Source organism: Bos indicus, chromosome X, assembly GCF_029378745.1.
Source record: "Bos indicus isolate NIAB-ARS_2022 breed Sahiwal x Tharparkar chromosome X, NIAB-ARS_B.indTharparkar_mat_pri_1.0, whole genome shotgun sequence".
NCBI lineage: Eukaryota > Metazoa > Chordata > Mammalia > Artiodactyla > Bovidae > Bos > Bos indicus.
This window is the reverse complement of record NC_091789.1, coordinates 117,709,264-117,781,352: the sequence shown is the minus strand read 5'-3', so window position 1 is coordinate 117,781,352 and position 72,089 is coordinate 117,709,264.

The window sequence follows — 72,089 nt, the reverse complement described above, 5'->3', positions numbered from 1 at the left end:
TGAAAACTGACCTTTTCCAGTCCTATGGCCACTGCTGTTTTCCAAATTTGCTGGCGTATTGAGTGCAGCACTTTCACAGCATCATCTTATAGCATTTGAAATAGCTCAACTGGAATTCCATCACCTTCACTAGCTTTGTTCGTAGTGATGCTTCCTAAAGCCCACTTGACTTCACATTCAAGGATGTCTGGCTCTAGGTGAGTGATCACACCATCATGATTATATTTTACCACAATAAAAAAGATAAGCATAAAGTCAGTATTTAAATACTAAAGTATTATATTTTTAAAGTATCAATACTTGGCCCCTATATAAAGAAGTAAAATACTGGAATATACTTTAATTTGGTTGACTTTAAACTTGCCTGGTGGTTCAGATGATAAAGAATCTTCCTACAATGCAGGAGACCTGGGTTCATTCCCCGGGTTGGGAAGATCCCCTGGAGAAGGAAAAGGCAACCCACTCCGGTACTCTTGCCTGGAAAATCCCATGGACCAAGGAGCCTGGCAGGCTACAGTCCATGGGGTCACAAAGAGTCAGACACGACTGAGAGACTAAGCACACACACACACACCATAAGTCAACTGACACTGAAAAGTAAGTTACAATTCAGCAACATTCAGACATGTGTCAACATATAATTAGGTGTGTATCAAACATAATCATTCAGGAGTGAGTCAAAATTTTTCTTTTGAGAAGTAATGAGATTTGTGATGGGGGCCAGTCTCATCTTCCTGCTAAGTCACACATGCAGAAAATTAATGAACATAATTTCCAAAATCATAAAAATCGGTGTTCAAGTAGGGAAGCAGCATACAATATAGAGAAAAAAAGGGAATAGATGGAAATAAGGAGGAAAAAGCAAAAAAAGAAAGAGGAAGATAGAGGGAAGGCTGGAGAGGGAGAGAAAGAGAGGAGTTAAGAAGGCACATTGTCAAGTTTTGTTACATATATATTATTTTTGCAATGCGATTAAAATCCTTTGACTTTTTACTGAAGGGCAAAATTATTTCATCTCCCCTTGTAGCTTCATCAGTCTAAAATTGCAGTAATGCACACAAATCAATTCTGATGATACCAATGTTTTGTTACACTTTAATCAAATCAACATAATTAAATTTTTCAAGTCACTAAGTAACATTTTACAAAGTATATTTTATTTCAATTATCAATTCAATTTAATGAACACTTCAAACTGTCTTTCCTGTATCTTTCCCTAAGCTGTTATTTGTGGTTCCTTACACTCCACCACTTCTTTTTTTTTTTTATTTTATTTTTAAACTTTACATAATTGTATTAGTTTTGCCAAATATCAAAATGAATCCGCCACAGGTATACATGTGTTCCCCATTAATTTCCAAAGAGCAACAAATTCAGGATATAAATGTAGTAAACAAATAAGTGGAGTTCAACACATCTTGAAATGTATCCACAAAGAATAATCACATTAATGGAATAGGTCTTAGAAAAATATTATATGTAAGACTAGAATGTGCATGGATATATAATGCTGATGGTAAAGAATATGTTTTCTGGTTTCATGCATTCTGACTGACACTGAAACTAAAATGTAGAATTTAAATTTCCATGTCAAAAGAGGAAGAATAAGATAGAGAAGGATAGGTAGAAAGAGCAGAGATTGTTGCTAGCATGTCCAGAAGATTTACTAGAAAAAATGAGGGGAGATTTTCCAAAGATTATCACAGAATTTTAAAGGTACTTACCAAAGCCATAAAACATAAAAATATTGACATACTCAGATGTACAAATACAATAAACCATTTTGTAGGATAGAATCCACCATAAGCAATGGCAAAATGACTAAGTAGAAAAATTCAATTTTCAGGAATGTAAATTGGTACAACCATTATCAAAACAATATGGAAGTGCCTTAAAAAATTAACAGGAACAACCATATGATCCATCAATTCCATTTCTGGGTATTTGTCCAAAGAAAATGAAAACACTAATTCAAAAAAGTGTTCATGCACACCTTACACTCGTTGCTGTATTATTCACAATAGCCAAGAGAAGGAAACAACTTAATGTTCATCAATAGATGAAAGGATAAAAAAGATGTGCTACATATATACAAAAGAATGCTGCTGCTGCTGCTAAGTCACTTCAGTCGTGTCTGACTCTGTGCTACCCCATAGATGGCAGCCCACCAGGCTCCCCTGTCCCTGGGATTCTCCAGGCAAGAACACTGGAGTGGGTTGCCATTTCCTTCTCCAATGCATGAAAGTGAAAAGTGAAAGTGAAAATAAAGTGGCTCAGTCGTGTCTGACTCTCAGAGACCCCATGGACTGCAGCCCACCAGGCTCCTCTGTCCATGGGATTTTCCGAGCAAGAGTACTGGAGTGGGTTGCCATTGCCTTCTTCTAACAGAATGCTACATAGCCATTAAAAAAAGAAAATAAATATTGCAACAACATGAATGGACCTAGAGGGTATTATGCTAAGTGCAATAAGCCAGACAGGGAAAGACAAATACCATATAATTTCATTTATATATGGAAGCTATCAGGCAGTTCAGTCACTCAGTTGTGTCTGACTCTTTGCGACCCCATGGACTGCAGTACGCCAGGCTTCCCTGTCCATCACCAACTCCTGGAGCTTACTCAAACTCATCTCCATGGAGTCGGTGATGCCATCCAACCATCTCATCCCTCTGTTGTCCCCTTTTCCTCCTGTCTTTAATCTTTCCTAGCATCAGGGTCTTTTGAAATGAGTCAGTTCTTCACATCAGGTGGCCAAAGTATTGGAGTTTCAGCTTCAGCATCAGTCCTTTAAATGAATATTCAAAATTGATTTCCTTTAGAATGGACTGGTTTGATCTCCTTGAAGTCCAAGGGACTCTCAAGAGTCTTCTCCAACACCCCAGTTCAAAAGCAACAATTCTTTGGTGCTCAGCTTTTTTTTATAGTCCAACTCTCATATCCATACATGACTACTGGAAAAACCACAGTTTTGGCTAGATGGCAGCTGCACAGCACTGGAGCAGTGGCCACATGGTGCTGGAGTGACTTTGAGGAGATACCCCATTTCCAAGGGCAAAGGAGAAAACCCAGCAAGATGGTAGAAGGTGTGAAATCACATTTAGAATAAAACCTCATACCCACCAGAGAAGCTCAGAGGGTTCAAACAAACATTGTGTGCACCAGGACCCAGAGACCCCACAGAGACTGAGCCAGAACTGTGTTTGAGTGCCTCCTGTGGAGGTACAGGTCAGCAGTGGACTGCTGCAGGGGCAGGGGCTCTGGGTGCAGTAGACCTGGGTATGGCATAAGCCCTCTTGGAGGAGGTCGCCATTAAACCCACCATCGAGGCACCAGAATTTACACAGGACTAGGGAAACAGACTCTTGGAGGCTACAAACAAAACCTTGTGTGCACTGGATGCAGGAGAAAGGAGCAGTGACTCCACAAGAGACTGACCCAGACCTGCCCACGAGTGTCCAGGAGTCTGTGGCAGAGGCCTGCTGCAGGGTTGGGGGCACTGACTGCATCATTGCCAGCATGGGATCTTTTGAAGGTGGTCACCATCATCTTCATTATCTCCACCATAGTTTGGCCTCAGGTCACAGGAACACAGTCAACAGAAGATTGGATTAAAGATTTACTGAGCATGGCCCTGCCCATCAGAACAAGACCCAGTTTCCCTCTTAGTCTCTCCCATCAGGAAGCTTCCATAAGCCTCTTACCTTTCTCCATCAGAGGGCAGACAGAATGGAAGCTATAAAACAAAGCAAATGAACAAGTATAACCAAATAAAAACAGAGGTGGTGGTTGCCAGAGGAGAGTGGAATAGGGGATCTGGCAAATAGGTACATGAGTTTAAGAGGTAATGGCACCCCACTCCAGTACTCTTGCCTGGAAAATCCCATGGACAGAGGAGCCTGGTAGGCTGCAGTCCATGGGGTCGCTAAGAGTCGGACATGACTGAGCGACTTCACTTTCACTTTTCACTTTCATGCATTAGAGAAGGAAATGGTAACCCATTCCAGTACTCCAGTGTTCTTGCCTGGAGAATCCCAGGGACGGGGGAGCCTGGTGGGCTGCCGTCTATGGGGTTGCACATAGTCGGACATGACTGAAGTGACTTAGCAGCAATTTCATTATAAAACAAATAAGTCATGGTGATATAACATACAGCATAAGGAATATATTCAATAACATTGTGATAACTGTGTATGGTGACAGATGATAACTAGCCTTACTGAGGTGATCATTTCTTGATGTATAAGAACTAAATCACTATATTATACACCTGAAACTAATACTGTATGACAATTATACTTCAATAAAAATTATATTTTTGATGCACTTATGGTAAATGTATAATTTCCCCACATAGCCCTATTCTGTAGTATTATTTTCACTGTGCACAGAACTGCTAACCTCAAGGCTTGATTTCCTAGATTCCTGAGCATCAAGATACAGCCTTAACCAAAGTTCTGGCCAATAGAGATTGACTGACAATAATACATATTACTTTTGATTCTTCCCTTTAAAAAAAAAAAAAAATTGTGGGTAGGTGCCACTGGTTCCCTGCATTCTCCTTTATCTTTGGGGATAGTTCTAGAACTAGAGCTGTCACCTTGGGCCCATAAGTGGAAGCCATATGTTGATCTGTGGACATTACAGTCATTAGAATAAAAAGATAATACTTCTACTTCATTTAAACTGAACTTTATTCTTGAGTATTTTTGATATAGTGCTGTAAATCGTCCCCTGCTGCTGCTGCTAAGTCACTTCAGTCATGTCCGACTCTGTGTGACCCCATAGACGGAAGCCCACCAGGCTCCCCCATCCTTGGGATTCTCCAGGCAAGAACACTGGAGTGGGTTGCCATTTCCTTTTCCAAAATTGTCCCCTAGTAACACATTATTTCACAAAGTGATCATTTCCCTATTATATACCTATCTCCTCCAACAACAATACCTTATAAATTTATGCAATAGAAAACTTAGCAAAGAAAAAAAATTCCCTGGAAAGGAAATAAAAATAGATCTTTAACATATGAAAAGTTGTTAAAACTCTTAAATCTCATAAAAGTAAGGAATGAAATTGAGCTTCTATCAAAAAGGCATTTTTCAACTATCAGACTGGCAAAGATGTGAAAGCTTGGTGACATGCTATGTTCATGAGCATAAAAAGAAAAAGACACTCTCAAGTATTATTAACTGGAGTATAAAAGTCTTTGAACAAATAAATTTACTTCTATAAATTCATTGTATAGATATGCATGCAAATGTAAAATGGAGTAAGTAAAAGTAATTTATTTTGTCATTGTTTGCATTATCAAAAGATCAGAAGTGACCTAAATATCCATTGGTAAGAGACTAGTTAAAAATGATATGTTGTGATAATGAAATATAATATTGTCATAAGAAAGACTGAAGTAATTGCTTATGGACTGATATGGAATGATTTCCAAGATACATTTTAAGTGGGAAAAAAGTGCAGAACAATATATATAATGTAGACTAGCACACATGCAAAATTAGGAAAACTACTAATTTAATTATATAATCAGAATACTTTTATATTGGTAAAAGAGTAGGGAAGAAACTCATAACCTTGTTTACCTTGGGGGATAGGAACTAGGTAATTGGTTGACAGGAATGGAAGAAGTTGTATCAACCACTTGTAACTTTATTTTTTGAAACACATGGCTATGTTATTTATTTAAAATTTATTAAAAAAATCATAGATGTAATATAATTCTATTTTTAGAAAATAGAAATCAAAACTTCATGCCATGGAACTGACACTAATATATTCCAAATTTATCAATAAAAATTTAATTGTTTTCCTCTGTGAAGTAAGCTAATCACTGGTCCGATATATAACAACAGTAGAGCAATAAGTATGAATGATTTTTAACCCATTGCTTTAAGCACATTAAAATGGGGAAGAAAGCCTTCAGAACTTTTGAGAAACAAATGACTTTTCCAAGCAGAAAGAAAGAGATTAAATTTGTGAAAATATACATCACCTACTTGTTATCTAAGCTTTCTTATTCTTGTGTTACAATTCTGGCATGTAGTTGTATTTTCATGATTTCAAATTAAAAGTGTATGCATTTATACTACTCTTCAGAGAAAGTAAATGCTGTGTGCTGAAGATTAGATTTATCCTATTAATATCTCTAAAAAATCAGAAAAGTCACAATTAAAAAATTTTACATATGCTACATATTTTTATGTAACAAGTGACATAACTTATTTGCAAAGACCCTGATGCTAGGTAAAACTGAAGGCAGGAGGAGAAGGGGACGACAGAGGATGAGATGGTTGGTTGGCATCACTGACTCAATGGACATGAGTTTGAGTAAACTCCGGGAGTTGGTGATGGACAGGGAGACCTGGCGTGCTGCAGTCCATGGGGTCGCATAGAGTCAGACACGACTGAGCGACTGAACTAAACTGACATAACTTTGTCTTTGGATAACCTAGAAAGGTCTCCAAATTATACATATGATTTTGTAAAAGTTTAATGTCTACAAAATATGCAGTAAGAGACCTATTCTATATCTCAGTGAGAAAGTGAGGCAGGGATACATATACCCTACAATATAATAAGGCAAATTATAATAGCTTATGATGTTTTCCCATTTAAATGTCTCTAGTGGCAAGGGTCAATAAATTCAACTCTTGCAAGCACTGCAGAATCTCAGGCCCCATTGGTAACCTACTGATTCTGAAATTCTGGGAGTGTGACCCAGAATTCTTTGTTTTAATAAGCACTTCCAGTGATTGTGATTTGAGAACTACTCTCTTAATTTAATACTAGGAATCAGGATGAAATATCACCATGTCAAAATTATTTATGGCTTCAGACCAAAAAAATCAATATCCACTTTGAAAACTTATTTCCAAAGTTTAAACATAAGGTATGGATTTAGATGACATATGTATAATATCTATTACATAGACTTCTTATACATGGCTTTAAAATATTTTTATTTTTTATTTATGCCAAATTCTTTTATCACATCACACTAATACAAAGTACTAATGAAGAGACACTGACCTCTAATGAAAAATATCCAGTAAGCCTACAAGCACTTATACTGAAATTTCTACATCAGTTTTTATTAGTAGTACACACTTCCCCTTAATATCCTATTCTGCATATTGCTTAAAGTCTGTGGAGAAAAATAGCTGTGGAGGTGCAAAGAGGCATTTAAGAAAGAGATTTTCAAAAAGTACTTCAGTGTTTGAAAGCCACACAATTATATATCATACCTATTTTCTTGATGATGATGATAATAACAATAATAACGAATACATCTCTTCTACTAGAAAGAAACAGTTTACTTTTAAAATATTTTTCACAAAAAGACGAGTTTTTTAAATGTCTAAATCATGAGGAATAATGAATATCAGACATTAAAGTGTAATGTTTTAAACAGGAATGAATATTTTAACAATAGATATTTATCAATTTCTCCTTCTGACAACTAAAATATTGTTAAAGTCTTTCATTTTTATGTTTGCATTTTGTATTTGATCCACCCATCCCGGTTTTTTATGCTTTGTTGGTCTTCTTGCATTTTATGTAGACTGTTGCTCTTACTAAGTGAAATTCCTAATCCCTATGTCAACCTACTCCTAAATTCTTAACCATTTTAAACACCTTCCTTTATCACAGGTTTGGTCATATTACTTTGGGATTTTTAATTAGTTCCCAGTTATTTACTAAACAAAGGTAACAACCACACTTTTAGATATGAAAGAAAAAGTTTAAAAACTTTTATATCAGTCTGCCTCATTTTACAGAAAAGAGAGACCTAAAGGTTTACAAAATGTAGACCTAGACAGTTTACAAAATTTCTGAAGGCAATTCAACAAACCTATGTTAAGAACAAGCATCCAGTGCTCAATCTCTTACTCTCACCAAACACCACCTTAATATTTAAATTCAAGTGAAATTTCTGATTTCAACCAAAAGCATACTCTCCCTCACTTCCTTTCAAGGACTTTATGAGAACCTTATGTATGGATTTATGAAATTATTTAGTATTCTCTCTACATGTTTCAAGTCTTCCCTGGAGGCTCAGTAGTAAAAGAATCTGCCTGCAATGCAGGAAACTGCCTACAATGCAGAAGACAGGGGTTCGATCCCTAGGTCAGGAAGATACCCTGGAGAAGGAAATGGCATCTGACTCCAGTATTCTTGCCTGGGAAATCCCATAAACAAAGGAGCCTGTAGCACTACAGTCAATGGGATCAAAAAAGGCAGACATGACAGCGACCACACCACCACCACCACTACATAATTCAGGCTTACCTGCCTAACACCGATATTCTTTTCACTGCTTAGAAATTCCTTGTTTTGCTCCACTCAAAAAAATTCTCTCCCGTATTTAAGATCCAGCTCAGATGTTGCCTTCTCCATTAAAGTGTTCAAGAGTCTCAGACCTCTCATTCTCAACCAAATGATACGGTATTTTCTGTCTCATGGAAGAGTACTTGATGTGTGTGTGTGAATACATACATACATATATATATATATATATATAAAACTCGTGTGTGTGTGTATGTACAGAAACATCTATGAATTAGTTTACTTTTTAAATTACCATTTTATTGTATTAGAGGACAGAGGGCTGATGGGACATCATAGCAAAACACATAGTTATTGGTGGTAAGGTTAGTTCCATATTCTAACAAATAAATTGATTAAAGAATTCACATTTGCTGCATTGCAAACAGTAAATATTCAAATGATACCCTGATGCTTAAATAAGTGAATAAATTTAAGGAATATATTACAACAAAAAGCTCAACTTCAACAAAATTTAGTTATTCATTAACTAAAATGACCAAGCCCAGATTTAACATGAGAGGGCAGAGAGAGAGGGAGTGGAAGAATTTCTGGCAAGTTTTAACCATCTACTATCATATGAGCTCCATCTCCCATCACATGAGCTCCATCTCCCATATAGACTCCTTATTAACATAGCATTTATAGAGTTTTGTTTTTCAGACCAACCAAATCCAGACTTATATAATAATAACCACCAGCTGAATCAAGACAGGATTGTTCAAAAACGTTATTTTCTATATTACAGCTCTCTTAATTTTTTTAAATTAAAAAATATTGTTTCCTATATCATAATTTCATATTTCACATCTAATGTATTCATTTTACATTTCCACTGGTAATATTGAAAATGAAAGTTGCTCAGATGTGTCCAACTCTTTGTGACCCCATAGACGATACAGTCCATTGAATTCTCCAGGCCAGAATACTGGAGTGGCTAGCCTTTCCCTTTTCCAGGGGGTCTTTCCAACTCAGGGATTGAACCCATGTCTCCCACATTACAGGCAGAATCTTTACCAGCTGAGCCACAAGGGAAGCCAAGAATACTGGAGTGGGTAGCCTATCCCTTCTCCAGAGGATCTTCCTGGCCCAGGAATCGAACCAGGGTCTCCTGCATTGCAGATGGATTCTTTACCAACTGAGCTACCAGGGACCAGTGATATTATTCATCTATTACTCATTTATTTTCCCATATCCAGTAAAACCAAATTAACAGAAAATAATATAATCAGTACATAGCATACAGAATTAAAGATAAAAATCCTATGATCATCTCAATAAATGCACAAGAAGCACTCAATGAAATTCAACATTTTTTCATGATAAAAAACACTGATCAAACTAGGAAGACAAGGAAATTACCTCAACATGATAAAGGTCATATATCAAAAGTCACAACTAATATTCTCAATGGAGAAAAACTGAAATCTCTTCCTCTAAGATCAGCAACAAAGCAAAGATGCCTACATTCACCTCTTTTACTCAGTGTACCAGTAGACGGTCCTATTTAGAGCAATCACACAGAAAAATGCAACAAAATATATCCACACTAGAATGAAAGAAGAAAAATTATTTGTGTTTGCAGATGGCATTATCTTATATATAGAAAATCCTAAAAATTACATTAAAATGCCATGCTTCCTTGTGGCTCAGCTGGTAAAGAATCCACCTGCAATGCAGGAGACCTGGGTTTGATCCCCGGGTTGGGAAGATCCCCTGGAGAAGGGAAAGGCTAACCACTCCAGTATTCTGGCCTGGAGAATTCCATGGACTGTATAGTCCATGGGGTCACAAAGAGTCAGACTTGACTGAGAAATTTTCACTTCACTTCACATTAAAATGCTAAAACTAATGCAGTAAGATTGTAGGATATAAAATTAACATACAAAAATTGCATTTTTATACACTAAAAAAATTAATAATCTTAAAAGAAAATTAAAACAATCCCATTTATAATAGCCTCAAAAAGAATAAAATACTTAGGAATAAATTTAAATAAGGAGGTAAAAGACTTATACAATGGAAAGTGCAATACTTTGAAGAAATTAAAAAAGACACAGAATGCAAAGATATCCCATGTCCAGGATTTGAAAGATGTAATACTGTTAAAATGTCTGTACTAACCCAGGTGTTTCACGGATTCAATATAATTTCTAACAAAATCCCAATGGTATTTTTTTTCCCCAATGATATTTTTAACAGACAAAGGAAAAAATCCTAAAATTTATAGAGAACCACAAAAGACACTGAATAGGCAAAACTGCCTTAAGAAAGAGCAAAGCTAGAAGCCTCATATTTTCTGATTTCAAAACATATTATAAAGCTGCAGCAATCAAAACACAATTATATAGACATAGACTGAAGAAAGAAAATGGCTCAGAAACAAACCCAAAGTTATACATTAAAATGAGCATCAACAAGGGTGTCAAGAATACACAATGTGGAAAAATATTCTTTTCAGCAAGTGGTACTGGAAAACTGGATATTCACATGTAAAATAATGAAACTGGACCCTTATCATATAGCATATATAAAAATCAACTCAAACTGGAATAAAGGCCAACATGTAAGACCCGAACCTTTAACTTCCTTGAAGAAACACAGGGGAAATTTTTTATGACATTAGTCTTGGCAATGACTCCTTGGTTGTGACACCAAAAACACATATAGAAAAGCAAAAATACAAGTGGACTACATCAAGTTAAAAAATTCTGCAAATTAAAGTAAATCAAAAGAACAAAAGACCAACCTATGCAATGGGAGAAAACAGTTTCAAACCATATATCTGAAAAAGGATTTATTTATATAATATATAAGAAACTCCTACAGGTCAATAGCAAAATAATAATGATCTGACTAGAAAATGGGCAAACGTGAAAATGTTACTTGCTCAATCATGTCTGACTCTTTGTGACCCCATGGACTACAGCCCACCAGGCTCCTCTGTGGATGGAATTCTCCAGGCTAGAATACTGGAGTGGGTTGCCATTCGCTTCTCCAGGGGATCTTCCCAATCCAGGGATCGAACCCAGGTCTCCTGAACTTCAGACAGATTCTTTACCATCTGAGCCACAGGGGAAATCCAGAAAATAGGCAAAGGACTTGAAAAAATATTTCCCTAAAGACCTATAAGTGGAAGTTACTGTATAGCACAGGAAGCGCAGCTCAGTGCTCTGTGATGACCTAGAGGGGTGGGATTGGGGGTTAGGGAGGCTCAAGAGGAAGGGAGTATATGTATACATAAAGCTGATCCACACTGTTGTACAGCAGAAACTAACATGGCATTGTAAAGCAAATATACTCCAATAAAAGACAGTTCATGCATCAGAATAAAGACATTCAAGTGGCCTACAAGTATATGAAAAGATTTGAAACATTGCTAGTTATCAGGGAAACGTAAAAGAAAATCACAATGAGGTATCAACTTATCCCTGTTATGATACCCACTGTCAACAGAAAATAAAAAGGATTGATGAAAGTATGGAGAAAAGGGAATACTTGTACACTATTGTGTGAATGGAAAATGGTGCAGTCACTGTGGGAGATATTATGGCGGTTCCTCAAAAAATTGAAAACAGAACTGCCAGATGATCCAGCAGTCCCACTTCTGGGTACTTATCCTAAGTAAGTGGAATCCACTCTTGAAGAGAAATTTGAAGTTATGTCATTGTAGTATTAATCACAATAGTCAAGAGGTAGTATAAATATTCTATGTCCACTGACAGATGAATGGGTAAGGAGACAGTGGTACTCACATATCACAGAATATTATTCAGCCATAAAAAAGGGGAACCCTGTCACATGCTACAACATGAACCTTGAGGATATTAGCTGAGTGAAATGATCCAATCAAGGACAAATACTGCATAATGCCACATTTATGAGGTATCTAGTCAAACTCATTGATGTAGAAAAAATGGTGGTTGCCAGGAGCTGGGGAGATGGGAAAATAAGGATTGCTATCCAATGGATATAAAGTTTCTGTCAAGGAAGACAAAAAATTGTTGATATCTGCTGTACAACACTGTTTATAGTTAACAATACTGTACTCTATACTCAAAAATTTATTAGGAGTGTAGATATCATATTTTTCCCCACAATAAATACATTAAAAAGTATAGGAACTAGAACCCAGTAATAGCCTTAAAGTAAAGATAATGTGTGTATGCCATAACTTCTACTACAACATTTTGGTTAGAGCAAACAATTTCAGCTTCTACAGTAATAGCTCTTTTACAGAAAAAAGATTTCAGCCATTTCCTCACAAATCCCAAACAAGTATTCTCTCTACTTTGCTGGTACTTCAGTGAAGATGGAAAATAGATAAAATTTAGCCCTTAAAAGATCAGATTGGGGGGCACAATTGAAAGTGATACTTACTGGCTACAATAAACAACATCAAGGACCACAGCTTCACCTAAAACCCAGTGTGTGTTTTTGGAGATTCTAAGAGGTTTAATATTAAGTGTTGATCCTTCTACTTTCTCTTGAGGGACTCTTCAAGCTATGACAGTATCACCAGCTACCTTCTTTCCTTCCTGTCTAAAAGACTGACAGGATCGGATGCTAACTTCAGAAGAGTATTTATCTTCAAATAAAAATGAAAACTGAAATATTACAATTCACTTAAAGGGAATGCTATGCGATATGAATGATTTTGCTAGTAAAATGAGCACAGTATCAGTAAATATAGTGGAGCATAAATTACTAATTTTAACCTTAACCTTTCTATTATTTCCTCTTTTAGTAGCATATTTTAGGTAATAAAGCTGTCAAAACATACTGAAATCCATTTAGAGTATAGTCATCGTTCAGTAATTTTGAGGGAGATTGGTTCCATGACTCACCTCGAACACCAAAATCTGCCTATGTTCAAGTCCCTTATACAAAATAATGTAGAAAATGCAAATAATCTATATATATCATCTCCTGTACTTTAAATCATCTCTAGATTACTTACAACATCTAGTGTAATGTAAATGCAATGTAAATACTTGTAAGTGAAACTGAAAGTCACTCAGTAGTGTCTGACTCTGAATACTGGAGTGGGTAGCCATTCCCTTCTTTAGGGGATCTCCCCAACCCAGGGATCAAACATAGGTCTCCCGCATTGCAGGGGGATCCTTTACCAGCTGAGCCACCGGGGAAGCCCAAGAATACTGGAGTGGGTAGCCTATCCCTTCTCCAGCTGATCTTCCCAACCCAGGAATTGAACTGGGGTCTCTTGCATTGCAGGCAGATTCTTTACCAGCTGAGCTACAGGGAAGCCCCAAATACTTGCAAATATAATGTAAATGTTATGCATAGTTGCCAGCACATGGAGAATCCATGTTTTTCCTTTTGGAATGCTTTCCCAATATTTTTGACCTACAGTTGATTAAATCCACAGATGCAGAGCTTGCAGATATGGAAGGCAAACATTATAGAAAAATAAAATACACACACTGCCCAAGACATGGAATCAATCTAAAGATGTCCATCAACTGATGAATGGATAAAGAAGATTTAATATATTTAAATATATATTTATATAGGAATATTATGTATATATATATAATGGAATACTACTCAGCCATAAAAAGAATGAAATAACTCCATTTGCAGCAACATGGATGGACCTAGAGATGATCGTACTAAATGAAATAAGTCAGAGAGAGAAAGACAAATATCATACGGTACCACTTATGTGTGGGATCTAAAATACTGATACAAATGTACTTATCACAAAACAGAAAAAGACTCATAGACATAGAAAATAAACTTATGGTTACCAAAGGGGAAAGGGGGAGGGAACAAATTAGGAGTTTGGAATTAGCAGATACACACTGCTATATACAAAATAAACAATTTCCTACTGTCTGACACAGGGAACTATATTCAATATCCTGCAATAAGTCATAATGGAAAAGAAGACATATATATGTGCAAATATATATATGACAAGTTATACCTATGGATATGTGTAACTGAATCACTCTGCTGTACACTAGAAACTAACATATTATAAAGCAATTATATATACCCCAATTAAAAAAAAAAAGAGAAAAACGCAATAAAAATAATACCATAAAGTTAAAGGAACTGGATAGTAATCTTTGAAGGTATATGTATTTTTAATATATTTCTCAGAATGTATTTAACCTCACTTGGGGAGACAGTATGGTATAAAGGACAGACATTGCAGAATCTTACCATCTGCTAGCTGTGAGACCTTACACAATTCAACTAATCTTGATATCTTCAGTTTTCTGTAGCCACAAAATAGGGATATTATCAGCTAGTTTATCTGCTAAGGATTAGAGATTTTGTATATTAACAGACCTGGTGATATGTATTTGTCTGAGACACACAGACTTGAAAGTGTATGATTTGTTCACTCAGTAACAGTTAACATTATAGTCATTAATTATTGTGTTTTATTGTTTCTATGAAGAAACCCCTGCCCGTTAATGGTTTCACACGTCTTCTCTCTCCATAGTGCTCCCTAATCCCTACAAAAGACACTTGCTTCTTGAGAAGTTGAAAGCTGCCAACATTTTTAAAAAGGTGAGTTCTCTTCTCAGTCTTGTTTTGTAGCTATACATACTATATTCAAGTAATCTTACCTGACATACTCTCCAATTTATCTTTTTTTCCTTTTGACACCAGGAGTAGATAAAAGTTTCATGGGACCTAAAGTTTACAAAAGGGCTTCTCCCCAGTGACTCAGTGGTAAAGAGCCCACCTTTCAATGCAGGAGATGGGGGTCCAATCCCTGGGTTGGGAAGATCCCATGTAGAAGGAAACGGCTACCAGTTCAGTATTCTTGTCTGGGAAATCCCATGGACAGAGGAACCTGGTGGGCTACAGTTCATAGGATCACAAAGAGTCGGACTCAGTGACTAAAACAGAAAAGTTTATATACTTTGCTGGGTGTGTTTCAAAGATTCTGTGGGCTTCCCAGGTGGGTCAGAGGTAAAAGAATCCCCCTAATGCAGGAGATGCAGGAGACAGGCTGCACACATTTTTGAATATTAAATTATATAAAAATTTGTATTTATAATGTAAAAGGAAATTACAAGTCTGAAAAAGCTGACAATATCATAAAAATTAAAATCAAGAAATATTCTTAGTTCACTCCCTGAAACACCTCTATACCATTTTCTTAGAATTTTATCTGCATATTCTGATTCTTTTCATATGACAAGAAGCTTCTATCCTTTTCCAGAGATAACAACATGAGCATTCAGTCTTTTCTCTAGCTCAGTGATTAATTTTTTATGGATGCTATAAAATGTGTTTTTCTAGCTTTAAAATTCATGCTAGTAACGTTATTTAAAGTTCAAGGTTTTGTCAGATTTGAGATATCTCTTTTAAATGAACTGTAAGATTTAAGTGTATATCAAGTTTTCTTTTTCTATAAATCATCCTAAATACTCTTTCAATTGATGAGGCTTGTTAACCATTTTGCTGGAAATACTTCACTGCAGTGGCAAAAGTCGTGTATTTGTTAGTGTCAGCATTTTCAGTCAAATTGGCAAGAAATTTAATTTTAATTCAATATAATTCATACAATTCATCATTTTCATTAATTGGCTCATGAGACAAATCTGAGAGCCTGTTCATTATCTCTGCTTGTTTATAAATTTCTATTTTGATTTATAATGTGAGTTTGTTACATCTTGTTATATTGTTGATTTTGCTATACTGTGTTGCTGCTATTTTATTCTTTCTGCTTCATCTTCCACTTGACATTTCCTTAAATTTTCGCATTCTTTTAATAAAAATTTTAAGATGACAAAAAAAACATATAACTCATGTATTCCAAATCCAGAACCTATTGCTTCTCTTTTGTTTTATAAAGACTTTCCAAAATAAATCTTTTCAAATTATAAAATGACATCTTCCCAACTCTACCACTCTTTAGCCACATCCTCAACATATGCATAGTTCTCCAGTATGATTGGTAGTATGCTTGTGCTCAGGAAGATAATTCATAAACAGTTACATTAATAATATACAACAATATCTTATTTTTACATCTTTAACAAATACATATTAGCAAAAGACACTTTGCTAATGCCCTCTTCCAGTACTTAATATTTGAGAATTTACACTGGTACTCATTTCTTCTTTCTATTCATGTGGATTATCTTTTGCTTCTATATGTTTGTTTGGTGACATAAAGTTTCAACCAAAATCAGAGTAATATGTTTAGGCAAAAGGATAGTTGATAAAACAAAAAGCTAAATAAATTCCCTGTGAGCTACCTCCAGCTCTGAGCTGTTAGTCATAGACTTCTCCCACATGCTTCCTGATTCATCTCTGCTGCCATCAACTCAAACCATGTATAAAAGCTTTGAGGGGTGCCAGGAACTGAATCAAAGTTCTACGCCCTATTGATAGCCCACAGTAGTCAGATCTCTAGCTTGATTTTTGATTACTCTATTTCATACTGGCTGTTGCAGATGCTAGAGTAGGGGTTCACATATGGAGATTGACAGCCTTAAAACCTACTGTGGGGATAATATGTCTCTGTGAAACTATGACTGGCTGAAGTTTAAGGAGTGTGGAAAGCTGTGATTGGCTATAGAAGTAGCTATCCTAGTATTTGACATAAGGAGATGATGGCAATGGAAGATCTAATTGACAAATATATCGCTCAGGAAATATTAATAATATATTATTGCTCCTTTATGCCTGCTAAGTTAACTTCCTAATTTATCTCATGTTTGGATCAGGGCCATGTGATACATACTAAAGCAAAGAGCAAGATGGCTATGCCATCTTGGAATTCAGGATGAAAAATGTCAAAACTATATATATATGTAAATGTATGCATACATGTATGTGTTAGGGGGATATGAGAGAGGAATAGAGGAGTGAGGGAGAGGGGAAGGAGAGGAAGAGATAGAAAGAGGCAGTAAAAAAAAATAGCACTGCATGAAGGATAAAGGACAGAGGGAGACAGATTTCAAACTGGCTTTCTGGTATCAGCACATCATTCAACACTGCCACCATCTCCAACTCCACAAATCTCTCTTGAAACATCTGTCTTTTCCACACCATCTGCCACTTTCTTAACTGAGGCTTCCATTATTTTTCCCTGACTGTTACAAAAATGTAATGCCAAATAACCTTGCTGTGAGTTTTTTCTATCATCTGAATCAGTCTGTAACATTGCTATGAACTTGATATTTCTAAAACATAATGTGTTTATATTACTCTCTTCTAAATTATCCAACCTCTCCCTACCAACTTAAAAACAAAAATTTTAGAGCTCTCATATTCTGCCCCTTACATGGGCTCAATTAATGGAAAGCATATGAGGTGGGTAGGTACTTGTTTTACTTAGGGACATATATAGAAATGGTGCAAAACTGTTAGGAAAACATACATATATGTTTGGATATGCTTGGGAGGCCTGGCTTGCTACAGTCCATGGGGTCACAAAGAGTTGGACATGACTTAGTGACTGAACAACAGCAGCAAGTCTCAATATTTTAGACATAAAAATCAGAACCTTAAAAATAAGTCATTTAACTTTCTGCTAGCAGTAGGTATTTTATCTATACAATGTAATGCGGGAAAGGAGTAAAAATGAAAGAATACAGTATGTGAAAAACACAAATAAAGAGAATTAAATCAAGTTTAAGCAAAAGAGCTGACAATTCAATTTTATGGCTAGTATACAACCTTAGTCTGAGAACATTTTAAGGATATTAAATTAAAGGGAAATTACAGGCTAACATCAGCCCCTAAACATAGAAATAACATCCTAGTTAAGGATATCCAATGACAATATGTAAGAAACACATTTTCAAGTAGAGTTTTCCTCAGGAATGCATTAATAAAATCTATAGTTTCCAGGGTGAAAAGTGTAAGTGTTAGTCACACAGTCATGCCTGACTCTTTTCTACCCCATGGACTGTAGCCCACTAGGCTCCTCTGGCCATGGAATTCTCTAGGCAAGAATACAGGAATGTGTAGCCATCCCCTTCTCCAGAGGATCTTTCTGACCCAGGGATCAAACCTGGGTCTCCTGCATTGCAGGCATATTCTTTGCTATCTGAGTTTCAATGTTAGAAAATATATAAATGTAGTTATCTATATTAAATTTTAAAGAAAAAAATATATCAATATAATTTTCAAAATAATTTGAATCAAGGAGAATGTACTAAACTTGATACTCACATACCAAAATCTACAGTAAGAATGTTTCATGGACAAACTTGAGATACATTCACTTTTATATCAGGAAAAATTCAAAGATGATACCATTATTCTTTAATACAGTACTATGTTGCTGACCTGGAGAAGGCAATGGCACCCCACTCCAGTACTCTTGCCTGGAAAATCCCATGGATGGAGGAGCCTGGTAGGCTGCAATCCATGGGGTCGCTAGGAGTCAGACACGACTGAGCGACTTCATTTTGACTTTTCACTTTCATGCATTGGAGGAGGAAATGGCAACCTACTCTATTGTTCTTGCCTGGAGAATCCCATGGACAGAGGAGCCTGGTGGGCTGCCATCTCTGGGGTCACACAGAGTCGGACATGTCTGAAGCAACTTAGCAGCAGCAGCAGCAGCAGCAGCAGCATGTTGCTGACCACAGGTGGCTCAGAGGGTAAGGAATCTACCTGTAATGCAGAAGACCCAGGTTCGACCCCTGCGTCAGGAAGATGCCCTGGAGAAAGGAATGACAACTCATTCCAGTATTCTTGTCTGGGAAATCCCATGGACAGAGGAGCCTGGTGGGCTACAGTCCATGGGGTCACAAAGAATCAGACACGACTGAGAGAATAACACACTGACACACTGATGTTACTGACCACTGATATCACACACACACACACACACACACACATAACAAAACATAACTCAGGACTAGAAGAATCTGAGTTTTGTACATGTCAGACTCCAAAAACATTAACACTAGGAGGTATGCTATGCTCAGATAAAAACATAAGATTAATATATTCGATGTTTTGGAAGAGTAGCTGAGATCAGGAGAAACACTGGGCAATAGCTGGCATGAAGAAAAAGAAACTGTCTTATTTGTCCTAGAGTTTTTGTACTGTGATGGCAATTATTTGGGTTGGGATTGGGAAAGAAGAGAGAGGGATTGAGAATGAATCACACCAAAGGTGAAGGCACATGGACACCTCACTGAGAGGAGGTAGGCATGCAGATGGTTTGGTGTTTGTATCATCATATGTGAGAAGCCCAGGCTAAATATACAGACTGCAACTAGGTGCTCTGATTGACAGTCAAATATGTGTTTTCAGATGACAGACAGCATCAGGTATCAGCCACGTGAGGGCACCATCATGGACATCGAGCCCAGTGTAGCCTTTGTATGTCTCCAGTCCCAGTCACTCATTACCCCCTCTCTCCTTTTACTATTTTTAAACCACTAAGTGGATTGCCAAACTACCACAGATCTTCACGTTGGGAAACAGATTAGAAATTGGAGGAGGGTGATGGAATAGACAAGTTTCAGATTCAAATCCAGTTTTAGAATTAACTCATAAAACTCTAAAAGCTGATCTAATAGTGGAAAGGCTGATTCTGTCAAATGCCGAGTGGCCCAATTAGAGGACAATTAGCCATCCTTTCAGATATCCATCTATTTTAGCTATCCTAAAACACAGGTCATTCTTGACAGCAGTGCAGGTATATCATTACCTTCTGGGGTCATCACAAGTATCTATTTAGCCAGGTGTCCAGAATCATCGAGTCACCAAGAAAAAGTACATGAGCCAAAGGGAGTCAGCTGTCACATCTCAGACACCAGCAGCCAGGGAATGAGAGCCATGAAGAATCCAGAATTAGAGACAGAAGATACAAGTCATATCATCTTACACAGGGTTTCTTCTTCTGGTATCATATTTTTTTAAGAGACAGGATTAATGAAATATAACTCACAAGTCATAAAACATTCATTTAAAATGTGTAATTCAACTGTTTTTAATATAATAACAGTTGTATAACAATCACCACTGTTCAGTTTTATAACACTTTCATGAATCCACAAAAACCTCATACTCATTAGTTGTTACTACCCATTCCTCCTCCACTCTCAGCTTTCAGTTCAGTTCAGCTGTTCAGTCGTGTTTAACTCTTTGCGACGCCATGGACTACAGCACACCAGGCCTCCCTGTCCATCACCAACTCCCGCAGCTTACTCAAACTCATGTCCATTGAGTCGGTGATGACATCCAACCATCTCATCTGTCATCCCCTTCGGCCTTCAATCTTTCCCAACATTAGGGTCTTTTCCAATGAGTTAGTTCTTCGCGTAAGGTGGCCAAAGTATTTGAGTTTCAGCTTCTGCATCAGTCCTTCCAATGAATATTCAGCACTGATTTCCTTTAGGATGGACTGGTTAGACCTCCTTGCAGTCCAAGGGACTCTCAAGAGTCTTCTCCAACACCATAGTTCAAAAGCACCAATTCTTCGGCACTCAGCTTTCTTTACAGTCCAACTCTCACATCCATGCATCACTACTGGAAAAACCATAGCTTTGACTAGCTATGTTGACCAGGTAATGCCTCTGCTTTTTAATATGCTGTCTAGTTGGTCATACCTTTTCTTCCAAGGAGCAAGCATCTTTTAATTTCATGGCTCCAGTCACCATCGGCAGTGATTTTGGAGACCCCCAAAAAATAAAGTCTCTCACTGTCTCCATTGTTTCCCCATCTATTTGCCATGAAGTAATGGGATAGGATGCCATGATCTTCGTTTTCTGAATGTTGAGTGTTAAGCCAACTTTTTCACTCTCCTCTTTCACTTTCATCAAGAGGCTCTTTAGTTCTTCTTTGCTTTCTGCCATAAGTGTCGTGTCCTCTGCACATCTGAGGTTATTGATATTTCTCCTGGCAATCTTGATTCAAGCTTGTGCTTCATCCAGTCTAGCATTTCTTATGATGTACTTTGCATATAAGTTAAATAAGCAGGTGACAATATACAGCCTTGATGTACTCCTTTTCCTATTTGGAACCAGTCTGTTTTTCCATGTTCAGTTCTAACTGTTGCTTCTTGACCTGCATACAGATTTCTCAGGATGCAAGTCAGGTACTCCCATCTCTTGAAGAATTTTCCACAGTTTGTTTTGATCCACACAGTTAAAGGTTTTGGCATAGTCAATAAAGCAGTTTTTTTTTTTTTTTTCCTAAACTCTTGCTTTTTCTATGATCCAGTGAATGTTGGCAATTTGATCTCTGCTTCCTCTGCCTTTTCTAAAATCAGCTTGAACATGTGGAAGTTCACGGTTCATGTATTGTTGAAGCCTGGCTTGGAGAATTTTGAGCATTACTTTGCTAGTGTGCGAGATGAGTGCAATTGTGTGGTAGTTTGTGCATTCTTTGGCATTGCCTTTCTTTGAGATTGGAATGAAAACTGACCTTTTCCAGTCCTGTGGCCACTGCTGAGTTTTCCAAATTTGCTGTCATATTGAGTGCAGCACTTTCACAGCATCATCTTCTAGGATTTGAAATAGCTCAACTGGAATTCCATCACCTCCACTAGCTTTGTTTGTAGTGATGCTTCCTAAGGCCCACTTGACTTCACATTCCAGGATGTCTGGCTCTAAGTGAGTGATCACATCATCATGGTTATCTGGGTCATGAAGATCTTTTTTGTATAGTCCTTCTGTGTATTCTTGCTACCTCTTCTTAATATCTTCTGCTTTTGTTAGGTCCATACCATTTCTGTCCTTTATTGAGCCCATCTTTGCATGAAATCTTCCCTTGGTATCTCTAATTTTCTTGAAGAGATCGCTAGTCTCTCCCATTCAATTGTTTTCCTCTATTCCCTTGCATTGATCACTGAGGAATGCTTTTATATCTCTCCATTCTATTCTTTGGAACTGTGCATTCAGACACTTATAGCTTTCCTTTTCTCCTCCCGCCTTCAGCTTTAGAAAACCACAAAGCTACTTTCTGTCCCCATAGCTTTATCTATTTTGGACATTTCATATAAAAAAATCATATAACGTGTGAGTTTTTTGTGATTAACTTCTTTTACTTAGCAGAATGTTTTCAATATTCTTCCATGTCAATATCCCATTCTTTATTATGTTTGAATAATATTCCATTTTACTGATTGATCATATTTTGTTCATTCATCAGTTGATGGACACTGGGTTATTTCCATAATTTGCTATACTAAATATGCTGTTATAAACATTTTTGTGTAAGTTTTGGGTTTAACACCTATTTTCAAGTAGTTTTGTTATATTCCCTAGGAGGAGAATGGTAATTTTATGTTTAATGGTAATTCAATGTCCCTGAGACTTTGGAGGAACTACCAAACTGTTTGCCATGATGTGTAACTGGTACAGCATCTCATTTCCACTAACACTTGTTATTGTCTGTCTTTTTCATTATAGACAAAGCTAGGACGTGTGACATTATAGACAAATCTAGGATGTGCTGCAGTCCATGCAGTCTCAAAGAGTCAGACATGACTGAGCAACTAAACTGAACTGAGGATGTGTGAAGTGGTGTTTCATGGGTTCCAAAGTATGTCTCTGATTAATTACCATGTTAAGCATCATTTAATATACCTATAGGCGCTTTGTATATCTTCTTTGGAATAATATGTCATATCATATCATTTGTCATTTTTAATTAGATTTATATTTTTACTGCAGAGTTGTATTACATATTTTATATAGTATACATACAAACCCCCTATTATATATATGAATGACAAAACTTTTTTCAGTTCTTTTAGTTTACTTGATGATGACTTTTTTAAGCACAAACCTTTTTACCTCTTCTCTCTTTTGTAGTTTTTTACATTCTGTGTCGTACATAAGCAAGCGTTTCCTAACACAAGCCCATGAAGATTCACTGTTAAGTTTCCTTGTATGTATTTTTCAGTTTTAGCTCTTATATCTCATTCTGTGGTCTTTTTAGAATTAATTATTTGCAAACATTGTGAAGTAGAGTTTAAAATTCATTATTTTGTATGTGGCTATCCAGTTCATTATGTGGGAGTCCCAGCAGTATTAATTGGAAAAAAAAATCATCTCCCTATTGGATTGTCTTGGCACCTTTGTCACAAGTAATTGACCAAAACATAAGGTCTCACTTTGGACTCTTTGATTCAGTTCCAAGGGCATATTATGGCTTTATGGTAAGTTTTGAAACTGGGACAAGTGAGTCCTCAAAATTTGTTCTTTTTTGAAGATTTTTTTTTCATTACTGTCTATCCTACACAATCTTGCATTAGTTTTAGGATAAGCTTATCATTTTCTATAAAAAAAAAAAAAAGTGAAGTTGAGATTTTGATAATGATTGCACCAAATGTGTAGATTGCTTGGGGGATATTGCCATCATCACAATAGTAAGTCTTCCAATACAAGAATGTGAAATGCCTTTCCATTTAATTAGATCTTTAACTTTCTCTGCCATGTTTTATAGTATTTAGTGTACAAATCTTCCACTCATGGTTTAACTTATTCTTAAATATTCTATTCTTTTTGAAAATAATATAAATAGAATTGTTGTCCATAATTTCATTTTCCATTTGTTCAGTTAGTATATAGAAGTACAAATTTTTGTACATTTATTTTTTGACCTGCAACTATGAAGTCATTATTTCTAACAGATTTTCAGTGTATTCTTTGGATTTTTTTATATACAATATGTCACCTGCAAATAGTTTTTTTTTCCAATCTTGATACCTGTTTTTGTTTGTTTCATTTGTTTGTTTGGCTAGAATGTCTAGCAAAGTTAAGGAGAAGTGGCATAAATGACATCTGCTTATGCTACTTCTATTTGTTGATGATAATGTTGGAGGATTCAGTCTTTCATCATTAAGTATGCTGTTAGGTATGCTTGTTTCTTAAATGTCCTTTATCTTTTGGAGGAATTTCTCCTCTATTCCAAGTTTTTTAATTGTGAAATGGCATTGAGTTTTATCAAAGCCTTTTCTGTGTCTATTGAGAAAATCATGTGCTCTTTATCCTCTATTCTACTGATGTAATATATTGTACTGATTGACTTCTGGGTTTTAAAACACTTGGATTCCTGGGATAAATCATACTTAATCATTGTTTTGGGTTCTTTTTCAAGCATCATTGCATCATTGGAGTTAGTTAGTATTTTGTTGTTTATGAGTTTTATGTCTACATGGCCTATAGGTTGCTTGCTTAGTGATTCCCCTGTTGGATTTTGGTATCAGGATAACTCCAACCTCACAGAGTGTTTGAACTAGCCCAACAAAGTCTATTTCTCTTGTAGTGTGTACTATTGATATTTTTCTCAGAGGGTCACACTGCAACACGTACACTGTCGTCCTGACAATCAAGGACCAGTCAGATTTTACCTCTGCTCTCTTTGAGTCCCTTTTCCCTTTATCAGCAAATTAACCTCCTGACTGGTTATCTACTGAGATACTAGCCCCCACTAATTGCCAGCTGATTGCTCTACTGTTTGCAAAAATGTCCTCAGGCATGCATTGTTCCACACTGAATCCCAGCTCCTTTATGGGGGCAGGGTGTTGCCCATCTTTGAAGCTTGCTCAACACTCTCCTGGAGAAGGCACTGGCACCCCACTCCAGTACTCTTGCCTGGAAAGTCCTATGCACAGAGGAGCCTGGTAGGCTGCAGTCCATGGGGTCGCTAAGAGTCGGACACGACTGAGTGACTTCACTTTCACTTTTCACTTTCATGCATTGGAGAAGGAAATGGCAACCCACTCCTGTGTTCTTGCCTGGAGAATCCAATCCCAGGGACGGGGGAGCTGGGTGGGCTGCAGTCCATGGGGTCACACAGAGTCAGACATGACTGAAGCAACTTAGCAGCAGCAGCAGCAATACTCTCCAGGCAAATTTTTATGCTATGTACCAGGAGCTTTGTGAATGTGTGCACATACCTGTGTGTGAGGCATATAGGTACATGTGCATGCAAACAGGGAGTTGGAGGATTGGTGCTGCTTTCCAGTTGTTGCCACGACACAGTGTGAAACTTCGGCACCCCAGAATCACAGGTGATGGAATCTGCCAATGTTGATCAGCTGCTAAATTTACTTGAAATCATTGTTTAATTACAGGAAGCTGGAGGGGATGGAAGCTGCCACACACCTATCAAGCCCTCCACAGCAGCTTTTTTTTCAAACACAGAGAACTGTGTTTGTGTGGGAAATGGATCTTCTCACTTTATCTGCTTCCTCCCTAGGTCCATTCTACCTAGCAACAGTGGCAGGTAGGGAACTGGAAGCCATACAGCTACTGCCAGCCACATGATATAGTTTCCATAGCACAGAGAAGTGCAAATGATATCTGCCAATGTTTGCTGGCTACCAAAATCATTTCAAGGGCTTCCCAGGTGGCCCAGTGGTATACAATTTGCCTGCCAATGCAGGAGTCGCCCCCATGGAGAAGGAAATGGCAACCCACTCCAGTATCCTTGTCTGGGAAATCCAGTGGACAGAGGAGCCTGGTAGGCTACAGTCCATGGGGTCACAAAACAGTTAGACACGACAGCATTCAAACAACAAAGTCATTCCAAAAAGCTCTTCCCCAGGATTCTGAGGGAGATCAGAATTGCCACTAGGTAATCAAACTTACTGGAACAGCAATTCTGTGAGGCAGAACTATGGGGATATAACTGCAGTCACTAACTGCATTTAACTAATAACTAAAACCAGGACTTCCTATTGTTCTTATCCTGCCTCCAAGGACTTTGTTTAATAAATTTTTCTCAATTTGTTGTTAGCCCTTTAATGAATCTTCAGAGACTTTGAATGATTGACTTTGTTGATTGTTACAAGTTTAATAGCTTTCTGTCCAGGGGAGAGCGTTCTCTGAGCTCCTTTTATTGCCATGCCAGCAACTGTAATCAGCCAGTACTGAGTGCAACTGCACAAGTTACTCTAGTGAGAATTGCCTAGGTGAGCCTAGTTGAAACACAGAACTATTAGAGATAGTATCATTGAGATGATACTGTTTTAAGCAACTGATTTTTGGGTGGTTTCTCATCTAGCGATAGATAATCAAAACATATTATCATCAGATTTACTTTTAATTTTTCTACTGTCTACTGTCACTGTCATATGAGTCAAGGCTATGAATCTTTATGAACAGAGGAAAATCAAACAATGATTTTGCATGCATAAATACAGTTTTAAAAATAGCTATATTCACAACTTTTGGAAATTTCATATCATCACTAGTTTTCTTTAAGCATCTTTTCTAGGATCAAAAAAGTCAAACCAAAGATATGTGCAATCTTATTTTAAACAACATTCTCTGGATTACCTATGGGATCAATCATATGAAGTGCCAGAATCTTCAGAATAGTTATTCTTTATTCTCTATCTATTTATCTCATCCGTTACAACAAACAGCATAGTGACAGTCTTCTCTCAGGGAAGAAAAAAAAAAAAAAAAAGTCTTTCTTGATATGAATCCCATGCATTTCCTTCTTCCTTATTCTATTTTGTAGCTTTCAAAGAAACCTGCAAACAGAATTTCCTATATGCATCTGCCGACCACTTTAAAGGGGAAAACATAAATTTTAACTGCCTATTAAATGTGAATGAACTCCTCCATCTTCTCAAAAATAACTAATGTATTCAACTTTACTTTTTCAACATTCTCAAAGTCCTGCCGCTGTCAACTTAAATTAGACAGTAGAGAATCAAAATGCTCTTTATTAATTTGAAACAATAATCATTGAAATTATTTAAAAGTCTATGCCTATATTTTCTACAAGGGAATTTCTCATATGTACAGTATATTTTGGGTTTTTTTCTGACATCACATTTCTCCTTTGAAGTAAATCAAGAGCTGGCTGCTATGCTATTAGTGAGTTTGCTAGCAAACCAGGGAGTGACATATCTACCTTTTTTAAGTGTAGATTTTAGATTATTATTTGCAGCAGAGTTCCAGTTTATGTTTCCTTGTTTCTTTCACTATGTAGCTTTACTAACGAAAAAAAAAAAAAAAAAAAACACGCTTTGAGATATCTGTGCCAAGTTAGCTATATATATATATATGCATATGGGTAAATAGTGGAAATTAAAGTGTGGGTTAAATATAATCAAATTGTGTGACTCAAGAGATGCCAAAATATAATTATTATGAAATACCCAGGAATATGACAGTTTTCAAAATTCTCTTTAGCTACCAATGTGAAGAATCTACTCAAATTGAGAAAGAAAAGCATAATTCAGTGGCTGTCAACATAAGAATGTTTAATTTTTTATTGTATTTTATTTTTAAACTTTACAATATTGTGTTAGTTTTGCCAAATATCGAAATGAATCCGCCACAGGTATACATGTGTTCCCCATCCTGAACCCTCCTCCCTTCTCCCTCCCCATACCATCCCTCTGGGTCGTCCCAGTGCACCAACCCCAAGCATCCAGTATCGTGCATCAAACCTGGACTGGCGACTCGTTTCATACATGCTTCAGTGCCATTCTCCCAAATCTTCCCACCCTCTCCCTCTCCCACAGAGTCCATAAGACTGTTCTATACATCAGTGTCTCTTTTGCTGTCTCGTATACAGGGTTGTTACCATCTTTCTAAATCCCATATATATGCGTTAGTATACTGTATTGGTGTTTTTCTTTCTGGCTTACTTCATTCTGTATAATAGGCTCCAGTTTCATCCACCTCATTAGAACTGATTCAAATGTGTTCTTTTTAATGGCTGAGTAATACTCCATTGTGTATATGTACCACAGCTTTCTTATCCATTCATCTGCTGATGGACATCCAGGTTGCTTCCATGTCCTGGCTATTATAAACAGTGCTGCGATGAACATTAGGGTACACGTGTCTCTTTCCCTTCTGGTTTCCTCAGTGTGTATGCACAGCAGTGGGATTGCTGGGTCATAAGGCAGTTCTATTTCCAGTTTTTTAAGGACTCTCCACACTGTTCTCCATAGTGGCTGTACTAGGCAGTGTAAGAGGGTTCCCTTTTCTCCACACCCTCTCCAGCATTTCTTGCTTGTAGACTTTTGGATTGCAGCCATTCTGACTGGTGTGAAATGGTACCTCATAGTGGTTTTGATTTGCATTTCTCTGATAATGAGTGATGTTGAGCATCTTTTCATGTGTTTGTTAGCCATCTGTATGTCTTCTTTGGAGAAATGTCTATTTAGTTCTTTGGCCCATTTTTTGATTGGGTCATTTATTTTTCTGGAGTTGAGCTGTACGAGTTGCTTGTATATTTTTGAGATTAGTTGTTTGTCGGTTGCTTCATTTGCTATTATTTTCTCCCATTCTGAAGGCTGCCTTTTCACCTTGCTAATAGTTTCCTTTGTTGTGCAGAAGCTTTTAAGTTTAAAGACAAGCTGGATTAACTATATGAAGGTCACATTTTTTTTTTCATTTCATTTGTAAAATGGTAATAATGAAAATTACTATCATTGATGTTATTATCATTGAATATGCAATTCTTACATGTGTACGGTAAATTCTCAGCCATCTAGGGTTTTCTGAGAAACCTTATTTCACCCATGTCAGTCCAGCTGTATCTAATGCTATATTCCCATCTGTTTCTAAATGTTACCATTATAATCAATTGTGGATACGACTCTTCCCTCATTCCAATATGTTAACAAATGTGTCAAGTGTAATGCACATTCATGCTCATATTATGAAAGTAATGGTAATTGCACAGAAAACAAATAACAGATACTAAAAGTATCAGTAATTTCCACCCAGATAATTCCATACTCTTCATGTCTCTAGGTAAATATATAAATAATGTGAGATTAGTGAAGATATTATCACAGCTACTTCCACTTTCTTTCTAGTTTTTTTTTTTAAATCTCACTCTATGTTATTTTGAATACTAAAAAACTTTCTAACTTTTTTCAAAGCATTTAGTGATCTCTTTCCCTCACTTTTATAAATATATGCTCTATCCTTAAAATACATTTAGATACGGGATATGGGGTCAGTCAATCCTTACCTATGAAAAAGCCTATTCTAGCTCAACACTTATCATCTTCATTAAAACAACATCATTCTTAACATTTATTGTACCAGTCCCTCTAACATATTAGCTTAGAATCACTATTCTCTACTTTTTCTTAGTCATTTATATTATGTGAATAACTATTCACATTGTCTTCTTTGTGTTTAGACAATTTAATAACTGGTAGCAATGCATGATGGAGAAAGCAATGACACCCCACTCCAGTACTCTTGCCTACAAAATCCCATGGATGGAGGAGCCTAGTGGGCTACAGTCCATGGGGTCTCTAAGAGTCGGACATGACTGAGTGACTTCACTTTCAATTTTACTTTCGTGCATTGGAGAAGGAAATGGCAACCCACTCCAGTGTTCTTGCCTGGAGAATCCCAGGGATGGTGGAGCCTGACAGGCTGCCATCTATGGGGTCACACAGAGTCGGACATGACTGAAGCGACTTAGCAGCAGTAGCAGCAATACAAGAAAATAAGAGAATATCAAATTGGATAAAAGAACAAGACCTAACTATATTCAGCCAAAACAATGCATTTTGAATATAAAAACAAAACTAGGTTAAAAGGATGGAAATGATACAACAGGCCAACACTTATTATAGAAAAACTGGAATACCTATATTAATACCAGACAAAATAAATTTTATAGCAAAGAATATTACTAGGGATGCAAAAGGGTCATTTCTCAATGCTATATGAGCCAATTCAGCAAAAACTCTTAATAACCATAGACATTTACAAAATTTTAACAGACTTTCAAAAATAAGTGATGGGCCAAAGAACTAAATAGACATTTCTCCAAAGAAGACATACAGATGACTAACAAACACATGAAAAGATGCTCAACATCACTCATTATCAGAGAAACGCAAATCAAAACCACAATGAGGTACCATTTCACGCCAGTCAGAATGGCTGCGATCCAAAAGTCTACAAGCAAGAAATGCTGGAGAGGATGTGGAGAAAAGGGAACCCTCTTACACTGTTGGTGGGAATGCAAACTAGTACAGCCACTATGGAGAACAGTGTGGAGATTCCTTAAAAAACTGGAAATAGAACTGCCCTATGATCCAGCAATCCCACTGCTGTGCATACTCACTGAGGAAACCAGAATTAAAAGAGACACGTGTACCCCAATGTTCATCGCAGCACTGTTTATAATAGCCAGGACAGGGAAGCAACCTAGATGTCCATCAGCAGATGAATGGATAAGAAAGCTGTGGTACATATACACAATGGAGTATTACTCAGCCATTAAAAAGAATACATTTGAATCAGTTCTAATGAGGTGGATGAAACTGGAGCCTATTATACAGAGTGAAGTAAGCCAGAAAGGAAAACACCAATACGTATACTAACGCATATATATATGGAATTTAGAAAGATGGTAACAATAACCCTGTATGGAAGACAGCAAAAGAGACACAGATGTGGAGAACTGTATTTTGGACTCTGTGGGAGAGGGAGGGGGGGATGATTTGGGAAAATGGCATTGAAACATGTATAATATCATATAAGAAATTAATCGCCAGTCCAGGTTCGATGCATGAGACAGGGTGCTCACGGCTGGTGCACTGGAATGACCCAGAGGGATGGTATGGTGAGGGAGATGGGAGGGGGGTTCAGGACGGGGAACATGTGTACACTCGTGGCGGATGCATGTTGATGTATGGCAAAACCAATACAACATTGTAAAGTAAAAAATAATAATAATAAAATAAAATTTAAAAGAAAAGAAAAAAAAACAAAATAAGTGATAAAAAAAGCATTTCAATTGCAAGAAGAAACAGACAAATCTATAACTACAGATAGAGATTTCAACACTCATCTTACTTTGCTTCACAGAACATGTATACAGGAAATCAGAAATAATATAAAAGTTTTGATGAACACAATAACCAAATTGACCTAAGTGACATTTGTGGAACATTCCATGTCGTGACAGAGTAATGTGCATTCTTTTCAATTGAACAAAGATGATACACTGAAATAAAACTCATTGTAGGCCAAAAAATGTGCTGTGCTTAGTCACTCAGTCGTATCTGATTCATTACAACCCCATGCACTACAGCCCGCTAGCGCCTCTGTCCATGGGGATTCCCCAGGCAAGAACACTGGAGTGGGTTGCCATGCCCTTCTCCAGGGGATCTTCCTAACCCAGGGTTCAAACCCAGGTCTCCAGCATTGCAGGCAGATTCTTTACTGACTGAGCCACCAGGGAAGCCCCAAAAATAGTATTACCAAATTTGGAAGAATTCAAGTCATATTAAGTATGTTTTGTGACCACAATGGAATCCAATTAGAAGTCAACTCTAGAAAGGTATCCACATATTATTTTAAAATAATCTATGTAACAGAGAAGAGATCAGAAAGAAAATTAAGATCATTTTAACTGTATGAAAATCAAAATATCCAGTTCTATGGGATGCAGCTAAAAAAATTATTAGAGGGATATTTTTTTGCATAAAATGCCTATATCATCAATGAAGCAATGTGTCAAACAACATCTTCAGTTTTTATCTTAGAAACAAAAGAGCAAGCTACACAGAAAAATGGAAATAATAATAACACCACCATAGAAATCAAGGAAATATATAACAGAAAAAGAGGAAATTCATATAATAAAAATGTTCGGCCTTGCTAACACATGTGAATGGCAAATAAGCAAACAAAAAAAGACAATCTACAATGCATTAAAATCACATTGATATAGTATGATATACCAAAGGATGGGAAAACTAAAAATTAAAAAACAAATAAAACAACAACCTCTATCAAGTGTTGGCAAAAATGTGGAATCACTAGAACTCAAAATCCAAAATGGTACAATCATTTTTAAAAGAAGGTCCAAGCAAGTACACTTACTAGCAGTTCTTTGCTATTTATTTATCCAAGTGTAGTAAACTCATATGTCTACAAAAACACATGAACATAAATGTTCATAGCAGCTTCATTTAGAAGAGAGAAAAAAGCCAATCTCAATCCAAAATCCAAATGTGTCTGTCAACAAGTAAATGGATAAAGTAATTTTGATATATCTATATAAGGATACAGTAGCAACACTAACAATAAAAAGCAATGAATTATTTATATAGGCAACACCATTGAGGGATTTCAAAATAATTATGCTGAGTGAAAGAAGCCAGTTAATAAGAGTACATATTGTCTGGTTCTATTAAAATAAAATTCTAGAAGATGTAAATGTATATTGACAGAAAACAGATCAGTAGCAACCTGAAATGCGAGTGAAATGAAGCAGGAGTTAGAAGGGAGAAAATAAAGGGGCAGAAGAAAAGTTTTTAAAGTGATGTGTGTTTTTATGATTGTCATTGTAATGAGAGCTTCACAGAAATACGTATTTGTTAAAGCTTCTCAAAATATGCTATTTAAATATGAACAGCTGATTGTACACCAACTATATGCTAATACATGTGTTAAAATTTGAAAAGCATCAATCACACAAGTTAACAGTCTTTATACATTTATATCTATAAAAGCCACAAAATGTAATGGAGTGGGGATTACAGCACAGGGTGCGTGTTGTGGTAGCATCAGGGAGAAATGTATCCTTTTGAAATTGTATGATTCCCCATCATGTTTAGGTAGTATAATATAATCAAATGTATAATATCATAGAATTCAAGACACCAGAATGTAGTCACTTGCTCTCAAATAACATTAAGTAAATCTGGGCATTTCACCTCTCCTCTCTGTAGATCTGTAACATACAGAGCCTTTAAAGTTTCTACCTATTCTCCAATTCCATATCTAAATTTGAGCCATAACCCTCAGCTTATGTGTAACCATGTAAATAAATGCCCACAAACTAGAAATAATAATACACTTCAAAAGTGCTATGTTTTCCAAGGCCTCAAAATATTCAAAGTGAGATTAATAAACAAAAAGATTTAAGATGATGGCCTATTTACAATAAACCAACACTTTCTGATAATCTTCATATTTCTCTGCCTTCTCTCAAATGACTTTACTTGTTTATGTAAGGGCATTTACTTCTGTTGATATACCTAGATACTTTTTATTTTAAATGTTAGTTATGAGATTAGGTTCCAAGATAAAAAAAAAATTTGCAATAATTGGAACTAGAGTCACAAACTCTTTCTATGAACTTTTACTATCTGAGCATCTCATGATCAAAACACAGAAGAAGAAATATTATATGACATCCCTTGTATGTGGAATTGAAAAGGAAATGATACAAATGAATTTAGTTACAAAACAGGAACAGACTCATAGTCTTAGCAAATGAACTCATGGTTGCCGGGGGAGAAGGGGTAGTTAGGGAGTTTGGAATGGACATGCACACACTGCTATATTTAAAATGGATAACCAACAAGGACCTCCTGTATACAACAGAGAACTCGGTTCAATATTATGTTGCAGTCCAGATGGGAAGGAGGGAAGTTTGAGGAAGAATGGATACATGTATATGTATGGCTGAGGCCCTTCACTGTTCACCTGAAACTATCATGATGTTGTTAATTGGCTATATCCTACTACAAAATAAAAAGTTAGAAAATAAATAAATGATTTTGAAATAACAATAAAAATTCCATAGTCACAAATATTTAAAAGTTGAGTGACAATTACAACTTTTCAAAATTTTGAAAATTGCACAAACCCTACAGTTAATCAAAGGTATAATGAGGAAACTGAAAGAATGACCACCAAGTTACAGGATATGTAGCTTTATGACACCTTATACAACACTCAAATTTTCTGAGATAGAAATCAATTCTATCTTTTCACACAAGTTTCTCTTAAAAATACTCATACTTTATAAATTATAGCTAGAAAAAAGTTTATAGATTTTGATTCTTAGCCTTCACCTTCCTATCACCATTATGTACAAAAGAAAAATTGATTCTGACCTTGAAGTCAGAGTGTTAAAAATAAATCTCTGCTGCACTGATGTCTCTTTTCTCTGTTTCTGAAATAACTTTTTAAACTCACTCAGAGGATTACTCTAATGATCCACTAGCTTTTTATAAGTACTGAAAAGAAGTAAAAGTGATGTTTGTGCAGAGAAGTGTTTATCAGTTCCTAACACATGTCAAGGAAAAATATGCATGTCTAAATGATGCTGAGCCTCCCCACAAAGATATTGTATGTGATCTCTATCAGTCAAGATGATACCTACTATTGAGAGAACTTACCCCAAGACATAAGTAATTCATAATGCTAGAAATATTAATTTAAAATACTTACCTAAAAGCAAACATTATTTTCATTTGACTGGGTATAAAAACGATGTGACAAATCAAGCCTAGTGATATAAATTCCATTTTCATTGCTCTAATTATAACAATTAAGTCTTGATGTTAATTTAAATTCATAGTCTCACAAATATCTACATGATTTATATTTCCTAAATTTCAGTTCCATAAAAATATTTTACTGTTGAAAATAGAAAAATTACAAAAAAAATTGCGAGAGAAGAAAATATAAAACTTATCATTGTAATACATCAGTGACAGGCAAATCCTGCCTAAGAAGTCAAATGAACTTACAAAGAGAATAGAAACTGTCACAAAAACATAATTATAGAAATGTCAGCTCTGAAATAACTGTAACTTCAAAACAACAAATTTATTGAAACTTGCTGTTTGTTGCTTAGTCACTAAGTGGTGTCTGACTCTTTTGCAACCCCATGTACTGTTGTCTGCCAGGCTCGTCTCCCCATGGGATTTTGCAGGCAAGAATATCAGAGTTGCTATTTCCTTCTCCAGAGGATCTTCCCATCCCAGGGATCAAATCTATGTTTCCTGCTTGGCAGGTAGATTCTTTACCACTGAGCCACCTGGGAAGCCCTTTTTGAAACTTGAGGCTCTTATTAGTAATGACAGAGTAAGACAAGCAGAATGGCTTTCTTGCAGAAAACAAATAAAAAACTGGACATTTTACCAAATATAAGCAATGGCAAGTTAACAGAAGTTTTCAGAATATAATAGTAAGTACAGGTTCAAAGTGGGGGGTGGGTATATGAAGTGAACTTCATTTTTATAAATGTTCGCCTGGAGTTAGGCACAGTCATTCAGTTAAAGAGGTGTCAAAGTACTGGAAAAACTATAGGATTTCCGCCCTGGAGAGCCAAAACAACTGAAGATGGTGAAAATGTTGAAGAATAGTGTGAGGGAATCCAGAATGGGACTTTCTACCCACATTTCTGCCTAACCCATAACATAGGCATGCACAGAAAAGAATAAAACAACGTACTTCAAGAAAAAGATCTGAACCGAGGCCAGAGCTGCCACTCAAAAACAAAAGCTTTTGATTTAAGTCCAATTAACATGTATGGCAAAACCAATACGATATTGTAAAGTAATTAGCCTCGAATTAAAATAAATAAATTTTAAAAAATAAATAAATAAAATAAAATGTTATCTTAAAAAAAAAAAAAACACTTTAAAAAAGTGAAAAGCACCACTCATGATAAAGAACTGAAAGTCACTCAGCCGTGTCTGACTCTTTGTCACCCCATGGATACAGTCCATGGAAATCTCTAGGCCAGAATACTGGAGTAGGCAGCCTTTCCCTTACCTTGGGGATCTTCCCAACCCAAGGATCAAACCGAGGTCTCCCTCATTGTAGGTGGATTCTTTACCAGATGAGTCACAAGGGAAGCTCAAGAATACTGGAGTGGGTAGCCTATCTTTCTCCAGAGGATCTTCCCGACCCAGGAATCGAACTGGGGTCTCCTGCATTGCAGGTGAATTCTTTACCAACTGAGCTATCAGGGAAGACCACTCATGATAAAAATAGAATCCAAAATCTCTAAAAATTAATATTCATATATCCAAGATACAAAATTAGGGAGCAATAATAGGCAGCTAGGGAAATGCACAAAGAGTAACAATTCAATTACAGATCAACTCTGAAGTGACTCAGATTTTGAAAGTAGCAAACAATGAGGTAAAGCACAGTATGCTCACAATGAATGGAAAGAAGAATGCCATCAGAAAATTAATAAAGTGGAAATTCAGAACTAAAACTTCTGAAGTAAAAATGTAAACAACTTGACTGATTTACTGAACAAATGGAAATGACAGAGGAAAGACTATGTGAACATGAAGAAATATCAACAAAAATCATCTAATTGTATTTAAAAAACAGGCATAAAAAGACTGAAAATAAAGAGCCTCAACGATCTCTTAGGTAATATTAAATCTGTCCTATATGTCATTTGGATCCAAGAAGTAGAATGAAAAAGAACATAGAAAGTAAAGTCCAAAATTTTCTCAAGTTTGATTAAATAGAGAAAACTATAAACAGAACATGAAAAGGATGCCAGCAAACTGTTGAAAGGTAGATAAAATGACAAATCTTGAATGTAGGAAAAGAAAGCATATTACTTACAGGCAACAATAATTCAACTAAGAATTGACTTTTTCACTAGTCACTACACAAGGCAGAAGAGAGGGAAAATGACACTATTGAAGTGCTAAAACAAGTAAAACCGTCCACCCAGAACTCTATACACAGAATATTCCATAAAATATCCTTCAAGAGTCACAGCAAAATAAAGACACTTTCAGATTAATCAAATAAATAAGGAAGTGAACTAGTAAATCAATCAAATAATTTGTTGTCTGCTTACCTATAAGATAAGCAATGCTAAAGAAAGTTTTACAGGTGGAACTGGACAATAACAGATGGAGACTCAGATTATCAAACAGGAATGAAAAGCATCAGAAATCATAAGTATCTGAAGACATGCAAATGATCATTTTCTTTTTTCTCTCAATTTAAATATTACAAGCAAAACTGATTAAAGCAAACAATATGGCATTATTTTATAGGGCTTGTAATATATAAAAATATAATATACAATAACCATAAAGGATCAAATTTAGGTTTTGTAAATACTAAGGGCTCTGTTGCAACTATTCAACTCAGTCACTGTAGCACAAAAGCAGCCATAGATAATACATAAGTGGACAGTTATGGCTGTGTTTCAATAAAATTTTATTTACAAAACAGTCAATTGAACTATGGGTCACTGTCAATTCTAGCAAAAAGGTTGAGGAATATACAGACCTATAGAGTTTCAAAGATTATACAATTTATGTAGGGTGGTCAATTATTTAATGTAATTGGACAGTAAAAAGTAAAAGATATTTATTTTACTTCTCAGAACAACCACTAAAAACTGCAAAGACATGCTAGAAAAGCCAGCAGGAATATTAAAATACTAAAAATATTTAAAAGAAGCCCCCTAAATTGGGGAATGAAAGTAGGAATGGAAAAACAGAACAAATAATGGAATTGTAGACACCAAACCACATAAATAATTACACTTAATATTACTAGGTTATAACAGAAAGGCAGAGATTTTAAGAATACGTTAAAATACCACAAAAATAGTACATAAGAAAAGGCTTCAGTATCTATATTAATAGCAGATTAAAATAAATGTTAAGATATAAAATACTACCAAAGATAATGAGGAATATTCATAATGACCAAGCATCAATTATATGGGAAAACATAAATGTGCATGCATCTAATAACTGAATTTCAAAATATAAGAACCATAGATTGACATAATTAAGGGAAGAAATTCTTAATTCCAAATCAGAAATGGATTTTTAACATCCTTCTCTCAGCAGTTGATAGAACTATGCAAAGTGAAATAAACCAGACATATATCACATAATCTTCCTTATATGTGGAAAATAAATGAATAAAGTTATACTCATAACAACAGAGAGTAGAATGGTAGATACCAAAGGCTGGAGTATAGAATAAAGGGAAAGGTTTTGATCACAGGGTAAAACTTTTCAGTTATAAGATTAATAAAACTAACGTACAACATGTTGATTATAAATATTAAGAATGTATCATATGCTTGAAATTTCCTTAGAGAGGTGATCTCAAGAGTCCTCACCAGACACATGAAAAAGGTAACCTTGTAGGATGATGGGTATATTAGTTAGTTTGATTGTGGCAATCATTTCACAATGTATATACATTTATCAAAGCATCATAGTGCACATCTTAAGTATATACAATTTTTGTTGCAAATATGTCTAAAACTCTTTAAAATAATTTTACAAGAACCATGCAAATACAAATCATAGAGAACAAACAACTTTTTACCAATTTGACTTGATTGGTATTTATTGGTCTCAAACACAATAGCATCAGAATACAAATTATTTTCATGAATACATGATATGTTACTGTGACAGACAGTATGCTAAGCTAAAAATCAAGTCCCAAAATATTTTTACTTTTTGAAGAATGAGATAATCCAGAGTGTATTCTCTTGGCACACAATAAAGATCAGGATAAATAAGAACTAGAAATATTTAGAAATAATACATTTCTAAATGCGAGGTCAGAGAAGTAATCAAAAAGGAAATGAGAAAATATATTGAAGTAAATGATAATAAAACACATAAAATGTAGGAGATTCAGCTTAAGCAGTACTTAAAGGGAAATTTATACGTTTAAATATTAATGGTAGAAAAGAAGAGAATTTAAAATCAATTATTTGAGTTTAAGAAATCAGGAAAAGAAAAAAAAAATCAAAGTCGATAGAAGGCCTTAGTAAAACTAAGAGCAGAAATCAATACAATTGAAAAAGAAAGTAAAACCAAAAACTGATGCTCTGAAAATGTATAAACTTATACCTAGAAATAACAAATCAAAGAAAGACATAACAGAAAATAATGATATCAGGGATTAAAAATAGTACATCATTGCAGATCCTACAGAAATTAAACAGGCAATAAGAGAATGTAATAAATGACATTATACCCATATATATGACAACCTGGATGAAATGAACAATTCCCTGAAGTTTGTTGTTGTTTTGTCACTAAGTCATGTCTGACTCTTTTGAGACCCCCATGAACCTGCCAGGCTCCTCTGCCCATGGGATTTCCCAGGCAAGAATACTGGAGTGGGTTGCCATACCATTCTCCAGGGGATCTTCCCCACCGAGGGATTATACCCACATCTCCAGCTTGGCAGAGATTCTTTACCACTGAGCTATCTGAAAAGCACCACCCACCTCCCCCTGAAATATATAAATGACCAAATGATTAAAAAATAAACAAAAAAGTTAATTAACCTTATGCAGAATACTGGCATTGCAATTTCCCTAAAAAGAAACCAATTAACAACCAAGAAACCTCTGGACTCACATGAATTGTCAGCTTATTTCCATAGCACATTTAAGGAAGAAAAATACCTATGTTAAACAAACTCTGTCTAGTACTAAAAGAGGAATAAAGATTTCCCAACTGATTTCATCAAGCCAAAATTTTCTGATACTGAGAATAGACAAAGATATAGCCCATGAAAAATACAAATGTATAGCCCTAATGAACATAGATGAAAAAATATCTCACTAAATTTTAGCAGATTAAATCCAACAATCTGTAAAGATAATACATCATGTCTAAACCTGGTTTATCCAAGTAATGCTTTGTGGCAACAACTCAATAAGATGACAAATAGTTCAATTTTAAAGTGGTCAAAGGTTTATAAATAGACACTTAAGAACATGTATACAAACAGACCACAAGTACATAGAAAAACAAAAATCCCTAGTCATCTTGGAAATAAACTGTGCACGTTATAATACCACTACACATTTTCAATAGTATGACTGAACTTAAAACTACTGATGACGCCAAGTGCTACTGAAGAGGTAAAGAAAGTGAAGATCTCTTATAGACTTGTGAAATTGTAAAGTGGTCAGCCACTTTAAAAATCAGTAAGGCAGTACCTTAGAAAGTAATTGAAATACTTACTATAGACCTAGAAATTCTACTCCTAGATATTTAACTAAAGGAAATGAAAATATATACACACGTATTATTCATTCATTATTCAAACAGCCCAAAACTGGAAACAACCCAAATCTACATCATCTGGTAAACAGAACTGTGATACATTCACACTACAGAATATTATACAGTGATAGAAATATATGACATATTAACACATGTAAGAACATGGATGATTTAGTGAGAGAAGTAAAAATAATGCTACATGTATGATGCCATTTATTTGAATTTCTAGAAAATCTATAGTGACATAAAAAAGATAAATGGTTGCCTGGGCCAGTGTGTAGTGGAAGGAATCAAAGAGAGGAAGGAAAAAAAAAAATCTGCATTGGAATTGTGCTGGTGGTTGAATGCATGCATATATGCCAATTCGCTTCAGTCATGTCTGTCTGACTCTTTGTGACCTCATGGACTGTAACCCGCCAGGTGCTTCTGGCTATGGGATTTTCCAGGCAAGAATATTGGAGTGGGTTGCCATTTCCTTCTCCAGGTAGTTGTATACTTACGCACAATTATTAACATTCAAACTGAACACTCAAAAAGGGTGAATTCTATTGTATATAAACTATACCTTAGTAAAACTATAAAATGTTTTGAAGTCTCAAAGTACTTCTGTATGTTTTGTGGTCCTAGATTTTTCATGTCCTAGTCTTAGTATTGTGGATACTTTGGATTTTTTTTCAATTCCAAGCTTTGCCCTTTCCCCATCTTGGTAACCTCATCAATTCTTGGGTTTCAGCTATTCAGGCTGTCATATCTAGGCAATAGAATTCACATAATGACTTTAGCTTGTATATATATATATATCTTGGACATTTCAAACTCAGCACTTAGAAAAATGAAAGCAGTCTCAACCCCTCCTCTAGTTTATCACCCCTTGTGATATCAGTACAGTCTTTTGAAAGAGCTCTTTTCATCACTTAATTCGCCTTGTTATAAGCATCAGTGGCTCCCTGCAGCTTTTAGCATACAATCTCTATTCCTCCAAACATAAAGAGTAAACCTTTTACAAATGTGACCTTGGCTTCGCTCTTTATTGTCTCTTTCAGCTAGTCCCTGTAGGATCCCTTTTATCATGGGTCAACAATTAAAACGCTTTAGGGTGTGTGCAAAGGAGGGAGCATAAAAGAAAAACATAGGCAAAAGTACATTTTATTAGAGTCTCCAGTGTCAGGAGTTCACAGGTGTGCTGGTTAAAAAGAAAGTGAGGGCTTCATCCAAGTATCTTACACAGCTGTCCTATAGCTCTAAGCAAATGCTGCCATCTGGACATGGGCTTATTACTTCTGACTTTTCAATATCTGATTTTTATGTGAAATTTTATGATAATCAATATTTGAAGATAATGTTTACAAACTTAAAGCACTGAGCAAATCAAATGAAACTTTTCAGCAGTCTGGATTCTAGACCACTAGCCCAGTAGAATATTCAGGCTTTTTTTTCCACATATTTCAAAGTCCTTCAGTGTTCTTTAATATTTAACTCAGTTACCCACTCTAAGGGAGCCTTTTCTAATTTCCTCTCTATTAAAGAAAAAAGATGATTTGGATACCCTTTGTTTATGTTTCCAGGATAATCAGTTCAGTTCAGTTCAGTCACTCAGTCATGTCCGACTCCGCAACCCCATGAATCGCAGCATGCCAGGCCTCCCTGTCCATCACCAACTCTCGGAGTTCACTCAGACTCACACCCATCGAGTCGGTGAGGCCATCCAGCCATCTCATCCTCTGTCCTCCCCTTCTCCTGCCCCCAATCCCTCCCAGCATCAGGGTCTTTTCCAATGAGTCAACTCTTCACATGAGGTGGCCAAAGTACTGGAGTTTCAGCTTTAGCATCATTCCCTCCAAAGAACACCCAGGGCTGATCTCCTTCAGAATAGACTGGTTGGATCTCCCTGCAGTCCAAGGGACTCTCAAGAGTCTTCTCCAACACCACAGTTCAAAAGCATCAATTCTTTGGCACTCAGCTTTCTTCACAGTCCAACTCTCACATCCATACATGACCATTGGAACTAGACGGACCTTTGTTGGCAAAGTAATGTCTCTGCTTTTGAATATGCTATCTAGGTTGGTCATAACTTTCCTTCCAAGGAGTAAGTGTCTTTTAATTTCATGGCTGCAGTCACCATCTGCAGTGATTTTGGAGCCCCCAAAAATAAAGTCTGACACACTGTTTCCCCATCTATTTCCCATGAAGTGATGGGACCGGATGCCATGATCTTTGCTTTCTGAATGTTGAGCTTTAAGCCAACTTTTTCACTCTCCTCTTTCACTTTCATCAAGAGGCTTTTTAGTTCATCTTCACTTCCTGCCATAAGGGTGGTGTCATCTGCATATCTGAGGTTATTGATATTTCTCCCGGCAATCTTGATTCTAGCTTGTGCTTCTTCCAGCCCAGCGTTTCTCATGATGTACTCTACATAGAAGTTAAATAAGCAGGGTGACAATATACAGCCTTGACGTACTCCTTTTCCTATTTGGAACCAGTCTGTTGTTCCATGTCCAGGATAATTACCTAGTAATTATTAACTATTTACTCTCTGTCAAACATATCCTAAGCCCTCTGCAGATATTAAGTCATTTAACCTCCCCTAAAACACACTTAAGATACGTACTTTAATTCTTCTTACTTTATAGATGGTGCAAATGGGGTACATAGAGTTTTAGCCACATTCCCAATATACAGCTAGTAAATAATAAAGTCAGGATTCATATCCATGTATCAAAAGAGTCCACATTACTGTAGTGCAATGATTCTTAGATTTCATAACACCATACTAGAATCATGGATGTTTCATATGTTTGCTTTTTGGATTTTATATATTTAAAGAACAGGGATTACGTTTTACCTTTCCTTTTATTCTCCAGAAATGGAGCTTATATAGTACCCTATAGGTACTGGTTGAATGAACGAATGAATAAGGTGATTAGGTCTTGCAAATTTTCAATATTGTTCCTATGATTTTTTATTTTGGAAGATTATTATATTACCCTCATTGTAAAATTTCAAACAATACATTGCAAAGTATACATTATATAAAATTGTCCCATTCTCTCTAGCTCCCTCAGTCCTAACCATAAATCTCAAGGATGCACACTGTACCCGTTTCATTATTGTCTATCATTTAATTTTTAAGAATCCCTATTATTTGAAAAAAGGGACCATTGAACTAACATAACTAAGAATTGGGCTTTAAGAAAAATACTCTAATGTAGAACTCAGAATGGATTAGAATAAAATTTTCATTGTTAAGATCAATTTTCTCCAAATCTAATAAGTAGTCAAATTGCAGCATATCTGGAATATTCTATGTGAGGAAATTAAACTGTGAGATTTATTTTAATGTTGTCCATGATACCAAATTTTAATTGAATTTTACCTGATTAAAAGGAAATGAATTAGTCTAAACACTGGCCTAAACCACTCAAAAAATCATGGGTGTGCTGCAAAATGCGAAAATTAGAAGTATCTGGCCTTTAAACTGTTCCTATTTAGCAAATTCCAACTTCAAGTTAGACAGTAAGGAGACCGATAAACTTTAGTGCATAAACACTCACAGGTAGAGGAACAGTAGATTACATATATAATCAAGGTCCTGCATGGTTTAATGAGATGAGAAAATTTATATAGAGGTACAAGGCTAGTACATGACCTTATAGACTGAATGTTTGTGCTGCCCCCAAATTTATATATTGAAGCCTAATTCTCTGTATGATGTTGTTTAGGGTTAGACCTTTGGAAGGTGATTAGATTATGAGCGTGGAATCATCAGGAAAGATATTAGCACCCTTTCAAAAGAAAACTCAAACAGCTCCTTTGCCCCTTCCTTCATATGAACACACAATATGAAGACAGCCATCTATTAACCATGAGGAAGGTTCTCACCAGATACTGAATCTGCTGGCACCTTGATCTTGGACTTTCCAGATTCCTGAAGCATAAGAAATAAATGTGTGGTGTTTAATGCCGCTCAGTCTATGGTATTTTGTTATAGTAGCCTGAACCTATGGCACCGCCTTACATGAGAACTGTGAGGAAAAAGTCTTTACTATGTAATACAGAAGTACTAACATTGAGCAGAAAGCAATACTGTTGCTTATTCAAATCTCCCCAAAACAGCAAACATGTCTTACTCCTTTAGAGTGCCTAGGTCTGAAAGTACTAGACCATATCCAACAATGCCTAGGGCCTAACTGACTGACTGTGTCTGGTTATCCATCAATCAAGCAATTATTTTCCACAGGAGCCCCTCCAATCCACCTCCATAGGGAAGTAGAGCAGCTCTACATCTGAGCAAAAATGTGTGTCAGATACCTTACATTTTTAAACAGAATGCCACTTCTGCCTCATGCATTGCTCTTTTTAGTCAATGCCACAGATAATCAGCGCTTTGGGCTTCTGTCAAGGATTTCAACCTTAAACTGACAGAATTCAGGCCTTGCCAAAATCTTGTTGGCAACATCTGTTAGTTGTGGGAGACATTTAAATATTTATTAAGTGTCAATTAGGTATCCAGCCACATGTTGTGAGAAAGGATTAGGTATTATCAGAAATATAAAGAGTCTGCAAAGAATGAGTCCAAATTCACATTGTTAGGAATAAGGGCAGAGAGAATGAGGAAATTTGGGGTTATGGGGAAAATGCCTACTATTAATAATTTTAATAATGAATAAGTTATTCAAGATACCCTATATATTTTACTAGAAAAACTGAAACAGGGATTTCAGTATCCCTGTGACAATACTATATCACTTTCTACAGAGATTTAGTGAAATTCACGTGCAAGTTTCTTTTGGATATGATCTGTTCATCATCCTAGTCCTCTCTCTGCCCAACACACTGCATGAAGCACTTGTGAGAAAAAAAGAACAAATTATTTCCATAAAAAACAGTAGAGCTCAATTATAACATCCTGAAAATACTAATTCAACAAATGTTTACTGATTAAACTTTATGTTCTGAGCATTCTCTATATACTAACGGTAGAGTGGTGAAATAAAGCATAATCCTGTTTCCATGCAATATACAGGTTAGTGATGAAGACAGATAATGTATAATGGTGATAAATGATATGTGCTATGAAGAAATAATTTTATAATAAGTAGTAGGTACAACTGAAATAATATGGTCATCGGCAGGCGACTTAAGATTTTTTGCCATTTTTTAAAAGAAATCAATCATGGGTGCACAACCCCAGTGGACAAGGAGGATAACTTAAAGAGATTTGATGAGATAATTTTATAACTGCAAGGTATTTTCTCAGAAAAATTTGTGACAATTCTGAATATGGTGCATATCCTATATGTTTCATATCTGGGAGTAGAGGGAAAGGGCAGCGTAAGGTTAGGAAGCATGAGAAATGAGACAGAAAAATCCTGCATCGTTGACCATTCTTTCTTACCACTCAGCTTTTGACAGTTATAGGAATTTATGTTGATAAGAAATGCTGGAATTTGCTACCACCGGATACTCCTCCCTAGTGATACAGGTAGCATGACAGAGTGTTAAATATGGCATGTGCTGTCATTTTTAACAGAAGGATATGATGGAATTCATTAGTGGCTCCTCCTTACTACTGAAACATAGTTCCCTTTAACACCTGACTTGATGCTGCACTTATACCCAATCTCTTGACACTTTCCATATCCTTCCCTATGTAGTAGTCATGTGTGTATAAATATTCTCTTTTCAAATAGATTGGGATGTGTCATGAGAGTAGGAATTGGATGCAAATCCCATGAAAAAAAGGGCAATGGTTCATAGATAACTGTACTCCTTGGATCCTAGTGCCTCTGAAGAAATCTAAGTGCAGAATAATATCTACAGCAAACAAAACTTTTATTTAAAAATATGAGTTATAAAAAACAAAACAGTAGCCTGGAAATACAGAAAATCCAGCTCTATGTTTCATTGTGAGCAGTAAAAACTGAGTAGATCTGTTTCAAGGAGGGAAATTGGACTTTTTCCTTTTTATTTGCTTTCCTGTTAAGATTTCAGCAAATATAAAATTTACAGCTGGTCTCTCTTATCCTGTCAGAGCAATTTAGCTTTTCTCTGTGGGTTTGACAAGAGGGAATATACCTGTCTTGATTACCATTAATAGCAATGTTACACATGTACATCAACTATGAATGAATCCCAAATGTTTTAAATAGGTCTATGTAAAGAAATGTTTGAAACAAAGGATGAAAACAGAGTGCTACCAAGGGAAGGAAAGCTGCATTTTTATGCTCTAAAGTTCTTATACATCAATTGATATTCAAGTTCTTCATGACTTAAAAAAAACCTGTAACACTCATCATCTGTGTATGAACTATTAAGTGACAGTCACCTTAAGACTAGCTTTCTTTTCTTTTTCTAAAAAAAAGGAGGTAAAAGACACTAAGAAAGAAACTTGCATGACTACTTTTGATTAAGAAACACTGTCTTATATCAAGTTAAATATTCATAATAAACAGCAATATTCATCTTCCTAACATGTCATCCACTACAATAACATGACGTCAATTAACCAATGTTAACTTTTAAACTATTAATATTTTCAACACACCTCAAATACCCTATCTATTACAACACAAAAATGATATTTTCTGCTTTTATTGAACACAGCAGAACATTTAGAAAAGATATGCTTGTATTTGATTGACCTAATACTTGAAATGTTTTCCTCATCAACTCATCAAGGATGTAAAACTCTGCTGGAGTTTAGACAGTATGTAGTCACTCTTTCAAACTAAAAAAGTTTCTCTTATTCCAATCATCATGTGGACCAAATATCTTCATTCCTACTCTTACTAAGTTTAGGTAAGTTCAGAATATGTTAGATTTCAGCCATTGCCTTTCAGAATACTGAGTTCTTTATAAAAGAATGTATACTCCCATGATAGTTCCTATATAATCCTCCTCACCTCACCTCGTCACTTCAATTAGCCTTTCCAGTTCTCTTCTGTTTTTGAAGACTGTGGAGTGAGTGAGTGAGTGTGTGTGTGGAGCGGGGGTGTGTGTGGGGGATTGTGTGTATATTTTAAAGAGGTGGAAGTATCTAGAAGTAGTATGTCTAAGTAGTCAATAGCACATTCTCAAAATCATGTAGGCTAAGATTATTTCTAACTCTAGCTAGCTGTGTTAGCTTGATCAATTACTTAATCTCTATACCATTCAGTTTCCTCATATATGAATGTGAGAAACAGCAGTAACTTCCATGATGAGGTAGTTGTGATGGTCAAATAAGGCAACATGGATGAAATCCTTAATATAAGGTGTGATAATTGTATGTGTTATATGAAATTATCAAGACTTTGTTATTACTAACATAAGTGAAAAATTGAGTATCATAGAAATGAAAAGCATACACACAGAATGAATGTTATAAGAATGTATAATTACCCTATATGTGCAAAATTTATAGTCAACATACTGGGGAATTAGCCTGGAAAAATATTTTAAACAATTTTATTTTGTAGATTTTTAAAAACTTACTATTTATAGAACTCTTTTATTTCAAAAGCTGATTTTCTGGCAGGAGAGATACATTGTTTTGCAATAACCCTCATTTTCTACATATTGCCAGTGTTTAAGAAATATCTAGTTTTTCAAAAAGTAGAAAATATTACCAATTCTCTTATTTCTACCAAAGCAATCAGGTTTCCCTTCATCTATCTGCATAACATTCAAGTTTTACTTCCAAATCACAAATGTTTGGAGGTAAATTATGCTAACAAATGTTAAATAGAAATATGAGAAGAAAAATTATAGTTTTCTCTTGAACACACATTTGAGTTTATTTTCCAAAAGGGACTATGGAAGTTAACACAATCTACATCATGTAATACTCTTCTAATTTTAGAAAATCAAGTAGTTCTTTTTATTTGACAGGAACAATAAATATTTGTAAAGATGTGATATCTTTCATGTGTTTATAAATTTGTGAACTTAACAATAAAGTCATTAATTATATTGTCAGAAAGAGTTTATCTTACAAAAATATGCAATAAAAATGCTAAACACACAACTCCGCATGACTATTTTACTATTTCTTTTTAAACATTTTTCAACTTTGTTGCTGTTAATAATCTGCTGCAATAGACAGTGATTTTCTACTTCTCATTGACAAAATGATGTGAACATGAAAATAAGACACAAATAATGCGACTTTGTGTTTCTAGAAAGTACTAATTATTTAATTTTAATGTTCAATCCAGTAGACCAGAAAGGATCAATACTGCCAAAAGATGATGATGATGATGATGACGATGACAGTTATTAAAAGAAAGCTAACATGTATTGAAATTTTGCTATGTGTAAGACACTGTACGAAATTCATACACATGTCCTTGCCCCATATCATAACTTTATAAGGTATGTGCTTTCATTAATCCTATCTTACAGATGAGGAAATTAAAGCTAAAAGTGCTTAGTTAATTTGACTTTAGTCACTGAGTATATTAATAGAAAAGATCCTGATGCTGGAAAAGATTGAGGGCAGGAGAAGAAGGGGATGACACAGGATGAGATGGCTGGATGGCATCACTGACTCAATGGACACGGGTTTGGGTGGACTTCGGGAGTTGGTGATGGACAGGGAGGCCTGGCGTGCTGTGGTTCATGGAGTTGCAAAGAGTCGGACATGACTGAGCGACTGAACTGATATTAATAGTGGAGGTGATATTTGAACAAAGATTGTAAATCTATGAGTTCAAAAGTTTAACTAATATCTTAGATGATCCTTTGTCAGCAATGGGTAAAGGGATGTTCAGGAACTCCTGCTGAAGAAGACACCCAGGTGATAAGCACATCCTTGGCTATGTCACCTCCTCAAAGTTAAAACACCAGGAGTTGTATGTTGCTTAATTTTTTTCCACAACTGAGGGGCCCTGGCACACTTCCTCTGACCCTGCTTTACTCATGCACCCTTCAGACACCATGTGCAAGGTTACTCACAGCTGAAGATGACTCCAGCCATTCATCTGTCTTCAAGATTGAGGAGACAAAAATTTTGTGCCATGCCAATCACCCATTCATGGTTCTCTGTGCTGTGACACACTGGTTGGGGATCTGCCCTTACAGTAATTTAGTAAGCATGTACCATTTACCTACCAGATAGTGACGTTGATTATGTTAGTATCATCAGTTCAGTTCAATTCCAGCCACTCAGTCATGTCTGACTCTGCAACCCCATGGACTGCAGCACGCCAGGCTTCCCTGTCCATCACCAACTCCCGGAGCTTACTCAAACTCATGTCCATTGAGTCAGTGATACCATCCTACCATCTCATCCTCCGTCATCCCCTTCTCCTCCTGCCTTCAATCTTTCCCAGCATCAGGGTCTTTTCAAATGAGTCAGTTCTTCCCATCAGGTGGCCAAAGTATTGAAGCTTCAGCATCAGTCCTTCCAGTGAATATTCAGGGTTGATTTCCTTTAGGATTGACTGGTTTGATCTCCTTGCAGTCGAAGGGACTCTCAGGACGAAATCCCTCAGAAAGTAAGTCCCCCTAAAAATGATGACAGTTCAGTTCAGTCGCTCAGTCATGTCCAACTCTTTGTGACCCCATGGACTGCAGCATGCCGGGCTTCCCTATCCATCATCAACTCCTGGAGTTTACTCAAACTTGTGTCCATTAAGTTGGTGATGCCATCCTACCATCTCTTCCTCTGTCATCCTCTTCTCCTCCCACCTTCAATCTTTACCAGCATGAGGGTCTTTTCCAATGAGTTGGCTCTTTGCATCAGGTGGCCAGAGAATTGGAGTTTCAGCTTCAGCCCTTCCATTGAATATTCAGGGTTGATTTCCTTTAGGATGGACAGGTTGGACCTCCTTGCAGTTCAAGGGACTCTCGAGAGTCTTCTCCAACACCACAGTTAAAAAGCATCAATTCTTCGGTGCTCAGCCTTCTTTACAGTCCAACTCTCACATCCATACATGACTACTAGAAAAACCATAGCTCTCGCTAGACGGATCTTTGTTGGCAAAGTAATGTCTCTGCTTTGTAATATGCAGTCTAGGTTTGTCATAGCTTTTCTTCGAGGGAGCTGCTGCTGCTAAGTCACTTCAGTCGTGTCCGACTCTTAGCGACCCCATGGACTGCAGCCCACCAGGCCCCTCTGTCCATGGAATATTCCAGGCAGGAGTACTGGAGTGGGGTGCCATTGCCTTCTCTGACAAACCTAATATGCTGTCTAGGTTTGTCATAGATTTTCTTCGAGGGAGCAAGCGTCTTTTAATTTCATGTGCAGTGATTTTGGAGCCCAAGAAAATAAAGTCTCTCACTGTTTCCACTGCTTCCCATCTATTTTCCATGAAGTGATGGGACCAGATATCATGATCTTAGTTTTCTGAATGTTGAGTTTTAAGCCAGCTGGTTCACTTTCCTCTTTCACTTTAATCAAGAGGCTTTTAAGTTCCTCTTTGCTTTCTGCTGTAAGGGTGGTATCATCTGCATATCTGAGGTCATTGGTTATTATCATAGATCCATACAAAGAAATGTATTCTATCAATTTCATGATGTGTCTTTTGAATTTCTACAGTGTTCTCTATGACATCATCTATCATGATCATACATTGCCATACAATTTCGTTTATGCTTGTTTCTTTTAAAAACTACATTATAATTCCTTTAGTACCAAGTTTAGGCCTTCTCAATTTCTTTCATATCCCCCATATCTCTGTGTGGTCCTGGTCCCAGCAGGTCTTAATGATCGTGTTTGATAACTGTTCCTCAAGCCTCTATTTAATGCTCTGTCATTCATACCCAATATGAGGTTCTTTAGTATGCTTCTCTTTAACAGTGGAAATGTATTTATTTGTGCACTTTTTAAAAAAATTCAATTTGTCTTGAAACAATAGTTTTTATTTTTATATTGCTGACTAGGATTTGGAATGCACCTCTTAGAATATGGGGCTTCCCTTATAGCTCAGTCGGTAAAGAATCTGCCTGCAATGCAGGAGACCTGGCTTCGATTCCTGGGTCAGGAAGATCCTCCAGTGAAGGAAATGGCAACCCACTCCAGTGTTCTTACCTCGAGAATCCCATGGATAAAAGAGCGTAGCAGGCTACAGCCCGTGGGTTTGCAAGAGTCGGACTTGTGGTGGTTAGCAACTCAACCATCGCCTCTTAGAAAACAGTAAAGCCCACCCACCTACAGAAATTAACTTATTCAACTTAGATGTAAAAGCAGCCACTACTGGTTTGGCACAATATTTTTGATACTAAAGTAGCATGAGAGAAGATGTTATCTGCAATTTCACTGGAGAGCTCCAGAATACTTTAAGACAAATAACGATAAAGCATATGCAAATACTATGGGATGCATTATTAACATGTCAGCTTGGAGTGACAGAAGACAAAAGGCATCTATTTAACTATTTCTGAGAGGCACTGTTGTTAAAGCTTGCAGTTTTACCTCACAGAACACGTATTTCTTTGTCCCTTGCCTTTTATTTGGCTGTTTAATCGTGTCAGGTTGGAGCTGATACTGGAAGCTGCTAGAAGTCAATAGCTATGCCCCATCTTTCGGCTGAACCAAGGAATATGATGTCCCAGAATTGAAGATCCATATACTTTTCTATTGCTTTTTTTAATGTGGGAATTTTCATTTTGATTGACATTCTCTTGAAATTTTATTTTCTAAGCTTTATTGAGGTATACTTGAGATACAAAAAATTGCACACACTTATTGTATACATTTTGATGAATTTGGACATATGTATACACTAGTGATACCATCACCTCAATCGAGGTGTGGAATATGCCCATGACTTCCAAAGATTTTCTTGTGTTCTGACGTGTACATGTTTGCGTGTTCTCTGGTAAGAACACTTAACATGAGCTCTATATTCTTAATGTGTTTTCATTGTACAATGCCATTTTGCTGACTAGAAGTACTATAATATTCAGCAAAGATCTAAAATATATGCGTCTTGTATGAGTAAATTTTTAAACCCAGTGAACTACAGTCCCTATTCCCCCTCCTCCAGGCCCTAGTGACACTTGCAGCACCATTCTATTCTCCTTTTTCATGACTGAGTATTTGAGATGCTTCCTGTAAGTAAGGGGCTTCCCAGGCGGTACAGAGGTAAAGAACCATCTTGCCAATGCAGGAGATGCAGTTCCTATGCCTAGGTCGGGAAGATACCCTGGAGAAGGGAATGACAATCCACTCCAGTATTCTTGCCTGGGAAATCTCATGAATAGAGCAGCCTGGAGAGCTGCAGTCCAAAGTGTGGCAAAGAGCCGGACACAACTGAGCGGCTGAGCACACACATGTAAGTGAACTCATGCACTATTTGTCTTTCTATGACTAGCTTATTGCACCTAGCATAATGTCTTCTAGGTTCATCTATGTTGTTGCAGATGGCATGGTTTCCCCATTTTTAAGGCTAAATAATATTCCATTATACGTAAATATAATGCTTTATTTATGTATTTATTTAATGGACATAGGTGTTGTTTCCGTATCTTGGCTACTGTGAATAAGGCTGTAATGAAATGAAGGTTCAGCTATCTCTTTTAAACCTTATTTTCAGTTATTTTTGATACATATCCAAAAGCTGGATTATAGAATCATGCTACAGTTTTAGATCTAATTTGTGAGAGAACCTTGGTACTCTTTTCCAATGTATCTTTGGTACACTGTTGAAGGGAATATAAATTGGTACTGGTATCATTGAAAACAATATGGAGGTTCCTCAAAAAATTGAAAACAGTACTACAGCATGACCCAGCAAACCCATATGTAAGCATTGTTTTCAAAGTAATTGAAATCCAAATCTCAAGACAGTATCTTGAATTTTGAGAATGCCAAAGAGAAAGAAAGCATCCTGAAAACTATTAAAGACACAAAACCTACAGAGGTATAAAAAATAAAAAAAAAAAGAAATAAGAACTGACCTATAATCAGACTTCTGCTGCTGCTGCTGCTGCTGCTAAGTCGCTTCAGTCGTGTCCGACTGTGTGCGACCCCATAAACGGCAGCCCATCAGGCTCCACTGTCCCTGGGATTCTCCAGGCAAGAACACTGGAGCAGGTTGCCATTTTCTTCTCCAATGCATGAAAGTGAAAAGTCAAAGTGAAGTCTCTTAGTCGTTCCCGACTCTTAGCAACCCCATGGACTGGAGCCTACCAGGCTGCTCCGTCCATGGCATTTTCCAGGCAAGAGTACTGGAGTGGGGTGCCATACATCATCATTACACCATTGCTTTCAAAACTCTTATGACAACAACTTTGAAACTGGATACATATCAACTACCTAACAACTTTGAGGACAAAGTTAGGGCATTTTCAGAAATTTAAGAACAAAGTTACATCTCAAGCATTCCCTTTGACAAAGTTGTCTATGGCTACACTGAATAGTAAGATGATGAAAATCAAGAAACAGAAAGAACTTGGTAGTGAATACATGGGGGAATTCACTCAGTAGTGAAGTGGCAAAAAAAATAAATAAATAAATTCCAAGGTACTATTATCTCTAAAACAAGTTTAGAATGTTAATCACTGCCTCTGCCCCAAAAAAGATTGCAATGCAGTTAACAGATACACAAAGCCAAGAAAGCCGTGGGCTTTTGATATATTGATAAAAGCCAAGTTATCCCACTTAGTCTGGCAGAGTTTGCAATGTAAGATTTTCTTTATTAAAAAAAAAAAAGTCAAGCAATCCTCTGATACAGAAACGTTGAGAAAACTTTTATAAGGACTTGTTTTCCCTGATGTACACCACCACGCCTGAGTTGACTTCTGGATTAATCCATACAACTCAGCTAAACAGTAATCAGCAATCTGCACCTGGTTGTTCTTCCGTGTTACCAGTTTATGCCATTTTAGCGCTGTGTCAGAAAGAACTATAGATGTCTCCAGTCCTTTAATTAGCTGTTCAATCCATCTCAATCCAAAATTAATTTAGTAATACACTGTTTTTCTTTATATTTTTGTGGGGGTGCTACTGTACTTCAAAACGATAGCTCCCTTCAGAGAATGATATCCACAGTAAACTTCATGACCTTCTTAAATAAAAACATAATCCCTACAGATTAAATAGCCAAACGTCTCTAAGAAAAATTTATTCAAGATGATGACTAGATTGGATTCTACAATACAGTGTAATTAATAAGATGTACATTATGAATGATGCTATGAAACATGCTTTCCCCCCTAGTCTTAATGAAGAAAAAGAAATCCAGCAAATTCAGGGCTGGTGAGTAGCACAATGAGCAAGAAAATCATGGTTTAATTGTGAAACAAGCTCAAATGTGTCATTACTGACTTAACTGAAAAAGAATCCACTGGACTGGAAGAAGTGTTTGCTGTGAAGTGACATACAGGTGATAAAACTGGATATATGCATTCAAAAAACAATCTTAGTGCATTACTGAGTTGCATAGTAAGCCACAGTTACAAAATATAATTCATTTAACTAGTTACTTGTTTCAATATTTTAAAATCAGTACAGAATAGTACACGGGCCACTTATAGTATATGATTATTGGAAAAGACCCTGATGCTGGGAGGGATTGGAGGCAGGAGGAAAAGGGGACGACAGAGGATGAGATGGCTGGTTGGCATCACCAACTCGATGGACATGAGTTTGGGTGAACTCCAGGAGTTGGTGATGGACAGGGAGGCCTGGCATGCTGTGATTCATGGGGTCGCAGAGTTGGACACGACTGAGTGACTGAACTGATAGAAATAAAAGTAAATGATATTGACCCTGGCAAATAGAAGTAATGATATGTGTGAGAGAAATTAGAAGATAAAGAGGATACAAGAGGTGGATGAAAGGTATGTTTACTAATCTATCACCCACAGAGTACAATTGGAAATACTGACAAAAGTCAGGGAAACATTTTTTTTTTTAATTATGCTTTCCAAAAGAGAGGGCATATATGTATATGTATGACTGTACAACAAAGTGAATCAGTAGGAACACAACATAGTAAAGCAACTATACTCCAGTAAAAAATAAAATTTTAAAAATTGTTTGCTTTCCAATTACAAAGGTAAACAAAAATCAATGAATAATATAAAGTATACAAGGTAGACGTAGAAGGCAATGACAATCCACTCCAGTACTCTTGCTTGGCAAATCCCATGGACAGAGGAGACTAGTAGGCTGCAGTCCATGGAGTCGCTAGAAGTCGGACACGACTGAGCGACCTCACTTTCACTTTCATGGATTGGAGAAGGAAATGGCAACCCACTCCAGTATTCTTGTCTGGAGAATCCCAGGGACAGGGGACCTGGTGGGCTGCCATCTATGGGGTCGCACAGAGTTGGACACGACTGAAGTGACTTAGCAGCAGCAGCAGCATACAAGGTAGAATGCGAAGTGAAAGAAATATGAATTTTATCTTTGTGACACGGACATAATATTGCCTAAATTAATGGAAAAAATTGTATTAGAAGTCTCCTTTTTAGAGTTAGAGAGGTACTAATCAGAAAACTGAAATCAAACAGTCTCACATGTGGAGACAGACGTGCAGGAGTTGGGAAGAGGCAGAATAATATATTTCTTGCCTTGTGCATTATTACTTATTTTTATTTAAAAATAGTAAAATTTATAATATATTGTTCTATTTAACATGCTAGGTAAAGCATAATTAAATGTACTATTTGTGATCCTCTGTATTTTGAAGACATCTTAAGCAATTCTTGTTTTTGTGAAAATAAAATTACCTTCATAGGAGCAATCATTATGTCAAAATTCTAATACTGTGTACCTCAAAAGAAATAAGGTATTAATCTGCAGAAATACACTTTAATAAGTAGCTGCTAAGCTGCTACGTCACTTCAGTCGTGTCTGACTGTGTGTGATCCCATAGACGGCAGCCCACCAGGCTCCCCTATCCCTGGGATTCTCCAGGCAAGAACACTGGAGTGGGCTGCCATTTCCTTCTCCAATGCATGAAAGTGAAAAGTGAAAGTGAAAGTGAAGTTGTATCTGACTCCCAGCAACCCCATGGACTGCAGTCCACCAGGATCCTCCGTCCATGGGATTTTCCAGGCAAGAGTACTGGAGTGGGGTGCCAAGTAGAGATTATTTAAAAAAAAAAAAAAAGTACTTTAAAGTATGGGGAATTATTGAGTACTGAAATAAATGTGAGATATTTTATTGGTGAAAAAAACAAACATGTGTTCTTTTAAATGTCTTGGACATAAATAATGATTGGGAACAATTTAAGAAATGCTTATAAAAATATAGGTATATTAACACAACATTGTAAAACAACTATATTTCAACAAAAAATAAATTTCAAAAAAATGTGAAAGTGAAGTTGCTCAGTCGTGTCCGACTCTTTGTGACCCCATGGACTGCAGCCTGCCAGGCTCCTCCATCCATGGAATTTTCTAGGCAATAAAACTGGAGTGGGTTGCCATTTCCTTCTCCAGGGCATCTTCCTGATCCAGGGATTGAACCCAGGTCTCCCACATTGTAGGCAGACTCTTTACCATCTGAGCCACCAGGGAATCCTCCCCTGCAAAAAAAAGTATAGGTACTAACTATATGTGAAAGGAAATATCACTCAAAACCACGGGTTCCATAAATACACATACACATATATATGTGCATGTATATACACATTCAACTGTGTGTGTGTGTGCGTGTATATATATGTGCACATGTATACATATATCCAGTTGCCCTTGAACAGTGTGAGTTTTAACTTCACAGGTCCACTTTCAATATTATCAATATTTGGATATTTTTCAATAATAAATACTACAGCACTAAATGTCTGTGGTTGGTTGAATCTGGGAACATGGAGAAAATGTGGATATGAAAGGCCATCTATAACTTACATGCAGACTAACCACCATGCTCAAGGGTTGACTGTATATATGTATATATTACATATTATACATTATTATACATTATAGATTATATATAAATAAACAAAGAGCACAGAGAGCCATTATGCCTCAAATTTACCTGACCTATGCTTTCTCAAAAAGTTAAAATGGCAGCAAATATACGATGACTGTTTGAAGAAGGGACCAACACTTGAAAAATGATGATTTCTTCAAACTTAATGTAACAAACAGCATAACAGATGTTTCTCCATAGTCAAGTGTGCATAGGAAATGAAACCCCCAAAGCTGTTTCATATGCTTAATCACAATAAATAAGTAGTACTATGGAAAAAATCCATTTGTGTTAATCAGCTAAAAAATATATCATGATCAGGCATGTAGGCAACTGTCTTGATGGTATTTATGAAATATTCTACCCTTTAACACTATGGCATATTTATCATATAACACATATGCACACTTATGCCTCTCTACTTTTCTAGATTCCTAATACTATCACACTTATTTGTCTATCCCAACACAAATATCATATTGTTATAAATATACTAACTTCATGTCCTCTTTCTATAATCTGGTAGGTAGCCCAATTATCACTACACTCTCTGTTTCTTCTTTAGTCCCAACATTCATTCACTCACTTTTGTTACTCTCACAAACTTATTTTGATAAACTTTAGACATAGCTTGTCAATTTTAACAAAAGCCTATTAAATGTGAGGGTTTTTTAATATTCATTCAATTTTTTCTCCTTCCTTATTGAGATATGATTAATCAAAAATATATATATATATTTAAGGTGTATAAGGTGTATGTTTGTGTTTTTATACACATATACATTGTGAAAGAATCTCCACAGTCTAGTTAATTAACATCACCCCACATAAGGATTATCCTTTGTAGCAAATTTCAAATATACAATATTATATATTGTCACAATGCTGTATTTTAGATTCCAAGAACTTAATCTATTTTGAGTAAGTCAAATTTTATACCCCTTGACCAACATTTCCTGCTTTGTTTCTCCAGCCCCTGGGAACCACCATCCTATTTGTCTACTTCTACGACTCTATTTTAGATTCTACATATAAATGACATCATGCAGTATTTATCATTCTATGTCTGACTTATTTCACTTTGCATAATGTCTTCAAAGACCATCCATGTTGTCAAAATGGCATAGCTTCCTTTCTTTTTTAAGACTGAATAATATTCCATTGTGCATACATACCCCTTTATCCATTAAATCATTTACGGACATTTAGCTTTTGGGTACATATTAACATTATCTTTCTGCTTAATTTACCCTTTTATCATTATTTGATGACCTTCTTTATCCCCAGTGATAATTTTTAACTGAAAGTGTATTTTGCCTGATACAAGTATAGCCACTCTTGCTTTCTTTTGGTTACCATTTACATAGAATATCTTTTTCCATTTTTTCATTCTCTGCCCATGAATGTCTTTAAAGTGAGTCTCCTGCAGAGAGTTTATCACTGGATTTTTCAAAATCTGTATAGCCACCACATCCCTTTTTATTGAAGAGTCCAATCCATTTACATTTCAAGTAATTATTGATAGATGGTTTACTATTACCATTTAAAAATTTTTTTTCTGTATGTTTTTCAGTTATTTTGTTCCTCTCTTCTCTTGCTGTATTCCTTTCATTTTCATTTTTTAGTGATTTGCTTTCTTTTCCCTTTTATCTTTTATGAATCTACTATAGATTTTTTCTTTATGTTAGCTAAAGGCTTGCCTAAAATATGTTAGTTACAACCATCTATTTTACATTGCTAACTTCAATCTTATAGAAAAGCTCTACACTTTTACTCCTCTTCCCCATTGTGTTTTCATAGTTTGCTTTTTATATTGTATATGTATTAACAAATTTTTATCTTTATTTGAATTATAGATAATTTATGAACCCACATTACAATGTCAAATTATTCTGTGCTTATCTACATATTTACATTTACCAGGGAAATTTATACTTTCTTAAACTTCTATACTGCTCTGCTATGTAACATGTTTTTGTTTCAGTTTGAGGAACTCCCTAAGCATTTCTCCTAAGGCATGTCTATAATGGCTGTGAATTCCCTCCATTTTTATTTTTCTGGGAAAGAATTTCTCTCTCTGTTTTAAACGGATAATTTTGCCACATTTATTATTCTAGGTTGGCAATTTTCTTCTTTCTGTACTTTGAATACAACATCACTCTCTTCCAGCCCACAAGGTTTCTGAAAACTCTGCTCATTGTCTTATGAGGATTTCCTATAATATAATGAATCATTTTCTCCTGCAGCTTTCAAAATTCTTCAATTTTTGACTTCTGATAATTATAGTGTATCTCAGTGTAGCATTTTTTGGATTGATTCTACATGGGATCTTTTGAGCACTGAACATGTGGATGTCCATTCCTCCCCAAAATTTGGGGAGGTTTTAGGCATTATTTTTAAAATACGTTTTTTGCTCCCCTTTCTCTCCTCCTCTGTGACTCCCATAACATGTATATCAATTCTTTTATGGTATCCCATAAACCCTATACTTTTCCCCCATATTCGTTCTTTTTCTTCTCTGACTTCATAATTTCAAATGATCTGTGTGTGTTTGCAGATTGTTTCCTCTGAGTCTACTGCTGAAGCTATTTCATTTTTCATTTCATTCACTGTGTCTTTCAGCTCTATAATTTGTTCTGTTCTTTTTCATTATTTCTCTCTCTCTTTGCTGTGCTGTGCTTACTCGGTCATGTCTGACTCTTTGCAACTCCCTGGACTGTAGCCTGGCAGGCTGCTCTTTCCACAGGGATTCTCCAAGCAAGAATACTGGAGTAGGTTGTCATTTCCTCCTCCAGGAGATCTTCCCATCCCAGGGATTGAACCAAGGTCTGATCTTGTTTTGTTAATAAATTCACTGTTTTGCTGATTTAACTTAGTTATTTGTTCTCCTATAGCTTACTGAATTCTCTACAACAATTATATTGTCAAGCAATTAGTATATCTAAATATGGTTAGTTACTGGAAACTTAGCAATGTTCCTTTGTGGTGTTATATTTCCTTAATCTTCTTGCATTCCCTATCAGTTCAGTTGCTCAGTCGTGTCCGACTCTTTGCAACCCCATGAATCGTAGCATGCCAGGCCTCCCTGTCCATCACCAACTCCCGGAATTCACTCAGACTCACGTCCATCGAGACAGTGATGCCATTCAGCCATCTCATCCTCTGCCGTCCCCTTCTCCTCCTGCCCCCAATCCCTCCCAGCATCAGAGTCTTTTCCAATGAGTCAACTCTTCGCATGAGGTGGCCCAAGTACTGGAGTTTCAGCTTCAGCATCATTCCTTCCAAAGAAATCCCAGGGCTGATCTCCTTCAGAATGGACTGGTTGGATCTCCTTGCAGTCCAAGGGACTCTCAAGAGTCTTCTCCAACACCACAGTTCAAAAGCATCAATTCTTCGGCACTCAGCCTTCTTCAGAGTCCAACTCTCACATCCATACGTGACCACAGGAAAAACCATAGCCTTGATTAGACGGACCTTTGTTGGCAAAGTAATGTCTTTGCTTTTTAATATGCTGTCTAGGTTGGTCGTAATTTTCCTTCCAAGGAGTAAGCGTCTTTTAATTTCATGGCTGCAGTCACCATCTGCAGTGATTTTGGAGCCCAAAAAAATAAAGTCTGACACTGTTTCCACTGTTTCCCCATCTATTTCCCATGAAGTGATGGGACCAGATGTCTTGATCTTCATTTTCTGAATGTTGAGCTTTAAGCCAACTTTTTCACACTCCTCTTTCACCTTCATCAAGAGGCTTTTTAGTTCTTCTTCACTTTCTGCTGTAAGAGTGGTGTCATCTGCATATATGAGGTTATTGATATTGCGCCCGGCAATCTTGATTCCAGCTTGTGCTTCTTCCAGCCCAGCATTTCTCATGATGTACTCTGCATAGAAGTTAAATAAGCAGGGTGACAATATACAGCCTTGACGTACTCCTTTTCCTGTTTGGAACCAGTCTGTTGTTCCATGTCCAGTTCTAACTGTTGCTTCCTGACCTGCATACAGATTTGTCAAAAGGCAGGTCAGGTGGTCTGGTATTCCCATCTCTTTCAGAATTTTCCACAGTTGATTGTGATCCACACAGTCAAAGGCTTTGGCATAGTCAATAAAGCAGAAATAGATGTTTTTTCTGGAACTCTCTTGCTTTTTCCATGATTCAGTGGATGTTGGCAATTTGATCTCTAGTTCCTCTGCCTTTTCTAAAACCAGCTTGAACATCAGGAAGTTCATGGTTCACATACTGTTAAACCCTGGCTTGGAGAATTTTGAGCATTACTTTGCTAGTGCGTGAGATGAATGCAATTGTGTTGCAGTTTGAGCATTCTTTGGCATTGCCTTTCTTTGGGATTGGAATGAAAACTGACCTTTTCCAGTCCTGTGGCCACTGCTGAGTTTTCCAAATTTCCTGGCATATTGAATGCAACACTTTCACAGCATCATCTTTTAGGATTTGGAATAGCTCAACTGGAATTCCATCACCTACACTAAATTTGTTTGTAATGATGCTTCCTAAGGCCCACTTGACTTTACATTCCAGGATGTCTGGGTCTAGGTGATTGATCACACCATCGTGATTATCTGGGTCGTGAAGATCTTTTTTGTACAGTTCTTCTTTGTATTCTTGCCACCTCTTCTTAATATCTTCTGCTTCTGTTAGGTCCATACCATTTCTGTCCTTTATTGAGCCCATCTTTGCATGAAATGTTCCCTTGCTATCTCTAATTTTCTTGAATAGATCTCTAGTCTTTCCCATTCTGTTGTTTTCCTCTATTTCTTTGCATTGATAGCTGAGGAAGGCTTTCTTATCTCTTCTTGCTATTCTTTGGATCTCTGCATTCAGATGTTTATATCTTTCCTTTGCTCCTTTGCTTTTTGCTTCTCTTCTTTTCACAGCTATTTGTAAGGCCTCCCCAGACAGCCATTTTGCTTTTTTGCATTTCTTTTCCATGGGGATGGTTTTGATCCCTGTCTCCTGTACAATGTCACGAACCTCATTCCATAGTTCATCAGGCACTCTATCTATCAGATCTAGTCCCTTAAATGTATTTCTCACTTCCACTGTATAATCATAAGGGATTTGATTTAGGTCATACCTGAATGGTCTAGTGGTTTTCCCTACTTTTTTCAATTTAAGTCTGAATTTGGTAATAAGGAGCTCATGATCTGAGCCACAGTCAGCTCCTGGTCTTGTTTTTGCTGCCTGTATAGAGCTTCTCCATCTTTGGCTGCAAAGAATATAATCAATCTGATTTCGGTGTTGACCATCTGGCATTCCCTATAGCCTTACATTAATGTCTGCACTTTAGAAGAAATAGCTATCTCTTCTATAGTTTATGGATTAGCTTCAGTGAGGAAAGATCTTCCCCTATTGCTGGATCTTTGAGTGCTATCTGGGTGGATATACAGTGGCTTTAGTTCTGGGAGGAGGAGAGGCACAGCAATGGTGACTCCATATGGCAATGATAGCTGAGACCAGCTGAGGTCAGCCTCAGTGAAGACTTCATGGGCCTCAATGGTGAAGGCTACAGGTGTCCATGGCAGCATGAACAAAGACTACTGGTATCTTCCAGCCACCCTTTTCCCCTGGAGGGAAATTTCCAAAAACACTGGGGCATGGGGTATTGGTACATATACAGAGGTGCCATGGTATGTTTGTGGTGGCCATGTCCTCAAAGGATTTCAGTGATGTAGATTCCAGGCAGTTGTGTATGCTGGGGTCGATGTTAGTGAGAACTACAGGGGTCGTTATTGGCAAAATATGTGGGTGTCTGTGGTGATGGCTGTTGCCATCTCCTTGTCCTCCTTTTCCCCTGCCTTGGGAGCATCACATGGGACAGTTAATGTTCCAGGATCCATTTCTAAAAAATATTTAATATTTGATGGCTCAGTGTTCTTTGCCCTGCTTATCTGTCTCTCTCTGTCTTTACAGCATATGAATCCCTCAGTCCTCTCTACGTGTCACAGGATTTTTATACATATTGGTCTTATGACAGACCTAATTCATACAATAGCAGCTGGATTTCAAGAGTAAAAAGTTCAAAATACAGGAAGTGTAAGGTTTCTGGTACCTTAAATCCAGGTCCAGAAAATGCCGCAGCACCACTTTCACCATATTCTGTTACAAGCAGTCATAGGGTTCCCTACACTTGAAGGCCAGACCTCACATCTCAGTGTGGGAAATTTTGAATAATTGTATCCATCTTTAATCCACCACAGATCCTAATGCTTCGAATATAAAATTCAGTCTTCATACGCAGTAATCATCATTAGCCCACTGCCTACTTTTCCAGGCATCAGGTCACATGACTACCACCCACCTAAACCAGCCACCCCCCGCCCCTGACACACACACTCCACTAATGGTCTCTCCATTGCACCATGTACTCCCAGTTATTCCTGAATTTTTATCCTTCACTGTTCCACTGAAGACTACAACTAGCTAACAATCACTCCATCACCAAAGTCAATGCTACTGCCAAATGAGCTACGTTAAATTTTCAACTTAGAATGATATAAACTACTCCATCTGTGAAAAATCACCTTTATAAATCAATACAGTTCAAGCTTTTACTATCAACAGTCAAAACAACAAATCCGTAATTCTGAAATAGAGTTCCAGCTATTCCAAAACAGGAGACAGACTTTGAAAACATGCAACTTTTCCAAACGGATATGGTGTGTCTTTATGATGCCAGTTTTACAGTCACTGTGAATATGTTCATTCTCTGAATACAGGTGTAGAATGCAAGAGCAAATCACCTGAAAATATTACCAAGAAGCAGACAGAGACTCTTGAGTTTGAAATATTCCATTCATGAGATGTGAGGATGATACAAAGTTTGTAAAACACTGTAAGCTTTGTCACTACATAAAGCTTAGGTCTCCTAAATATAGAAATCTGCCATGGAGTCCTCAATATTACATATATAAAGGTTAGGTTATGCACCACTCCTGTGGAATACTAAACTTCCTTTCCATCCTTTGCTTTTATCACAGTCTACACTGAAAAAGAAAAGCATGCTATGTAACTCCAATATGTACAAGAACAATTTAGCAATAGAATAAAAAGTTCCTGATAATTGATAGGGTAATTTTATGACTTCATATGAATTCTTATGCACTCCTAAGGCAAGTTAACAAGAACAAAAACCCTCTTTCATTATGAGATTCCTTGTTACATAAATTCTCCCTCAAAGAGTTTCTTTTGGCTGTGAAGATAGCTGTATAGTTGCACATGTACACTGCTGAATAGCAATTACCTATATGTGGATTATGTAGATAAATTTTAACTCTTTTCTGCCCCCAAGGTGTCCTCAATTCTCTTGTCAGGGTATCTGGCTGCAATGAAATGGCACTGTAACTTAAATTCAGATTTTGAAAAATATGATATGCACACAATGAGACACAGGTAACACAGCTGACAAAATACAGAATCAGATTAATTTCAAGGATTCTTAGCCCCACTGCAAATATACCTCACAACTTTTCAAAGTTTATTGAATTGTGTCAACAACTCAACAGAAAGGAGAGATATGATATCATTAATTCAATATGCTTCTCAGGTGGGTAACAACATTGGAAACCTATACCTCTTGTAAATTATCAGTCCCTAGATTCAGACTGGACAGGTTCAACTGCAACTTTCATGTCTTACTGGCTAAGTGAAGTGAGGCAAAGTATTTGATTTATCTATTTCATAAGCTCTCAACTCTAAAATGTAGGCCATGGTGGTGGTTTAATCACTAAGTTGTATACGACTCTTGTGACCTCATGGACTGTAGCTTGCCAGGCTCCTCTGTCCATGGGATTCTCCAGGCAAGAATACTGAAGTGGGTTGCCATTTCCTTCTCCAGTGGATCTTTCCAACCCAGGAATTGAAGCCAGGTCTCCTGCATTGCAGGCAGATTTTTTACTGACTGAGCTATGAGGGGAGCCCTAATTATCTATCAGGATTATTAAACAAATATAAAAAAGGTAATTCATATGAAGAAGTACCTAGTAAGAATCAATCAACAGTAGCTGTTATGTTATTATTTATTTTCTGGTTATATTTTCAAGTCTCTATTTTCGTCTATAATATGTATGTATGACAGGAACAATATTAATCTATTATGAATTTATTTACTACCTACTATACACAAGGTACTGAAGATAATACATTAAGTACAAAAGTTCCTGTTCACAATGAACCAATGGCAAACATGTGCAAATTGCTTTGCCAAAGTAGACTGCTTCTGATCCTCTCTTCCAACATGAAATAGGTTTTATTGTTATTGACTACTTTCTAGATGAGGAAACAGCCTCATACATGTTGAGACTTGTCCCCAGTCTGATAGTTCATGAGTATCAGGAATAGTTGAGGTAAGTTATTCTAGCTTATCCTCATTCCATTCTACCGTTTTTGGTTTCAACTCAGCAGAAATAGCTACCTAACCACCTATATTCACCCTCCCCTTCCACAAGGTATAAACATTGCTGGGCAAAGGCTGCCAAACGAGGGGTTAGAATTCTCACTCTCCTATGATCTGGTGGAGCATGTGCTTTATTTTGCCTTGTTAAATGTGAGTACAATGATGTATATCCCTCCTGAGAAACAGGGAGGGAACTGGAGCTTTCCTCTACAGATGCCTTGCAGTCCATGTCACAGAAGGCAGCGTTATGAGATGGAAGAGCAAAAGTTCTAAACCAAACTGTACAAAATCAGGCTGCATATAATTACCCTCTGACTTTCAGTTAAGGCTATATTATTTGAGTCCTAAGTGCAGTGATTTGAGGAGGGCTAAAAATCAGGAAACTTCAAAAGAAGATGGTAAGCCCTATAACAGAGTTGAACATAAGGTAAGAACAGAATAAGATGGCAAACACTGACAAGGGATTTAGAAAGCACTTTTAAAAACAAAGAGGTAATGGAATATTACTCAGCCATTAAAAAGCATGCATTTGAATCAGTTCTAATGAGGTGGATGAAACTGGAGCCTATTATACACCACCCTTATGGCAGGAAGTGAAGAGGAATTAAAGAGCCTCTTGATGAAAGTGAAAGAGGAGAGTGAAAAAGTTGGCTTAAAGCTCAACATTCAGAAAATGAAGATCATGGCATCCGGTCCCACCACTTCATGGGAAATAGATGGGGAAACAGTGGAAACAGTGTCTGACTTTATTTTTGGGGGCTCCAAAATCACTGCAGATGGTGACTGCAGCCATGAAATTAAAAGACGCTTACTCCTTGGAAGGAAAGTTATGACCAACCTAGATAGCATATTCAAAAGCAGAGACATTACTTTGCCAACAAAGGTCCATCTAGTCAAGGCTATGGTTTTTCCTGTGGTCATGTATGGATGTGAGAGTTGGACTGTGAAGGAGGCTGAGCGCTGAAGAATTGATGCTTTTGAACTGTGGTGTTGGAGAAGACTCCTGAGAGTCCCTTGGACTGCAAGGAGATCCAACCAGTCCATTCTGAAGGAGATCAGCCCTGGGATTTCTTTGGAAGGAATGATGCTGAAGCTGAAACTCCAGTACTTTGGCCACCTCATGCAAAGAGTTGACTCATTGGAAAAGACCCTGATGCTGGGAAATATTGAAGGCAGGAAGAGAAGGGGATGACAGAGGATGAGATGGCTGGATGGCATCACTGACTCGATGGACATGAGTCTGCGTGAACTCTGGGAGTTGGTGATGGACAGGGAGGCCTGGCGTGCTGCGATTCATGGGGTCACAAAGGGTCGGACACGATTGAGCGACTGAACTGAACTGAACTGAAACAGAGTGAAGTAAGTCAGAAAAACACTAATACAGTATACTAATGCATATATATGGAATTTAGAAAGATGGTAACGATGACCCTATATGTGAGATAGCAAAAGAGACACAGATGCAAAGAATAGTCTTTTGGACTCTGTGGGAGAAGTCAAGGGTGGGATGATTTGAGAGAACAGCATTGAAACATGTATATTATCATATGTGAAACAGATCGCCAGTCCAGGTTCGATGCATGAGACAGGGTGCTCACGGCTGGTGCACTGGGATGACCCAGAGGGATGGGATGGGGAGGGAAGTGGGAGGGGGGTTCAGGATGGAGAACACATGTACACCCATGGCAGATTCATGTCAATGTATGGCAAAAACAACTACAATATTGTCAAGTAATTAGCCTCCAATTTAAATAAATAAATAAATAAAGGAAGTGGTGAAATAATTAAGAGATTTTTCCAGGTAGAGAAAAACAAACACTCAGTGGAATAGCATTCAAGCAGAGTGCATTTTGCAAGGCTGTGACAGTCTTATTTTGAGCATGCTCTATTCAAACTTGGTTACATTTATCTACTGATGTTCAACGAACCACACCAAAAGACAGTGGCTTAAAATAACAATCATTAATTAGCTCGGGGTTCTATAATTTAAGCAGAGCTGGATGGGGAAGGCTGATATCTGTTCAATGTGGCATCAGCTAAAGGTAACTCGATCAAGGAGTGGGAGAATGAATTCACTGCTTCAGAATGGCTCGCTCACATGGCTGGCAAGTTTATAATGATTATTAGAAGGTGCTGAGCTAGGTTGAAACCTTTGGTTCCTCTTCATTCAGGCCTCTCCATATATTCTCTAATTCCATACAGCATGACAAATGAGTTCTAAGATCAAGGGTACCAAGAAAGAGAGCGCTAGCCAGAGGCTGTATTATCTGTTATGACTTAGCCGAGAAAGTCACATGGCGTCACTTCTTCCACAGTGTATTAGTTAAGATAGTCAGAAAGACCCATGCAATTCCAATGGAAGGGGGCATAAACTATACCTCTTGACGGAAGCATGGTAAAGTATTATGAAAAACAATTTGCTATAAACATCAAAGACTGAGAAACATTTAAGGATGATAAGGTAAATTATTATCTACTTGAAAAATCTGTTCTAAAACCAAAAGGCCTCATCAAACTGATAAACTGTGACCAAGCATGTGTCTCAACTTGACTGTTGAGAATTTTAGGTCTATTTCTTATTACCTTTCACCTACAGGGCATGAGGTTGACAATATCTCATAGGGCACTGAAACCTATGGCATATAGACCTTCCAGTTTGATATGAAGCTTAGCTAGCTGTTTGCAGAGGCTGTAGTTGATGGCTCTCAGCTTTCAAGAGGACAAATATAATCATTTAAGAACAATGTCCTGTTGAGTTAGAACTTACAGAATAAGGCAGTTACAAGGCAGAGTAAGCTCCTGACATCCTATTAAAACAGGTTTACTTTTAGATATCTTCAAGAAAATCCATAAGTTTTTTCTTTGAATTGTTTCAAATATAATCTAAACTAGAATCAAAGAATAGATGAACTAGCTTTGCTGTTCTTAGAGATTCATCTTTAACATCCTCACTGCTTTAAATTTATAGGCATGCTATAGTGATAGTATAGTGAAAGTCACTCAGTCGTGTCCAACTCTCTGTGACCCCATGGACTGTAGCCTGCCATGGAATTCTCCAGGCCAGAATACTGGAGTGGGTAGCCGTTCCCTTCTCCAGGTGATCTTCCCAACCCAGGGATCGAACCCAGGTCTCTCGCATTGCAGGTGAATTCTTTACTGTCTGAACCACCAAGGAAGCCCAAGAATACTGGAGTGAGTAGCCTATCCCTTCTCCAGGGGATCTTTATGATCCAGGAATCGAACTGGGGTCTCCTGCATTGCAGGCAGACTCTTTACCAGCTGAGTTATGGATTCTGCATATTCAAGGTTGCCTAAGACCTAGTTCCCTTCTTCTAGGGTTTATAGTTTTGGAAGTATAGCAAGCCAGGTTTATATCTAGTTCCCTACTTCTAGGGTTTATAGTTTTGGAAGTATAGCAAGCCAGGCAATTGCAAGGGAATGCAACAAGCACTATAACATGGTTATGAACAGGGTTCTAGGGACCAAGAGAAGAAGTGGTTAACTCTGGACATTTAGAAAAGGCTCTAAAAATACAAAGACATTTTACCTGACCTTCAAAGAATGAATAGGATTTGTCAGGGAGAGAAAGGAAACGAACACTTAGTAGAGGAGCAGACCAAAGACACAGTCTGTATGCTGCACGGAATTTGTGTGAAAACCAGCTAAACAATTACATGAAGCAGTTTTATTAACATCACCATTTTTCATTACATAGTAAAAAGAAATCCTTTGCCATGAGATTCTGGAACACTGACAGCTTTCCTGCTGAGGCCCTTTTTGATCTGAGTCCTCTCTGTGGTCCTGGACATGCAAATAAGTAACTCTGTTGTGGTGACACCAAGGATGGCTAGGAGTACATGCAAGTTCACGACTTCAAGCAATCTCGACTGTGGAAATGAAATCACATTAGGCAGTGAAGAAAAAAGCAGTGCCATAAAAGAGACACACTCTTCAGGCCCTAAAAGGACCTACTCTGTTATCAAGAGGAAACACATTGCCAATCACATTGTCAGGAGTAAATTGTCCAGACAAAGGAAAAATGTACAGACACACAGATGCACACTGACATGTGTGACAGACACAAAGATTCATATATACAAATAGCAACTGGCTAACATTCTTTCGCTACCATGTTTAAAAGAGGGAAACGAATGAAACCTGACAAGGTTCTACTTACGGAATTAAGATGGTATAATGTAAAGCATCAGAGCACCTGACTTAGACTGGTGGTTTTCAAATATGAGAATACACTGGAGCCACCTGGAGGGCTTGATAGAACACAAACTTCTGGCATACCTTCAGTGTCTATTTTAGTAGGTCTGGGTTAAAACCTAAGAATATGTATTTTTTAAAGTTACCAGAAAATGGTGATGTTGTATGGATTTTAATCCTGTATTGGAATCTTGACTCTAGCACAGCTGTTAAACTCAGGGAACGTTAATCAACTCCTCTCTACCTCAATTTCCTCATGTGTAAGCTAAAGATACAACATCCCCACCCTCTCCAAACTCATCACTCTAGTCCATCCTGATGGAGTTTGGTAGCAAAATTCTGCCACTCTCTACCTAAGGGTCTATGTCGGGTGTGCCCATATTTTTGACCTGAGGTGTTAGTAAGTCAATATCTAAGTCGTAGCCCTTGGCAAATGATGAAGAGAACATGGAAAATGTTACGACTTCCTGCCCGTGAGGTGAAACAACTCTTAGGCACATTCTCGCCAGTTATTCTCAAAATTGGATACCCAGACCAGCTGTAGCACCTTCACCTGGGAACTTGATAGAAAAGCTGCTAAGTCTCAGAGCTAATCCACATATGCTGAATCAGACTGTAAGGATGAGAACTAGAATGATGGCTTAACAAACTCTACAGAGGATTCTGAGAGATGGCAATATTTAAGAAACACTGCTTTATACCGTCTTCTGTCTTAACTCTCCACTTGCCCTACTGGTGATTTCTAGATCCACTCCCCCACCCCCACACACAGAATAAACTACATATACTTCAGTCTTGCCATCAGCATCTGCCTCTGTGGGAACCTATTAGGTAAAGATAGTTACTAGTGCCTATGTCTCAAGCAGTGGCCAAGAGGGTGGAGTAGGAAGATCCTGAGTTCACCTCCTTTAACGGGCATGCCAACATTTGCACTATTTACAGAGCAACTATCTCTGAGAATGACCTGAAGACTAACAGAAAAAAATACCACAACTAAAGACATAAAGAAGGAATCACAGCAATAGGGTTAGGAGAAGCGGAGATGTCGTATCATCAAGACCTATAACCCTAGGTTGGCAACTCACAAACAGGAGGATGATCACAATTTCGGAGGTTCTTCCCAAGGAGTGAGGGGGTCCAAGCTCCACATCAGGCTTCCCAGTGAAAACAACCTCCAGAAACAACTGGCTTTGAAGTCCACAGGGGCTTGTATTAGAAGAGCCAGAGGGCTGTAAGAAAGACCCACTTGTTGATCTTGCAGAAGCCTTCTGAGATGTAGGAGGTTACTGGGATGCCCCTGGGGACAAAGCCACCGGTAGCAGCCATTTTGGGGACTGCAGGCAAGAGCCATACTGGAATCCTTTGTCTTAACTATTAGTACAGGGATGAGGCCCCATCTACCAGCCATTTGCCATCAGCCCTAGGATACAGGACTGTATGTCAATTACATGTGAATAAAATTGGAAGGAAAAAAAAAAAAAAAAAAGAAAACAGAAAAAAAAGGTCATAGGACCTGAACAGACATTTTTACAAATGCACACAGTATTGGTTAAGAGACACATGAAAAGATGTTCAAGATTACAAATCATCAGGGAAATGAAAATCAAAACCACAAGGAGATACCACCTCACACCTTTCAGAATAGCTATTGGCAGAAAGACAACAAATAACTCATTGGGGAGGATGTAGAGAAAAGGGAACCTTTGTGCAGTGATGTATTTAAGTCAAATCATTATTGCTATACACTAAAATTATACAGTTCTGTATGTCAATTATATCCCAATAATATTGGAAGAAAAAATAAAGAGGAAAAAAAAAACTCCTTTATCTCATAGAGCTATTGTGCAAACTACATAAAAAAACAAAAATGTTTACAGCAATGTCTACCATGTATTGAGATTCTAAAGAAAATTAAGCTACAACTATCTTTCAGATAGTAATCATAATGACACCAATCTAAAAAAAGATTTTCCATCTGAATATTCTAAATAAAATGCAAAAATATCAAGTAAGAATTGTTTTTGAATTCTGAAAGTAAGGAAGCAGCCACAATTTAATCATAGGATCTTAATGAGTTTTTTTCCTCTAATGTTCATCTTTCAGAGGTATAAAATCTGTTGTTCAACTAACTCTCTCTACTCTTTTGTCACTGCTGGCATTTTTTATTAGGAATTGTGACCACCTTTATAGGTAGGGAACACCTTTCTTAAGCATTGTATAAACTTGTAAACTCGTGCTCATTATTATGTATTCAAAAATCTGCTTCAGTTGGGAAATTTGCTCTTTTATTTCTGAGATATTGCTAAGAAATAAAGCCTATGGCAATGTCACTGTGGCTTCCTGAATGCACCTGACATTTAGGTAATTCGACATGATAATAAATAGCAATTACTTTATAAAGTGAGCCCCAAAGTAGTTGCATCTCCTTTTCTGAAAGAAAGATGCTTTCCTATTACCTCTGACTTGAACTCCCACACAGACATTTGCCAGAATGAAGATTCACCACTGGGAACAGTTTCTGGCAGTCTCTAGAA